The sequence below is a fragment of the Arachis ipaensis genome, chromosome B7, assembly GCF_059453495.1.
Source record: "Arachis ipaensis isolate K30076 ecotype BB chromosome B7, ASM5945349v1, whole genome shotgun sequence".
Classification (NCBI taxonomy): domain Eukaryota; kingdom Viridiplantae; phylum Streptophyta; class Magnoliopsida; order Fabales; family Fabaceae; genus Arachis; species Arachis ipaensis.
Window position 1 is genome coordinate 21,230,396 of NC_142442.1, and position 50,719 is coordinate 21,281,114.

At 34.7% G+C, this 50,719-nt stretch overlaps 2 protein-coding genes across 2 annotated transcripts; both read left to right on the plus strand.

The window, feature by feature from the left end:
- Nucleotides 1-19,427: 19,427 nt before the first annotated feature.
- On the plus strand, nt 19,428-23,013 carry LOC110262435 (uncharacterized). The gene is made up of 6 exons (XM_088494530.1): nt 19,428-19,561; nt 19,883-19,943; nt 21,523-21,676; nt 21,736-21,826; nt 22,003-22,212; nt 22,812-23,013. The coding sequence occupies exons 1-6, from the start codon at nt 19,428-19,430 to the stop codon at nt 23,011-23,013; spliced, it is 852 nt and encodes a 283-aa protein (XP_088350656.1).
- A 149-nt stretch (nt 23,014-23,162) lies between these two features.
- On the plus strand, nt 23,163-23,713 carry LOC148550544 (uncharacterized). Its single transcript, XM_088492836.1, has 3 exons — nt 23,163-23,204; nt 23,305-23,385; nt 23,501-23,713. The coding sequence occupies exons 1-3, from the start codon at nt 23,163-23,165 to the stop codon at nt 23,711-23,713; spliced, it is 336 nt and encodes a 111-aa protein (XP_088348962.1).
- The last annotated feature ends 27,006 nt before the right edge of the window (nt 23,714-50,719 follow it).

Genomic DNA, 50,719 nt, shown 5'->3' on the forward strand with positions numbered 1-50,719 from the left:
TAAACTTAGCAATTCAAATGCAAATTCACTAGGAAAAGATAGAAAAGATGCTCACGCATCAACTGGAGCAATGGGGGGTGATACATGCAAAGACACTCCGATGCCCAATTCAGAATGGATCTAAGAGGTATAAGGTGTGAGGAATGAGTTGCATACCTGAGGGAGTCTGAGGCTCCCTTTATATAGGTGGAGGTAGCTTATCTTATCTTATATTGTTTGAGTAAAATTAGGGAGGTATTTGAATTTGAATGTTGGTTAGGAGATCCAACAGGCCGGTTTTTTGAGCTTCTAGAAGAGGAAAATGGTCCGACCCAGGAGTCTGGCCTCAGAGCCATTTCGGGTTTGGGGGATCCGAGGATAGGATCCGTAACAGTTGCCCCCGCAACGGGAGAGTGAGTGAGGTCGTTCTTCACCGCTGGAGGTTCTTCGCTTGCCGTGCGTGGCTTCGTCGGGTCTTTCAGGGATGACGGGAGTTAGTGATTTGTCAAAATACCCGGTTGGGCGACTTTAGTTGTCATGTCGTGGAGGCCGTTGTTTTGGGTTTGGTGCGGAATTTCTAACCACAAACTAACCGGCAAGTGCACCGGGTCGTACCAAGTAATACCTCAGGTGAGTGAGGGTCGATCCCACGAGGATTGAAGGACTAAGCAACAATGATTGATTGATTGGCTTAGTTAGACAAACAGAAAAGAGTGTTTGAATATTCAAAGAGCATTAAACAATCATACAGAAATTAAAATAGTAAAGTAAATGGATTGGGAGTAAAGTATCGAGAAGGCAGTTAAGGTTTCAGTGTTATCTATTTTTCCGGATTAACTTTTCTTACTAACTATTTTAATCATGTAGGATTTAATTCATGGCAAACTATGTGTGACTAGACCCTAATTCCTTAGACCTTTCTAGTCTCCCCTAAAATTTATCAACTGCCAATTCCTTGGTCAATTAATTCCAATTAGAGGGTGATGATCAAATTCCAGTTTATATGCCACAAAAATTCTAATTACCCAAAAAATAAAAGGATTATATGTCACGTATCTCGTTAAATCCAGATAATTAAAATTTAGGAGAATATGTTTTCAAGCTGTTGTTCAAGTAAAGAGCTTTTCCAAGTTATACAAGAACTCAATTAGAAAGAGGGTCATACTTCCGTTCCACCCAAATTCATAAGATAAAGAGCGAAAACAATTCTTAAATTATAAATCCATACTTGAATTAAAATAGAAAAAGCAATAAAATCAATTCATACAAATAGACAGAGCTCCTAACCTTAACAATGGAGGATTAGTTGCTCATGATTCAGAGTAGAAAACTAGGATTACAGAATGTAAATTGGTATAGAATAATGTTGTGTTGTGGTGGAATGAAAAGTTAACTAATTACAATCCCCTTTTATATCTAATCCTAATAAATTTAAAATCTATCTTCTAAAACAAAAATAATATCTTTTCCTATTTTTTAAAATAAAAATTAAAGTTTTAATCAGAATTAATTAAATAATCAAGTCTTCAATTGATGGATGGGGACCACTTGTTTCGTCCATTCTGTAGCTTCTAATATGTGTTTTCTGGGCTGAAAACTGGGTCAAATAGCAGTCGAAATCGCCCCCAACATTTTTCTGCGTTTTCTACACGTGGCGCATGTCACACGTACGGGTCAATCACGCGTACGCGTTGATGGTCTTCTTCGCGTGTCACGCGCACGCGTCAGTCACGCATACGCGTCGCTGAGCAAATCTTCAAATCACGCGTACGCGTCAGTCACGCGCACGCGTCGCCATAGAAAGCTCTAAATCACGCGTGCGCGTCAAGTACGCGCATGCATCGCTCCTCGCTGCCATCTTCCTTAATTCTTGTGCTACAGAAACTCCATCAAATCCAACCGAATGCTACTTAAAATAAACAAAATTGCAAAAAACTCAAAGTAGCATCCATATTGGCTAAAAGATAATTAATTCTTTATTAAACTCAAAAATTTAGATGCAAATTCACTAGGAAAAGATAGGAAAGATGCTCACGTATCACAACACCAAAATTGAATTGTTGCTTGTCCTCAAGCAACCAAACTAATATAGGCTTAGAATGTGAATTTGCATGAGAATGAGAGTTCGATTAAGCTCATGTCTCTTCTTATAGTGGGGTTTACAACTGCAATCCTGAATAGTTTTGGCATCTCACTTTCCTTTAAATCAGAAGGATGTCACTGTCATTCGGAATTAGAATCCGGATAATATTATGAATTCTCTGATCTTTTGTAACTCTAATTTAATCCTTGAACACAACAATTTCTTTTCTTTGGTACTTTGCACCTTGAGCCTAGCCGTGACTTTAAATATTTTGTCTCAAGTTTTACTCAACACAAAAACACCACAAGCACTTAACTGGGGAACTCTTTTGAAGTTCTGATTTTTCTTTCAATTACTCCCAGACAGTGGTGCTCAAAGCCTTTGGCATACTCTTTTAATTTCAATTGATCTCGACTCGAAATGTTTTGTCTCAAGGATTACTTGACACAAGAACACCACAAGCATATAACTAGGGAAACAACTCTTTGAGCTTTTAATCATGTCTGACCTCCCTAGTCATTGATGCTCAGAGCCTTGGACCTTGCTTATTATACTTTTTTTTTCTTTTTCTTCATGTTGTTTCTTTTGCTTCAAGGATTAAATTTTTGTTTATTTCATAAAAATCATAATACTTCTCTAAATCCCTATTCCTTGTACATTAACATTCTTTGATTCAAATTTAAATATGCACTTGTTCATGTCATGCATTCAGAATCACAAAAAGTACCACCACATCTAAGTAAATAAGACTATTTTTCAATATAAACTCACTTTCTCATGCAATACATCACTTCTATATTTTTTATTTGAATTCAAGCTCAGTGAGTAATACATGAGACATATTTTCAGAATTAAAACAATTAAGAGAAAACTAAACTAGACCTAGGATTCTAACTAATAAAGGATCATGCAACAAACAAAGCAAAATAGCAGAAAACTGAAACATAATATAATAAAAGAGGGAAGGAATATAGAATGAAAGGAACTCAACCACCTTAGTTATCCTAGCGGTCATTTTATTCTTCAGGTTATGCTCCTCCTGTGAAGATAATTCGCCTCCCTTTGGTGCCATAATAATAAACAGAAAACTTCTTGGTGAAGCGTCAACACCAAACTTAAAGGTTTGCTTATCCTCAAGTAAAGAAGAACTGAAAACAAAAACAAATAGTAAGATGAAAGAATAATAAAAGGATAAAAGAACAAGAGAGAATTAGGATTGGGAGAGAGAGAAAGAAAATTAAAACTGGGCGACGAGGATTAGTTGCTCATGGTTCAGAGTAGAAAACTAGGATTACGGAATGTAAATTGGTATAGAATAATGTTGTGTTGTGGTGGAATGAAAAGTTAACTAATTCCAATCCCCTTTTATATCTAATCCTAATAAATTTAAAATCTATCTTCTAAAACTAAAATAATATTTTTTCCTATTTTTTAAAATAAAAATTAAAGTTTTAATCAGAATTAATTAAATAATCAAGTCTTCAATTGATGGATGGGGACCACTTGTTTCGTCCATTCTGCAGCTTCTAATATGTGTTTTCTGGCCTGAAAACTGGGTCAAACAGCAGTCAAAATTGCCCCAGCATTTTTCTGCGTTTTCTGCATGTGGCGCATGTCACGCATACGCGTCGATGGTCTTCTTCGCGTGTCACGCGCACGCATCAGTCACGCATACGCGTCGCTGAGCAAATCTTCAAATCACCCGTACACATCAGTCACGCGCACGCGTTGCCATAGAAAGCTCTAAATCATGCGTGCGCGTCAAGTACGCGCACGCGTCGCTCCTCGCTGCCATCTTCCTTAATACTTGTGCTACAGAAACTCCATCAAATCCAGCCGAATGCTACCTAAAATAAACAAAATTGCAAAAGACTCAAAGTAGCATCCATATTGGCTAAAAGATAATTAATTCTTTATTAAACTCAATAATTTAGATGCAAATTCACTAGGAAAAGATAGGAAAGATGCTCACGCATCAAGGTTCGCATAAGTTCTTCGTTTTGGCCGGGTTTGCTGTCTGGGAGTCTTTTCGCATGCTTGTTGCTTTTCTCGAAGGGCAGTTTTCATTTCTCGATGCATTTAAGTGGCATTAAATGCAAGGGAGTCATTTCAGTCGTTCCATATTTGACCTTTGCTTTTCGAGAACGCTTCAGTAATCGTTCCATTTCTTTTTTATTTCCCTCCGTTCGCGTTTGTCTTCTTTTTGTCTTTCTTCTCATTTCTGAACGGAGGAAACTCTTCATATTCTGCTCTTTGGTGTTTTGTTTCCCTCTGTTGTTCGTGCGCTAGCTCTACATTCTTCTTTCGCTTTAACTGAATCAGGTTGGTACCCCTCTCCTTTGTTTTTATTTATTTTGCTCTGTAGTATTGGGTTTCGGATAGGGTAGTGGGTTTTGCCTTGGAGGGGATGAGCACCACTGTGTTAAGTGTAGTTTGTGGTAGGTAGTAGCATTGTTCCATTTTTTCCACCTTTTTTGCTGCGTTCTTGGGCTGATGGTGGTGCTCCCCTCTGTTTTAGGTATGTCTCGGCGGAGGACAGAGGGTGTGGGTGCTCCGGTGATTCCAGCCGGGGACGTTCCTTCCCTTTATTCCTGGGTAATGATAAATCCATATTTGATGATAAATTTTGGTTTGATTTGAGTTGATTTCATCACATAAACCCACATTTATTCATCTAAATAGCATACTTTTGTGTTCTCTCCCTAAATTGAACCTAATTGTGAAAACATGCTATTTTGTGCTTAATTTAATCACTTTTATCCCACTTTTATCCCATTCGATGCCTTGATGGTTTTGACAAGTGATTTCAGGTGTAATAGGTTGGAATGGCTTGATAAGAGTGGAAGAAAAGCATGGAATTGGGAGAAAACATGAAGAAATTAAAGGAGAAAAGCATTTCAGAGTGTGCCCACGCACACCATCTGTGCCTACGCACAAGGGTCAAAATCAGCACCTGTGTCCACGCACAGAATGGAAATCAGCATGTGTTCCCATGCACAGGTCTGTGACCACACACAGGAGGAAAATCAGCATGTGTGCATACACACACACACACCTGTGCGTACGCACAAGTCCCAGCACGTGACCTCATTAATGCAAATCACTGGGGGCGATTTCTGGGCCTCCAGAGCCCGGTTTTGGGACTTTTTGAAGCTGATTCTTGCTATATCAAGGGAGCTATCATTCCGTGTAAAAGGGGGGGGGGAATTAGGGTTTTTTTTAGCATCATGTAGATGTAGGTCATTTTCTAGAGAGAGAAGCTCCCCCTTCTCTCTAGAAATTAGGGTTTATAGTTTAATTTCTTTGTAATTTCTCTTTTTAATTCTTGTTTTCATCTAGTTTTTTCTACCTTTCTTTGTTCTATTGTCTAAATTTTCTTAGTTTACCTTGTTAATTTCTCATTTTGCTTACTTTTTATGTTTATGAGCACTCTTGTTATTTTGATTCCCATTTAATGCAATTTATGTTTTATGTTCCTTTATTGCTTAATTATGTTGTTATTCTCACTTTCCTTGCTTGGTAGTTGTAACATTTATTATTCCTTGTTATTTTACCATGCTTTCCTTTTATGCCTTTCAAGTATTTGATAAAATGCTTGGTTTGGAATTTTGCCTAGTTTTTCACACTCTTGGTTGGGAAATTAGGTAATTGGGTGAACTAGAGTGGTGGATGTCCATTCCACATTGTGTGAGGATTGTTAGTTGGTTTGGTTTCTACTAACTCTAAGCTTCCCATTAATAGAGTTGGCTAGGACTTGTAGATTGAGATCACCTATACCCTTTTGACTAATCCTCGATGTTAGGATTGACTAATTGGGATTAATTCTACACAATTACCATGTTTGTGGTCCATAACTAGGATAGGAATCCTTAATTCCCCCAATTCTTGCCAAGAGTCCTTTTTGACACTTAATTTCCATTTTTGATTTAATTGCTTTCAGTTTTAATTTCCTTGCATGCTTATTTAATTTCTTGCCTCTTACATTTCTTACTTATTTCAACCAAAAACCCCAATTTTCTCGTAGCCAATAATATGACAATTAATTGCAATTCCTAGGGAGAACGACCCGGAATTTAAAACTTCCAATTTATATTTGTTTTGGATTGTGATAATATCTTTATTTCTAAACTTTGATGTTGGGATTTAATTGCCGGTTTAGACTATGCTATCAACGAAGTAATTCTTTTATTGAGAAATTCTAGACTGGCACAAATCTTAATTATCAAATACATATTCATCACATTCAGTCACAAATACAATTCAAATTTATCATTCAGTCATTCCAAACAATCATAAATTATTTGCAAATATCTACTAGACTTCCATGGCATTCATAAATTAAAACAGTTAATTTCAACATGAAATCTCCTACATTCGTACAAAATCAGAATCAACGAAAATTTAAGAGAAACTTTTTTACCGAACTACTGAAGAAGAAAACGTAAAAAATCGTCTGTGCCTCCTAGAACTCCAATTGGCTGAACTCAAGGGGAAGAGGAGCTATGTCACTGTCAACTTCTACTGGACAAAAGTAACACCAACATATAGAAGAGAAGGATACGAACACTTTTATCGGATTAAATTTTTAATTGGAGTCACGGATCACAAGAAACCAAAGCCGAAAGCTCAGGAGTTTTCACAGTTTCTCTCTTCTCTCTCGGTCATTCCTTTCAGTGGTTAAGGAAGAAATGAATGTAGTATAACTATTAATTAATGGAAGCAAGGAAACATGAGTCATTTGTGTTTTATATATATAAAGGCAACGTGGTTTGATTTTAAATCTATGTGTATACATGCATGTAAGTTCTATTTTCTTTTCTTTTGTTTCTTTAAATGTTTCGGCCATGGAGGAGGAGGAGGATGATGGTGATGGTGATGGTGATGGTGATGGTGATAAATTAATTTTTTGTCTTATCAAATTATTTTTTTTATAAATAATTTAAATTTAATAGAATGAGTAATAATTAAATTAAACTTCAATAATTATAAGATTTTATTTAATTATTTTGTTAAAAATAGTTTTCTTAAAAACTACATCTCAATATAATATTTTAGCTCATAAATAGCTAATTATTTAATTTTCAAAAACTTGGGGTATTATATTCTACCATCCTTACAAAAATTTTTGTCCTCGAAAATTGATATAGGATGAAAAAGATTCATATCAACTCCATTTTCAAAAACATCAAAGAAAAAGAATAGGAAGGTTTAGCACGTTCTGTTTTTCAAATGTGAAATAAATTATATCTTATGAGGATAACAGAAAAGGTGTAGTGTGCTGCGAAGATTTGGAAAGATACTTAAGATTAGGCTCTAACAAGGATATGCATGAATGGTAAGATATGGTTGGAATATAAATCAATCATTTCCCAAGAAAGAAATTCGAAACAAGGAATTCACTACGAGAAATCAAGGAAGAAATCCACATTAGCACGAATAAGGACTATGCTTTGAAACCAAGCTATCTTCGTAACCTCTAACATCCCCAGATCCCATAATTCGCATAATCTATTACGTCTATTTTATCTATGATAATCTATTAGTGTTCTCATATACCTAAATCATTAGTATTAAGTTGGCCATACCTAATACTATGAGGTATGCAATGGTAGACTAACAGCGTTATTCATCAAACAGTCATGCATGTGAAACTCAAACTCTTGTCATTAAGACAAGTCCTATTGCATGACAAACATTCAAAGTATGCATTGAAGTATGATCAGTTCATTCCCAAGGCTCTAACAGAAACGAACTGCTCTGATACCATAATGTAACACCCTAACTTTTAGCACGTTATTAACGTACCAAAAGTGAGACATTACTGACATGTTTTCCGTATTTACTATTTAATACTGAGCCTTTAGTTTGATTTCGCGTTTCAATTTTTAGGAAAAAGCCGAAAAGTTTTATTTCTATTAATTAAAATCGTATATCAAAGATCTCCAAGCAATACTAGCCACATAGTTATTAATAATAATAAATATCATACAAAAGAATTCAAATGAAACTCAGATACAACTCCTATCTCTCTGTATAAAATAAAATCTTAACTAACAAAGGCGAGGGAATTCTAGGAAAGTGACTCAACACATAAACTTAACTCAAATAAGACTAATAATCGCCTGCAACTTTAAACTGAGTCTTCGAACATGTGTCACTGAAAGGGTGAAACATTTTGGGGTGAGAACAAACCACGTGTTCTCAGTAGGGAATGAGAATACCGTAAGAGTAATGAAATAAAATGCAAATAATTAACTTTACTTAATAAAACTATATTTTTATCAAACCTTTTGAAAATACTTTTTACTATTACTTTATATAATTAATTAGCTTCTTTAAATTTTCCGAACTTAAGACAAATCTCAATCACAACCTCAATTCTCAGTTACCTCAATACACAAACTAATAGTACAGGAAACAAATCAACACACAAACGAATAGCAATAAGACAAACAGCACAATCACCGAGAGACAAGATAAGCAAACACAATCAAATGCAAATGTGCAAACAATGATGATGCATGTCTAGTCCTATCGCAGGTAATGAGCTCATTTGTCGGTTTCGACCCGCACCCGACGCAATCCGACTCGCAAGTCAGATAAGGCATTCCATCGGCATAACCTCTGCAAGTTTTTACTTCTTGCAGGCGCTGATTCTCCAGCTGAAGTATGCCGAACATGACCTCTCAAGTACTTGCAGGCACTGATTCTCCATTTGAAGCATGTGCCACTTTCTCTTGGAAGCCATTCCGTACACACAAGCATCCCCGCTCAATCATTCACACATAAAGCCCACGCCCTCCAGTGAGCGTTATGTATCGCCATTCTCACTCAGCCATCTCTATTGTGTCAAGTGAGCGTTACGTATCGCCGTCCTCACTAGACACTTGGCACTAAGGCCCAACAACACTCAATATCTTTTCAGTTACTGTTCTCTGCTCTTCTTTGGCAGAGGTCCCTTTACTTAATAAATCAAATTCAAGTCATTTTTATTTAAAAGCAACACCTCTCTTTATAACCTTTCCAAACCTCCGAAACTACTTTACTTACAACAAGTTCTTCTTTCATACAAGAACCAGTTCTTTCTTAACCATGATTTTCCCAACCCAACTTCAAAACTATTTCAGATTTAAACCTCTTTAAAAGAATCATTTATTAAGTAAATCTCATGGCAGGGTCTCGAGACTTTAGGGATGACGACAGTCAAACTCAAAACATAAAGTCTTTCTTAATAAATCAAACCCAAACGTAAATCTTTTCTTAATAAATCAAAAGCCAAATAATACAATTTTTCATGTCCAACCTTTTTCTAAATATTTCAAATAAAGTCTTAAGTTTCATAATAAAATTTTGACAGTATCTCCCCTAAAACTCGGACTTTGCCACCCTTTTCGGGTCCCAATCAAACCATTCTCAACCTCTTTTCAAACATTTCCAAAATTAGAAATCATTTTCAAATCCTAGTTCAATACCAAGAAATCAAACTGACTTTCCAACTCAACAATTAGAATTCTCATCATTCCTAAATAATCAAGAAATCAAATACATATTCATCACATTCAGTCATTCCAAACAATAATAAATTATTTGCAAATATCCACTAGACTTCCATGGCATTCATAAATTAAAATAGTTAATTTTAACATGAAATCCCTACCTTCGTACGAAATCAGAATCAACGAAAATTTTGGAGAAACTTTTTGACCGAGTTGCTGAAGAAGAAAACGTCAGAAATTGTCTGTGTCTCCTAGAACTCTGATTGGCGAACTCAAGGGGAAGAGGAGCTACGTCACCGTCAACTTTTACCGGACGGATACGAACACTTTCACCGGATTAGATTTTTAATTGAAGTTACGGATCACAAGAAATCGAAGCCAGAAACTCAGGAGTTTTCACGGTTTCTCTCTTCTCTCTCGGTCATTCCTTTCGGTGGTTAAGGAAGAAATGAATGAAGTATAACTATTGATTAATGGAAGCAAGGAAACATGAGTCATTTGTTATATATATATATATAAATGCAACGTGGCTTGATTTTAAATGTGTATACATGCATATAAGTTCTATTTTCTTTTCTTTTGTTTCTTTAAATGTTTCGGGCATGATGATGATGATGATGATGATGATGATGATGATGATGATGATGATGATGATGATGATGATGATGATGATGATGATGATGATGATGATGATGATGAATTTAATTTTTGTCTTATCAAATTATTTTTTTGATAAATAATTTAAAAATTTAATAGAATAAGTAATAATTAAATTAAACTTCAATAATCATAAGATTTTATTTAATTATTTTGTTAAAAATATTTTTTTTAAAAACTACATCTCAATATAATATTTTAGCTCATAAATAGCTAATTATTTAATTTTAAAAAACTCGGGGTGTTATATAATTTATGAAGATTACACATAAATTTTTTTTTCTTTCAAATGAATTTATTCTAATTATATTACAATTAGTTCATGAATAATGTATAATTATATTATTTTAATAAAATATCTTTATTATAATTATATCAAATCAATATTCAATGCATTATTAAACTAATTATCAATCATTAATATTTTTATTCATTCTAATTATATTAATTGATATAGTTCTAATTCTCATTCATGTACAATAATTTTATTAGTAGATAGTTGTATTCACAATAATTCATGCTATAATTTTCACCAATCCTAATAATGGTTCATTAATTATATGATTCTTTATCTTCTACTTTAATTAGTGGATAATAATAATTGTAGCACCCTACCACATTGAGCTTTACGCTTAAGCCGTAAAACAGAGGTGGTGTGGTATTACGACCTCTAAAATAAAATATGTACATATAATAGCAGAAAGATTATAGTATACTAGGAGCCTTGAAGAACAGATGAAATAAAAATCGCGAAATAAAAGCGCAATGCTCAAGAAACGAGTTATCTTGCATACTAAGAAAGCTGTGGTTGTTAAGTATAAGGTAACAAAAACAGGAACAGAAGGCCAAAGATACAAAGTCACAAGCTCTTGACTCAGTCCGCAAAGTCAACACTAGTCGGAGAATATATACACATGTATATACATATCCAAAACCCAAATTTACATAAACAAAATTCTGTGTCTCCATAAACCTCTAAGAGGATCAAAAGGAACAGGTTATGCGGAAAGAAAACTAAATACATATATATACATAACTATACAACAAAAGTAGTCCGACAACCACTTCGCTTCAAAAATCCAGACGCCTACATGAGGTGCTGATGAACGAATTTTTGACGGTTTAGAATTTCACAATAAATACTCGTTGCAAGTATAGTATCTAAACCAACAAAGAATCCTTTCATGCAAAAAATTGTTTGTCACAAGTAACAAACCCTAATAAAAATAATAACCGAAGTATTTAAACCTCAGGTCGTCTCTCAAGGAATTGCAGGAAATTGTACTTATAATTGGTTATGAGATTGTATCTTTTTGGGATTTTGAATAAGGAACAAGAAAAGTAAATTGCAAGAATTAAACTAATAGCTAATAAAGCTCTTGGCAAGGTATGAGAATTAGAAGTCCTATCCTAGCTATTCTTATCAATTGTGATGAGAATTGTCTATTGCTCCCACTTAGTCAACCTCTAACTATGAAGGAAAGTCAAGTGGATGAATCAATTTGATTCCTCAACTCCTAGTCAACTCCTAAGGAAAGACTAGCTTTAGAGGGATCCAAATCAACTAGCAACTTTCAATTATCAATCAACAAGGGAGTTTGATAACTCAAGAGTCTCCAATTACTCAACCAAAGCCAAGAGGAGAAAAATCTACTCTAAAATCCAACCAAGCATTTTATCAAACACTTGGAAGACATAACATAAAAATATAAAAATTAACAAGAGATAATAAAACCTAAGCAACCAATTGCAAGGAATTAATGACAACAAATGAGAAAATAAGTAATAAATATGAAATACCTCAAATTGCATTAAATAGGAAATTGAATCTAACATGAAGGGTTCATAAATTAAATTAGGAAAATAAATAAACCAACAAGAGAAATAGATAAACTAAAGTTCTAGAACTAATAGGAGTAGAAGAAAACTAAATTAAAGTAAAATAGAAATATGAATTTGAGAAGAATTAAAGCTAAGATCCCTAAAACCTAGAGAGAGGAGAGAGCCTCTCTCTAGAAAACTACATCTAAAACCTAAAATTATGTGAATGAAAGTTGTATGAATGAATGAATGTGATTTTCCAACTCTGCAGCCTCTAATCTGTATTTTTCGGGCTTAAAACTGGGCCAAAAACAGCCCAGAAATTGCCCCCAGTGATTTCTGATACGTACAGCACATGGTTCGGTCACGCGTACGCATCGCTTGTCTGCCGCACTATCTACGTGTACGCGTCATCCACGCGTACGCGTTGCCTACCAGTAAGGAAACTATGGCAAATTTTATATCATTTTGAAGCTCTGGATGTTATCTTTCCAACGCAACTAGAACCGCCTCATTTGGACCTCCGTAGCTAAAGTTATGGTCAATTAAGTACGAAGAGGTCAGGCTTGACAGCTTAACAATTCCTTCAATTTCTTGTATTCCTTCCACTTTTGCATGCTTCCTTTCCATCCTTTAATCCATTCCTGTCCTATAAACCTTGAAAACACTAAACACACATATCAAGGCATCGAATGGTAATAAGAGAGGATTAAAATTAGCAAATTTAAGGCCAAAGAAGCATGTTTTTGATCATAGCACAAAATTAGGAAGGAAAATGTAAAACATACGAATTATATGAATAAGTGTGAGTTTAGTGGATAAAATCCACTCAATTAAGTACAAAATGTACCACGAAATAGTGGTGCATCAAATCTCCCCACACTTAAACATTAGCATGTCCTCATTGCAAGTATAGTATCTAAACCAACAAAGAATCCTTTCATGCAAAAAATTGTTTGTCACAAGTAACAAACCCCAATAAAAATATTAACCGAAGTATTTAAACCTTGGGTCGTCTCTCAAGGAATTGCAGGAAAGTGTACTTATAATTGGTTATGAGATTGTATCTTTTTGGGGTACAAGAAAAGTAAATTTCAAGAATTAAACTAATAGCTAATAAAGCTCATGGCAAGGTATGAGAATTAGAAGTCCTATCCTAGTTATCCTTATCAATTGTGATGAGAATTGTCTATTGCTCCCACTTAGTCAACCTCTAACTATGAAGGAAAGTCAAGTGGATGAATCAATTTGATTCCTTAAGTCCTAGTCAACTCCTAAGGAAATACTAGCTTTAGAGGGATCCAAATCAACTAGCAACTTTCAATTATCAATCAACAAGGGAGTTTGATAACTCAAGAGTCTCCAATTACTCAACCAAAGCCAAGAGGAGAAAAATCTACCCTAAAATCTAACCAATCGTTTTATCAAACACTTGGAAGACAAAACATAAAAACATAGAAATTAACGAGATAATAAAACCTAAGCAACCAATTGCAAGGAATCAATGACAACAAATGGGAGAAGAAGTAATAAACATGAAATACCTCAAATTACATTAAATAGAAAATTGAATCTAACATAAAGGGTTCATAAATTAAATTGGAAAAATAAATAAACCAACAAAAGAAATAGATAAAATAAAGTTCTAGAACTAATAAGAGTATAAGAAAACTAAATTAAAGTAAAATAGAAATCTAAATTTGAGAAGAATTAAAGCTAAGAACCCTAAAACCTAGAGAGAGGAGAGAGCCTCTCTCTCTAGAAAACTACATCTAAAACCTAAAATTATGTGAATGAATGAATGTGATTTTCCCACTCTGCAGCCTCTAATATGTGTTTTTCGAGCTTGAAACTGGGCCAAAAACAGCCTAGAAATCGCCCGCAGCGATTTCTGATACCTACAGCACGTGGTTCGGTTACGTGTACGCGTCGCTTGTCTGCCGCACTATCCATGCGTACGCGTCATCCACGCATACGTGTCGCCTAACAGCAAGGTAACTATGACAAATTTTATATCATTTTGATGTCCCGGATGTTAGCTTTCCAACACAACTGGAACCGCCTCATTTGGACCTCCGTAGCTCAAGTTATGATCAATTAAGTACGAAGAGGTCAGGCTTGACAGCTTAACAATTCCTTCAATTTCTTGTATTCCTTCCACTTTTGCATGCTTCCTTTCCATTCTCTAAGCCATTCCTGTCCTATAAACCTTGAAAACACTAAACACACATATCAAGGCATCGAATGGTAATAAGAGAGGATTAAAATTAGCAAATTTAAGGCCAATGAAGCATGTTTTCAATCATAGCACAAAATTAGGAAGGAAAATGTAAAACATACGAATTATATGAATAAGTATGAGTTTAGTGGATAAAATCCACTCAATTAAGTACAAAATGTACCACGAAATAGTGGTGCATCAGGTGCCCCTCGACTTGCATCTGAAAAACAAAAACATAGTATGGGGTGAGAACTAGAGGTCCTCAGCATGGTAAAGGTGCCACACATATAAGATATAAGGTCTTGGAAATGCCAGAGGCAATCATAGAATGCCTACACTCAGATTATAACGCTTAAGGTATTAAACAGAGACCATAAAAGGTGGTTTTCTAAGAGTATCTGAGCCTAACTTAACTTAATATTAAATCTAAGTCCCATACTACCATTCCTCCATACCTCCATCTCCGTCAACATTTCACAGACAAATAAACAGATAAAGGCAAGCACAAGAAGGTTACAAATACTGTAGGTAACAAATGTACATTTAACATGGCAAGTACACTTAGGCACACCCAGTTAACGCACAAACAAGTAATTCAAGTAATATGCACTTGATGCATGCCTTTCCTAGGCTGATGAGTCTCATCTGTCGGTTATCAAGCTAACCCGACAAGTCCGATTTGCTAAACCTTTGGACTGTCCCCCGACGCGCATCCCCGTGAGTCTATGCATAGCTTTTTCTCATATATATCAAATCGCTCAATGGGGGTACCATTCTCGAAAATTTATAAGTGCTCGGTCACCCTTACGTTGTAGGGTCAATAGAGTATCGAGTTTTTGACCTGGTACACGTGGTGGCAAGCCACAGTACTTTACCCAAGGAATCTCATATCTCAGATCATTTGATTATTCAAGCCAAGTATCATACATGATCATTCATTTGATTATCAAGCCAAGTATCATACATGATCATCTATACCATTTCATAATCAATTTATCACTTTTCATCTTTACTTCACCTTTAAGTTATCACCATTTCCTAACTTCATCTGATTATTAGGTTTAAATCTATTATTTATGACTAAAGAAATGAAAATAGAGGTTTAGAAGTTTGAAATAGAGTTTAAAACTCAAAAAAATCATGTTTGTTGAAAGAGGGGCCACGCGTACGAATGAAAATAGAGGTTTAGAAGTTTGAAATAGAGTTTAAAACTCAGAAAAATCATGTTTGTTGAAAGAGGGGCCACGCGTACGCGTGGGAGCGTAAAAAGGCAGCTCGTGCGCGCATCCCTTTATCATGCGTACGCGTGAACATGCATGCTAGTCCATTACGCGTGCGCATAAGGCTACTCACGTTCGCACAGTTAAAAATTTCATGCCATGCGTATGCGTGGGTCACGCATACGCGTGGGCGTACGTTTTCCAAAAAAACCTGATTCAGTTGAAAACTACAGAATTGCCTGTTTCCAAACCAAAATTTCTGTTGAGCATAATTTAATCATTTTAAATCGTTTTTCATCCATTATTCGAACGGCATAAACATCATGAACCCAATTTTCATTTAAAACAAGTTAAAAATAAATTGAGGGTCCGGAAGCCAAGTTATAACTCACTGAAGTTTGACCCAAAACCAAGTTTTGCAAAACTCCCCAAACCTCATTTTCATTTCAAAAGCTCCATTCTATTCACTACCAAACCTGCCAATTCAACACAACATACCCTTCCTCATCAACAAATTCATCAAATCACCACTAACCATCAAGCATCATCAACCATAAATTTACATCCTCAAATCTTTAATCAACAAACTTATCAATTCACCAATTAGTTAATAAACACCAAACCAAAACCAACTAGTTAACAAGATACTAAGCAATAATTATATACACATCTAGCCTAAATTTTCACATAACATTATATATTAAATGCAAGAAACATAAACCATACCTTGGCCGGTTTTCTCGTAGTGATTAAGGCAACTCACTAAACAAACACAGCCCCCCAAAAGTTCAATAAACACTAGGCTCAGCTTCCTCCAAGTTCCAATATCCACAATTTCAAGATCCAATTATTTATTCACAACCTAATACACATTCAGAACACATATATACCCAATTTAATATCCAAAGCTCAAATTCAGTAAAATTAAAATGGAATTATGGTATTCTCACCTTATCCAAGCTTCACATAAGCAAGAGTGAACATTTTCCTCAAGCTAATTGGATCCTAAATCATCATAGAGCAAATAAATTTAATACCTCCACTTAATTTAATGAAAATTGGAGAAGAAGAGGCTGAGAGTGAATAAGCAGGTTACCTATAAAATTGTTCTGATAGAAACGTAGAGTTCGACACGGTGGTCGCGTGAATGCAAACGGTGCGGCGATCGGAGCTCGGACGGAGGAGATACGTGGGTTTGAGTTTACCGTAAAGGTTATGGAAAGCTTCTCTTCTCCTTTCCCCTACCCTGTTTTAGCGTTGTTTTCTGCTGAATTTGGGAAAATGAGAAGCTTGGGTTCACTTAAGTGCTAGGCCAGTGGGGCCCACAGACCCGATTTGGGCCCGGTTCAACCGGTCTGCTGATCCGTTCAATTCAATCTTAGGTCGAATTTCTTGAAATTAGTGTCGAAATTCTCGTTTTGATGAGCTCTATCCTAATTTAATATAATATTTATATTTCTAATTTTTTTATTAAAGATTAATTTATTGGCTAATTATTTACTAATTTAACGGGGTTTACAATAATAATAATAATAATAATAATAATAATAATAATAATAATAATAATAATAATATTATTATTATTATTATTATTATTATTATTATTATATGGACACAAGATTAATTAGTTAAAAATTAAATTTTAATTATTATATTTTAGTTTTTACTCATATTTTTATTCATTAGTTATTTATTTTTTATATTTATAGTAAATATTGAATATAAAAAAGAAAAAAATAATATTGATTGTTATCTATTTTATTTATTTAGAGTCATAATTAAATTTGATGTAATTGTAGCAAGTATCTATAATTAATAATAATATGATACTATAACTTTAAGTTGTATAATAATAAAAAAGAACGTAGTAATTTATATCTGCTTCCTATAGAGCAACAATTTTGTATATATTTATATATCTCTTCTTTTAGTTCTTTCCTAAAAATATTGGCACATAATTAATGTAGATAACATATATATTGAGCAAGTATCTCCATTGAATTAATCATAAAGGTTAATAAAAGATAATGGCATAATTTTTACCTAATTATAACAAGTATCTCCATTAAAAATATTTGCTAATTATTACCGTGTACAATGAGTGTGTGTGTGTGTGTGTGTATATATAAGGAGTAATAGTGAGTGTAACAATTATTTATCGTCTAGAAAATTCGTACCTGAGACATAGTTCTTTTTCTGTTTATTATTTTGCATACCTAATAGCCTACGATTCTATCAACAGTATTATCTATGGTAGATTATGTAATGAAAAAGTTTGGAAAATAAAGGCAAGAGTAACGAATAAAGATGGTCTGCGAATGCTGTTGCAAGATCACGGACAATTGGAAGATAATTGCACGATGAATGTGGTATATAGAGAAGTTTTTGAGAACTTATAATGAAAAGGTAATAACGAAATCTCTTAATTAATTTTATTAATTTATTAAAATTTTTACTATCAATTTAAAAAATTGACAAATTCTAGGTGCTAATGGGTAATGCATTCTTACTATACATTTATAGCTTGAGAATATTAGAATTATCATAAAAATCCGTATTATTGTATTCTCTTGATAAACAATTTTATAATTACTTTAATCATATAATTTTGTATACTAACATTGATATAGTATTGTTTCAGGTATATATTTTGCAGGCATCAAAGGATAGTGTTGAGTTGTTATTTAGTGGGTTTAAATTATTTATTGTTTATTGGAGAACTTTCTGCATTAGAATTCTCTAATAATTTGTTGTTCATTTTCAGCTGATTTTGATATGTTCTTACACATATAACAATTTGTTGGTGGATTTAGGTATTACTAGATTATTTATGGTTACATTTAGTATATATGTCTGATTTATTGAAAAAAATAGATTACTAAAATCGGTTAATAACTATTTTAGAGTTAATACAATTAACACTAAATTAAGAAAAAATAAATAATGCATAACTCATTACTTTTTATTAGTCAAATTAATTTTAACAAAATAACTTAAAATTATAATTTTAATTTTGTCACGTGCATGGCACGGGTAATATTCTTTATTTGGATATGAGAGTCATTTGGTGTCCAATTTATTTTTCTAAAATATTCTTTATTTTGTAATTTATAAAATAAAATATTTTGTCACTTACTATCTTAGATAATTTCAATTTTAGTATTATATTTTATAAATTATTGAATTAATAGATATGTCAATGCTTATTAATACACTAGTTGAAGAAAATTAAAGGTAAACAAATTTTAGTTGAAGAAAATTTTAGTCAAAAAATATAATTTTTTAATTATTTTATATAATTTAATGAATAAGTATATTTATTATTTAAATACGATGTTATGTTAATAAAAAATAAAATTATCCACTATAAAATTTAAATTCATTTGATAAATATTTCAAACAATAAAATTTTATTTTGTAATTTTATTAATTTATTTCAAATACTGAAACTTAATTTTAATTGAAATTTATTTCTAATGAAATTCAATTCAATTCCATAAAAGTAAAAGTTTTCAATCAGGCTGTTAGAATTAGCAATTGACTTGAACATAATGTATCAAAATAGAACCTTAAACATGGTTTGCATATAACAATGTTTTTTTTTCACATTGTTCTGTTTCAGATATATTTAAGATATTTTACTCATTCAACACTCATTCAATAGCATGTTCAATTAAAAAATACTTTATACTTTATTTATGTAATTATGTATAGGATTTCCATGTCTTATAAAAAATTGTAATTAGTGTATATGCATATCTCATATTATGCTGCTTTAGTATCTCTTGGTTCACCACTCACCACGGGCCTTCAGTCTCTTTCTCGTCACTCTTTCACTTAAGTTTAAGCTCTCTCACCTTTTTCACGGATGGTGTTGTCGCACTCAAACTCTCTCGTCTTCGGTTTCGCTCACTCACTCACTGTCTCGCACTCAAGTTCGTCATTGGGCTATGTATTATCAGTCCTTGGCAACAGAAGCAGATAGAACTAATATCTGGTCCCTTATTGGTTGGTGGTTGTTGTCGGCTTCTTGCTTCGACCATCAGTTGGTTAGCTTCCTTCACCGTCGGTTGGTCTTGAACAGGTGAGTTCCAACAAATTATCATGTTCTTTCTTTTTTATTTTTGTTACTGTAAATCATCACTACATCTTGAATTTGTTGTTAAAAATATCACTGAGCTAATTTTTTTCTCTTTGCTAAAAATCATCACTTCTTGTTGATTATCATTACTGGTGGTTATTTTTGAAATAATGACTTAGCTAAATATTTTGTTGTTGTAAATCATATTTAGAATTAAAGTTTTTGTTGCTAAAAATTATCATAAATAAATTTGTTGTTGAAAATTATCAATAAGCTGAATTTGTTGCCGTAATAATTCTTAGTATTGATTGATTTAATTCTTAGTAATGATGAATCGAGTAACAATGCTATGGAAAATATAGATGCAAATCAAAATGAGAAAAATGTTAGTCAAGGTTTAAATTTGTCTTATGAAGATATAGATAACGACTTTGAAATCACTCCTTAAATTTAATTTATTGATTGTGTTATCTTGTGCTCTCTCATATTCATTTAAATTAAAAAAATATTTTGTATTATCTCTTTTTGTATCATTAATTATGTCTAAAAATTAATACGTAATTATTATTAATATATTTGTGAAGATATATATTTTATTTTATTTTATAATTTTATATTTTTATTTAATTACAACTAAGTCAATCAGATAAACTAATAATCCATCAATTAAATTAGTAATCTATTGATCCAATTGTATGACCAAATCAATATGAGTCAACCAGAACAAAATTTGATCAAATACAAAGATAAGACTTGAACAAATGCAAAACTCATGACCAACTCTATGATTTGCTCTATATATTTGTCACCACTCCTATCCTTTGTCACACACTTCTAATAGCGAATTGTAGCTACTTCAAGCTATAACTGATCTCTGATTTCCAATCATGCCTATCGTGAAGCAAATTCTTAACTAAACAACTTAGCAAAGCATGCATTCTCATAGCCTTACATGCCTTTCTATTTACTCCCTTTATGTTTTTCAACTTAATATTTAAACCATATACATAACACTCTAGTATAATAGTTAAGCAGTGCAGTACCCAAAGCTTACACAGTGTTCCCACCAAAAACACCCAATTCTAAAGTTTCGGAGGTAACTCCACAATGAATAGTGTTCTCTTTATTAGGATGAAAATGCAATCCCTAAATCCTACGCGTTGACTTATGCATAAAGATCCTCCAAAAAATTGTCCACCACCAGAGTTATCAACCCAAAAAAACAATTGCCGTCTTTTTCTCAGGGCTGGTCGTGAAGGTAACGTCCCAGTGGACGAGGTAGCTACAATGTTCCCTCTAAAAGAAGTGCAGAGATGACGGCTTCATTGGTCTAAGGTCTTGGCAAAACTGAATTCCAGATACAAGTAGCATATCTTCCCGTCCATGTGAAAGGATATGCGGTTACTAAAGGAATGGATTTGGGACATTCCACTTTGGCGCTCACCGGAACTCTTTAAATATCCCAGGTTTTCCCGCTCATTCCATTCATTGATCGGGAAACAACTCTATATAAATATTAGAATGGTACAGGTTACATGAGAAATATAAATCTATTGTTAATTATACTGGTAGAACTTTTGGTTGAAGCAGATTTAGGGTGCAAAGAATGGCTGCAAAAATAGACTTGATCAGAAGCATCAATCCAACCAAGCTGGCTTGGTCGTTGGTCATGGGGTTGCCCGATTGTATGAGTTTCCCAGCCAGTGGAACCAGAATGAAGTGTTTAGCTTGGAGATGGTTTTGCAAGATGAGTAGGTATTGGGTGGGAGTTTGTTATCTGTTGCATCCTCTTCTTTAATGCCTTTCTAACAAGTTTTATTTTCTTGGGTTTCAAAATGTTTTGTAGGGTGATAGAATTCATGCAACGATATATAAGCCTGACTTGGATTTATTCAAGGAGAGGATAAAAAAGCATGCCATGTATAGTATGCTGGAATTTTATTGTGAAAATTAACAATGGGAAGGTAAGGACAACTGCTCATAAGTACAAGCTTAGCTTCTATACAAAGACAGAGGTGGAAGTCCTTCCAATCGAGACTTTCGCTTTTAACCCATTCAAATTTCGCCCCTTTGCTGAGCTTGAGGCAAATGCTCTAATGGATGGGAATTTGTTGTTTGGTACGTTACATCAGCATACTTCTTATTTTATTGAGATATGATCATGGATTTTATTACAGGTTTAGATTTAAATGGCATTACTGTGACATGCAGATTACATAGGAGAGGTTGTTGGAAAGGAAGAGGCTATGGGGATGATTACATGCACGGGTAAAGAAAGCAAGTGTATTGCACTAGAGTTGGAAGACCTAAAATAATATTTACTTTTTTCTCTCTCCTTTCAGTTGTACATTTTGTTTGTGTTTTGCAGTCATTTAATTCAAGCATATGCTGGATATTAAGTGTCGAAAAATATTGTTAGAGTTGTATTATGCCTTTTGTTCCAGGAAGCACAAGATTAAATGTACATTGTTTGGAGAATTGGTGGACCAAGTGCTTCCACACCTCGAGCGAGATGATGGGGAGCCTTTCATAATGGTTGTTCAGCTCTTTAAGTCAAATGTATACTTAAGTTCTGTGAATGTTCAAAGCACTTACTATGTCTCCAAATGTTACTTCAATCCAAACCTTCCCAAAGTTATTGACTTCAAAAAAAGGTGTGTCTCTGGAGTGCCCAAATTACTGCTCTGTTATGAGTACATAAAATATAACTTAAAAACCATATTAACTTTTATGAGTCTTTTTGGACTTTCTACAAATTGGCAGAGGAGGTTGTGCCCTGTTCGCAACGGATAACTCCTATTCAATCGCAGCCTCAATACTCTGTGGCAGATGAAATCAATGCAAGCATTGTCCCAATACGCACCATAGAGGGGGTTCTTAATATGACACAGGTGAGATTTGTAATTGATCACTTAAGCCGATAAAGTTTTGTTACTGATTTCGAAATATTTTTTTAGGAAACCTCTTGCTGGATTGTGGGAAACATTGTGTCTTTAGAGGTCGGTAAAGATGACTGGTCCTATACGTCGTGTAAGACATGTCCAAAGAAAGTTCTAGAGAGCAAAGATAGATACTGATTTGATCATTGTAGGCGTGTAGGCTTCAAGGCTATGCTAAGGTTAGTTGTTTTGTGTCCAGTATTTGTTTGCTTTTTTTAGGTTCAGCTTGATATCTGAATTATGAAATTCAGTGTAGTTGCATATGGCCATGTTTTTATTGTTATCAGTCATGTGCTACTGATATGTTATTCCAGGTATAGGCTGCAAGTAATCGTGACTGATGGAAGTGGTTGTATGAAGCTCCTTCTATGGAACAAAGAAGCAGAGCAAATGGTGCAAAAGGTTGCGGAGAAAATTAAGGAGTTATCTATAAGTCTAATTGATGGGAGTTTAAAATACTTTGCTTCTGTATTGTATGTTTTCTGGAATGATAACAAAATTATTATGTGCATGTAAAGAAGTGGGAAAAAGGAGAGTCGTATCCTAAGTCCTTGGATACTATTGTTGACAAAAGGTTCTTATTCAAACTCAATATCACCTATAAGAATATCAATGCTGTTGAAGTGGTATACAGCGTTTTAAATATTTCAGATGATGAGTATCTCATGTCCATTTTTGGTTTTGCCAATTCTTCTTTCAATGCTTCTGTAAGTATAGCATGTTGCGATTGGAACTAGAACTGAGTTGTGTTGAACAATTTATTGTTCAAACTAACATCTAGCCTTCAAATGATCTTGGTTCCTGCAGTGCTCTCAACATGTACCTAATACCTCTACAACTGAAACAGGTGATAATAGCAATGGACATGAGGCAATTTCTCTGTCCAACGTAAGAAGTTATTGTATTTTTTTTATTGTTATCCACCTTATATAGAGATGATTGGGCCTGATCAAGAGGTCACTCATGTTTTACTTGCTAATTCTCGAGTTTTCGTGAACAATAGGATTCAGCAGTTGAGAGCAACTGTGATAGCTCCTATGAGACTACAGCCAAGAGGTCCTCTCCTGATATAGGTGATGGCTCAACAGCAGAAGCAGTTGTGTCTGTAGATGTGCAAGCATCAACTAACAAGACTTTTAAGAGGAATTGTGGAAAAAAGGTTGGATTGAAAACTTTTGATGTTAGTTATAGTGTTGGTGTGTTTAAAAAGCTGTGATAAGACAAATATTTTCTTAGCATTCTAGCTTAGTATATGTAGTAACTGTAATTTGGTAGTGATTTATGTATTTATCATGGTTAATTAGTTTGCTTTTTTAACTGGCAGATACTATAGTTGTCAAAGCCTTTAAACCTTACAAGTAAAATTTTCTATTTTACTATGTGCCAGAAAATTCCTTGCACTTATTGCTCATTAACATGAATGCAATATTACTTGATTCAAAGGATGCCTAACTCATCCATCATAACTAAACCAGTTCTTGCAGAAACTTTTTGCCATACAGTAAAGTTTTTTATCTTTTGAAACTAAATTAAAATAATTATTTGATGTTATCTTAAAATTTAATTTTAGATATTTAATTAATTTTTTATATTCTTTTTTTTAGTACTCTCAGTACTCTTTAGTACTTTAATAGAAAACACCAAAAAAATATATTCTATATAAAAAAGAAATAAAAATAACAGTAATAAGTGTCTTATAAACAAAAAAAATTGAAGTTTTAAAAAAATTAATAATATGCATAAGAGAGTATTGAAGAAAAAATGTAAAAAAAAAAAAAACAACAAATACATGAATAATGAATGAAACAATTATTACGTAGCACATTATACTCTCATCATGCATATTATATAATAATCTCCTTCGGACAATACATATAAGTAATGCTATATGAATTTCCATTTAGTGTATTATTGTTATATACATTAAACGATATATACTATGTTGCTATTTATAGTACCTCAACTAAGTCAATTAGACCACTCTTCTACATAACCAACAGCTTTATACATTCCTTCAATTTATTAGGTGGCTCAATTTCATATGATAAAAAACTCTTTAAACAAATGCCCTGGACATAATAATACAGAGTTAATTAAATATACTTCAAATTAAGATTTAGAGTTTTCATTGTGGTTTTGTTGTTTAATTTAAACTCAAACCTTTCACAATTAGTCTAGCTGAATTGAGCAGCACGGTGCTTCAATCAATTACTGATGCAACATCAGTTAAATATATTGGAATGAAATGAAGAACTCAAACCTCTACCAAATTGTATCCTATTTCGGTTGCTTCATTTATGGCATTCTAATTACACAGATAATTATCTATATATCTTATACTTAGATTTTTAAAATTTTACCTCATAATGTGTTGTCATATCTAAGAAGTCCTTTCACCTATTTATTATAGAAATCTGACGTTGTTAAAGTAATGGACGGTTTACCTGTTTATGTTAGAGGAACCAGATGGCAAGGAAAATTCTAAATGAAAAACACACTTCCCTCTTTGTAAAGTAGAACTCATTAGAAAGTAAATAAACCAAGCGAGGATAGAATAGAGAATACACACACCTAAGCCTGATTTTTTAGTCATGTCACCGTTAATGGTGAATCTTCACCAAGATTATCATTGATTATATTTGTAGCTAGAATTAAACCTTCTCTTTATTGTCTCAAGATATGCCTTGGAAATGTTGAGATTTCTTTTGCAGATAATAAAACTCTACTTTCTCTCTATGCGTTTTGCCATCATGACTTCGAGATCAGTGTGACCATAACATGCAAGATGTCAAAAGTATATGAAAAGTGCATTGATTGTTAAAAATGGAACATGCCAAAATACTATTTACTGAATAAGCATTAGAAGATGTTCAACGGGTTTCCTTGCCTCACTCAAATTGGCTTCACAAACTCTCACTCCGCTGACAGTAGTAGAGATGAAAGTTGTTCTCACTATTTGTTGTGAGTTATAGTTTATTTTCCAACTTCCAATAGTACCTAAAAAGGACTCATCAATATATGTATACTTTAATTTAAATGAAATTGAATTCGGTAAATACATCTAAAAAATCCAATCATGTCATTAAAGCTAAACTCCTCTATACTCCTCTATAAATAAAAACCAGTCCTCACAGCAGAGGAACTCATCTCATATTCACCTAAAACTTCTATCCCAAACTATCATATCTCTCCACTCCCGCAAATCTAATTTGTACAATCCTATTTTTCAAAGAGGATGAGTGACATTCCTCTAGTTTCTCTTCCTCTGCCAGAACTTCCTGACGAGATTCTCTTAGACATATTCTACCTTGCTGATGCTTCAACCATCTTAAATGCCCGCTGCACATCTCGCTAATGAAGATTGAAGCTTAGTAGATATGAATTCATGTCAATCATTGCTGAAAGGTGGAAACATCATCGATGCTCACTGATGTTGCATTTTTGCTATCCATCCTCTCTCCTGAAGTCACTTGATTGGGTCATGAGGATGGATTCTTCAAGTGGTTACACTATTGCATTTCACTTTCCTTTTTTACTGACATATGAAGGTTGGTTCCAAATTATTTGCGTTCAAAATGGCATCTTTTGCATAAGATACTCCTCTATGGGAAGGAAGTCTTACCTGCTAGCTTAGAACCCTGTTACTAGAAGGTCCAAAATCATTCAAGATCCTGTTATGTTTACAAACCTGACATGGTATATCTATATGCATTTCTGTACTATCCGTACACTCTTCATTATGCCATTGTGCATGTCTTCAAGCACAATTCGAAAAGTACTGCATGCATATTAGCCATCTATACAAGCTTTACAAGAGACTGGTGTGTGGTAATGACATGTCCACCATATGTGCAAACTATAGATACAACTTATGTTACACTTGATGGATGTATTTATTGGGTAACATACTCGGATGAGGATGTTGAAAGAACAAACCCTTATATTGTATGCTTCTCAATATTATCTAACACTTTTCAATAGATTTTTGTTCTTGACAAGCTCTGGCTCATTGCTACATGCTCATGATTCTCAACCAAAAGCTTTGCCTTGCTGCATCTTATCATGATGAGGAAGTGTTCCACACTTCTATTTGGCATGTTCATGTTACTGAGGAAGACCCAACATGGACTAGGTTGTTCATGTATAATGGCATTGGTTCTCTCTTTACTCCTACTACGTTTGTTGATGAAGATATAATAAAAATCAAGGAAAGACATTTTGAAACCGAAGGTGCAGATGAATCACACTTTTCACACTTTTGTATCTGCCAATATACTCCAATGAACGACACAAGGAGAACTCTTCATTGGGTAGAATATGAAGATCAAGTAAGACTTAGGTCTCTGCATGTGTACTATGAGACAATATACCCAGTGTGAAGCCGATCTCATAGATTGCATTTAGTTTTAGCAAGGTTATAAGAAGCCAGATGTTAGAATACCTCTAAGTTACTTCTATTATTTGTAATGATCTTAGTTTTAGACCTAAGTATGGTGCATGTCTCATATTAGTCTTTAGTTTATGTCGTTAGTGATTAATCACATGGTCTAAGCGTCCTTATTAGTAGTACAAGGTATATATTAAATCTAATTATGCAATGGCATGTGAATGCATCTTTTGTATGGCACATCTACTACAATGCCTTGTAATTCAATGGTTTGGTTGCTATGAACTGATATAGATTAATGTTGTTACAATCGCCTTAAATGCATTATTCAGCATTGTCACTTAAAGTCACTCACTTTATGCTTGAATCATAACATGAAGATGGGTTAAAAAAATGGATGCTTTAGCCAATGTCATATATTGTTTGTTGAAGTCAATTTGAGGCAAAATACAACATAGTAAAGGGAGCTTCATGTCATAGAATCTGCCATTTTTGGGAAAAACTCATGGAAACTGGATTTCTCCTTATATGCCACTCACCATAAATTCTAATACAGAATTAATTTAATGGGAGCTTTATTCAGAACATGGCTCTGTAATGAGTGGCAAAAATAGAATGAAAGGACACACTAAAGCTATTAAACAAGACATGTCTATAAAAAAACTGTTAAATTAGTTTCAGATTTTGTGGTTGTTATAGTTTACTAGCAAACAATATATTATTTGTATACGAGTCCATGAATGGCTACTTTTCCATCACATACATTAATGAGGTTTACATCTTGGTTGGACTAATGTTTCTCTAATTTTGCTAACATGCTTCCATTAGTTTATTATTTATCCAGCTCTCTTTGTAGGAGAATAAAGTTAACAATATACATGAATTGGTTTAAACTAAGAAAGGACTTAGTATTTATTCAAAAAATACTGTCAATTTCTTTTGTTATACTAATTGGCTTAGGCATCAATGTGACAAAAGAGTGAAATAACCATGCCTTTTGAAGTAGCTTGCATGCATTTAGTATTAATTTACTTTGTTGCAATTACATTTTTTGCTTTAACTAATGTGAGCAATTCTTGGTTTGATTAATATCAGGTTGCAGAATAGTTTAAAAAAGAATTTGGTCTTAGTATATTGACCATGTTATTTTTTTCTTTTGAATATAGTTTCTCCCATCTATCTACGTAAATGGATAAGTAATAGTTGTTGAAATTCATATATATCGACATATTTGTACAAATAAAAATGTAAGCAATAGATTTTTCACAAATCAGAACTAACTTAAAATAAAAATGCTCAAAAATAAAGTAAATTAAGAAATGTGAATTTCTTTATTGTAAAATAAGACTAGGTCTTGACTACCATTGTTTGGGATTATATTTAAGTCATTATTTTTGTCTATATTATCAACAAGATTATGAATTTTGTGAGACAATTTACTTATTGCTACGGGAGTGTCATATTATGACAATTCATATGTTACAATTTTTTAAGAATAAAAAATATTAATGTCATCTCTTATGATTGATATGCAACTCCTTTAATAAAAAGATTTATTTTTTAATGTTGTTTTTAACTTGTTGATAGTTGAATATAAGTGTATTATCATCAAATTTATAATTTAAAAAATCACCTAAATATATAAATTTAATTGAATAAATATGTAAATTTTTTTATACTATTAATACCTGAAAATTGAATTTTATTTTTTTTCTTCTATTGATTCAAAAAGTAAATTATTCAATTACATATTTTGGTTAATTTATACTATAAATCTCTCTAATTAGTTGGTATGATAAACTAGATTACATGCATTTAGTTTTCATGCTACTAAAACTTTGTTGCATCCTCAATTGATTTACAAAAAGTCCCAAATATATCTACACAAGAAGGAAAACATAAGCCATTCCAAACCAAGGTTACACTGAACTTTAAACCATATGTACTTCTTGAAAGAAAATTCCTCTGTCGCATGACTTAAGCTTAATATAGAGGATAAGATTCAATTGCAAGCATAGTTAATTTCTAAGGTCTGTACAGGGATACTCTAATTAAACATACAAAATATTTCACTCCATCTTGGACCTTACGTTTTCTACAGTGCAAAGTCATGTCATTTCAACTTTCAAACTCAGTATATATTAAATTATACATGCCAAGAGCTGCACCAAAAGAATTGACTGTGTTCAGTCTCAACATTGTACTCAAAGACATATGCCACTACTTTTCTATAGCAGTGAAAAATACGACTTCGTGCCAATTAAGTATAGCTAACGTCATAAACTATTCATTTCCTATATTTCTCCCTAAGAAGCTACGGATGTGGCCTCCTCATCGAAGCAACCAAACCATAGGGTCACGCCTGAACTTCATCTGAACCGCAACATGAAGAATCCAATTGCATTTCCATTCTTAAATGTAAAATAGCATAAATATCACTAATTCTCATAAACACCATACAATTATCTTCAACTTCTTTTGAACCATTTTTTCCTGAGCATTCAGATCTCCAGCATTGAAACACTAACATGAGAGAGATAGAGCAAAATCTTCCCAATGCCAAAGAAGCTAGGTGGAACATATTTGAAAAGCTAATCGGAAAAAAAATAAAGCTAATGGATTCCCGCCACAAAGGTGCTTCTGAAGTATATGTTTAGATTGGATGAAACAATTTCACTGTTGCCTATATGCTCTGTTTATACATTACCAAGCTTTATCTCATATGTGCTAACACGTTGCAGAAAATAATGAAGTAGCACAGGACCTTCTGCAGAAGCAACATCTATCCACAATGCATCAATCTTCTGAGTATGTGGCTCAACAATGGCAACATAGAACCCCCTTCAAGTAGCTACTGTTACCTTTGCTACAAGGTATGTCATGTTCGTGGTTTATACATGCAGGAAAATAATTAACGCAAAGCAATAACTAATGTTGTCTTCAACTATACCATACATATATTTCCATTGCTTATTATTTTTTCAGATAAATCTTCTAATTATGTTGTAAAGTAAACTTTCTTGCTTTAACAATTGGGTACCCCAACTAATTAGAGAAGCCTATCATGTTGAATTGTCACAAAATGGCATCTTCGAGTTACGACCACTCCATCATGTTATTCTTAATTGTTTTTGTTAGCTAATGAAGGTTACCCAACACATGCATGTTTCAGACTCCAACTATAACTCAATCGATCCAATTTCTCTAAACCCGTCAACCAGTGCCACCTTCAAAAATAAGTTGACATCATAGTTGGCCACTTCAAGAATTTTGGACACCACTAACCAACCACTGAGTACAGAGTTTTTAAACATCCCTCACAACTTCTCGGGTTCAGATTCCTCCATCACAAGGAGAACACCTCAAGGTTTGGAGACTTACAAATTTTATGCACGTTGTTAATGTTTAACAAAGAATCCAATTATAACCAAAATATATACACTATTTGTTTATAGGTGCAGAAAACACAATGCAACTAACTTTGTATCCAAGTCATCCATGCTGCTATGCTCAAAAGCCTTCAAGAAGTGTGGGCGCAGGCCGGCACATTCTGATTCCATCTTCACATAACCTCACCAATGCAAAATCATCCTTTCTACTAACAAATTCTCATCTGCTTGCAACCGATGGTACAAATCTCTTTCCATTCTTTTTCACAATTCTTCAACATAGATTATCCCTGGCGACGAAAATGTATTTGTTGAATGGTATCAAAGAACAAAATGATGAAACCACAATATTCTCTTTTCAGATCCAACAACGTCCCAAAAGATTTCTTCAAATGAAAGTAAAAGTGGTGTCATTTTTGCCAGGTCTTGCAGAGGTCTAGCATTGACATGCGAGGTGCTCAATGCCTCATTAGATGGTAGAGCCAACTTAGAATCAACCACCTTGCATACCTCCATCTCATTTCAACCCAGCGAAGGTTACATTTATTTTTTTTAAATAGGCTACTTATTCATGTACACAAATATATAAAAGTTTCACTCAGCAAAGTATTTCAAAGAATGCTTAACAGCAAATCAAAAGCCTGTACAACTTTTCCTCATGAAGAACATAATTGTTTCTGTAGTACATTTTCCCAATCCAAATGAAGCCATTGGAGACGATGCACATGAATTTCAAACTAGCACAATTACCAGTTCCCGTTTAGGTAACCAACAATATCCTGGAGAATCTCTTCCCGGTAACAAACTTAGAGCATCTATTCCGAATATTGAGAAGTGAGCTAGCAAAATATTCATTCATTATAACATAATTGATTGAATCTTTTGAATTTAGCAGACTTGGAATGCACAACTAGCCACATACAGTCAAACCTAACACCGAATGAAACATTGCGCACAAGTATAACTGACGTCTTCAATAGATGTTTGTGCTTTTTGAGTAAATTTTTGCCACACCCAACCTTTCGATGATGGACCTGTCTACCGTAAAAGATTTGAGAATCTAACTTTCAAGCTTTAACGTGATAAAATGTCTCAATATAACCATTAAACTTATGAAATTATCAGCTTCATTCATTGAGATATAAGATTAAAATAGGTAAATCTTGCTATTGAGTTCATTTACATAGTTCAATTCGCAGATTCACCACGAAAGTTATATTATCGTTATTTTACATTCCATTTATTTAACAAACACCCATCATTTATGTAACACCCTACCACACAAAGCTTTACACCTAGGATGTAAAACAGAGGTGGCGAGGCGCTACAACCTCTAAAATAAAATATATATAGTATAAGAATTGAAAGGATTTAATATACGAGGAACCTTGATGAAAATGTAAAGCAAATATCGCAAAATATAAAAGCGCAATGTGCAAAAAATGTGGTTACTTGCGTACGAAGAAATCTAAAGTCCACTAACATAATTATACAAAAGATAAGAGTAGAAGATCATGGGTACAAGATAACAAGCTCCTAACTCAGCTTGCGAAGCTAAGGCTGGCCGGAGAATAATTACGTATATATATACATAGCCCCAAGTCCCAAAATGCACATACATAAACCCTTGTTCTTCATAAAACCTCTAAGAGGTACATAAACAAGGCATTCTTATACACAAGGGGAGAAACTATAAATTTATACATAATAATATCAAAATAACAAAAGGATACCCCAAAACAAACCACTTCACCGTAGAAACTCCAGACGCCTACCGAGGTACCTCTCGACCTACATCTGAAAAATGACAACACAGTATGGAATGAGAACCGGAGGTTCTCAGCATGGTAAAGGTGCCACACACATAAGATATAAGGTCCCAGGAATGCCAGAGGCAATCCTAGAACACCGACATTCAGATTATCAAACTTAAGAATTAAAACTGAAACCATAAATAAGGGTGGTTTTCTAAGGATTCCTAGACTTAACCAAATACTTTAACCTAACCTTCCATCACCCTCTTTCCTACAAAACTTCTATCACCAGTACAATCACACAGACAAGCAAGCAAACAATAACAAAAATAATTAGGATACAAGTAATGCAAGTAGCACGTATACAAGTAAGCATATGAAAGTCACAGAGGCATTCCCAAATAGAGCATGACGATCGAATTTCCTGTCGGTAAAGAAATTTATAGAATTAATCATATTGTAAGTATAGTTTCTAAACCAACAGAGAATCCTTTCGTACAAAAGTTTTGTTTGTCACTTAAGCAAACCCAATAAAATTGATAACCGAGTATTTAAACCTCGGGTCGTCTTCTCAAGGAATTGCAGGGAAGTATGATTTATTATTGGTTATGCAAGGGTATATTTTGGGGTTTTGAAAATGTTTGAACAAGTAAATTAATTGATAAGAAAAACAAATTAATAATTAATAAAACTCTTAGCAAAGTGTGAGAACTGGAATTCCTATCCTAGTTATCCTTATCAATGGTGATGATAATTGGGTTCTAATCCCACTTAGTTAACCTTTACGAAACAAAGGAAGGTCAAGTGGACTAATTAGTTTGATCCTCAGGTCCCAATCAACTCCTAAGGAAAGACTAGAGTTATTGGAATTCAATTCAATTAGCAAAAATAACAATTATCAATCACGATGAGTTTGATAACTCAAGAGTCTCCAATTAATCAGTTTAAGCCAAGAATATAAAAAGCTAAATAAGAATCATAAATCTGAAATACCTCAATTTATATTAAATAAAGAAAATCCTAACATGAATGGTTCATAAGCCAACTTGGCAACATAAGTAATTAACAAATAAAAGCATTAAAGTATCTGAAAGTAGAAGAGAAATATAAAGTAAAAGGAATATTGAACCTGAGAGAAAGTTGAAATCCTAAATCCTTTAAGAGGAATCCTAATCCTAAAACCTAAGAGAGGAGAGAACCTCTCTCTCTCTCTCTAAAAACTACATCTAAATTATGAAAAGTGAATAATAGAAGACATTGTTAATGAATGGATGCATTCTCCCACTTTATAGCCTCTAATCTGTGTTTTCTAGGCCGAAAACTGGGTTAAAAATAGGCTAGAAATCGCCCCCAGCGATTTCTGGTACATACAGGTCGTGGAAAAGTGACACGGAGGCGTCGTCCACGCGTTTGCGTGGATTGCGTTTCTGCCAGGTCACGTGTCCGCGTGATCCACGTGTTCGCGTCACCTAGATTCAAGGCAGCTATGGCAAATTATATATCGTTGTGAAGCCCCGGAGGTTAGCTTTCCAACGCAACTGAAACCGCGTCATTTGGACCTCTGTAGCTCAAGTTATGGTCGATTTAGTACCAGAAGGTCAGGCTAGACAACTTAGCAATTTCTTCAACTTCTTGTATTCCTTCCACTTTTACATGCTTCCTTTCCATCCTCTGAGTCATTCCTGCTGTGTAATCTTTGAAAACACTTAACACACATATTAAGGTATTGAATGGTAATAAGAGAAGATTAAACATATCAAAATTAAGACCAAAGAAGCATGTTTTCAATCATAGCACAAAATCAAGAAGGAAAACGTAAACTCATGCAAATCATATGAATAAGTGTATGAAAGATTGATAAAATCCACTCAATTGAGCACAAGATAAACCATAAAATAGTGGTTTATTAACCTTCCCACACTTAAACATTAGCATGTCCTCATGCTAAGCTCAAGAGAAGCTATAAAGGAGTGAAGAGGGATGGTAAAATGTATGAAATGCAATCCTATCTATATGAATGCAACTAAATGTGAAATGCTTCTACCTACTTAGTTAAAAATAAATAAGTTCTCCAAGACAAACATAAATCAAAGTCCACTAATTTAAACCATACAGTAAAAACAAGTAAACTTGTAAGAAGATAGCTCATGAAAGCAGGGAATATAGAATTAAGCATTGAACCCTCACTGGTAGTATATATCACTCTAACTCTCAAGTGTCTAGGGTCAATCACTCTACTCTTTCCTAGCCATGCTTTCTCAACCTTGTTCTTCATCTAACCAATCAACAAATATTTAGTATACCAATGCAAACATCATGAGGTCTTTTTAGGGTTGTAATGGGACTAAGGTAAAGGTAAGGATATATATATATATATATATATATATATATATATATATATATATATAAAGCTAATTAAGTGAGCTAACAAAGTGAATCCTTGATTAGTCTAAGATCTCACCTAACATATACATACTTTATATAATTTAAAATGCTTTACCTAGCTACCCAAATTTTTCCCACTTTTGTATTACATGCTCATGTATCAAACTTATTTTTGAATTTTGTCCCATGTGCATTGATTCTTTTTATTTTGCATTTGGGGTAATATTATTTTTCTTTCTTTTCTTTCTTTTTTTTTGTATCCCCTTATTTAATTACTTAATATTTTTTTTTCAATGCACATATTATTTTGATTTCACATGAGCATGCTTTCCAAATTAAATAACTTATTCAATTTAATCCCTTTTTTTTTATCATCCCATGTTCCCATAAAATTCTCCATACTTAAATTATACACAATATCTATCTTAAGCTAACCAAGGTTTCAACTTGGGATTTTCATTTTGTTTTTCTGCTTAAGGCTAGTAATGTGGTTATGGAATAGAGGGGGTTAAAAAGCTCAAAGTGGCTAACAAGGGTGACATAAAAGGGTAGGCTTATTTGGGATAAGTGAGTGAAAACAAGTAATGGTCTCAATCATATGCAAGCATGTAAATACACTAAATAATTGACATATAGAGTGGAACAAAGTAAAGATTGCAATTATAGGGAAGAAAACACACAAGAATAAAATATTTATGGTTAAATAGTGTAACCATGTAATTAATCTCAAAATCTCACAAGTTGTGTGTTCTTTGGCTCAAAAACCATGTTCCAAATACAACTTCAAACAAATTTAACACAAAAAAAAATTTTTTTCAATTTAAATTAGTAAAATACTATAAAAATTTCTTGAAGAAGAAAATATTACTTCAACCAAGTAGTGACTAAATGCATAAAATTAAACAAATATGCAAATGCAACAATGAACAAACAAAGAAAATAGAGTATTGGTGTTGAAAAGAAGGTAACTAACCCCTAGAAGTCGGTATCGACCTCCCCACACTTAAAGATTGCACCGTCCTCGGTGCATACTAAGATGTGCAAGTGGATGGGGGTTGTGGTTCCTTAGCTGGTGCTCTTTTTGTTGCTTTCCTTGCCGGTGGTTTGGGAGTAGCTTTCTCTTTACCCTTCTTGGTGGCCATCCTAAAAAGGGAAAAAGAAAGTAACTTTTAAAGCTAAGGGTTAGAGCAAGGAAGAGAGCAGGAAAAGTGGTAATCAATGCACAATAAAGAAAAATGACGTTAACACATGGTCATGACTACATGTGTAAAGTTCATCAATGGAAATATAGCAAGTGCATGTAATGACAATTAAATGCAAGATATTTATTGACATGCTGGCAAAGGCATGAGTAGCATAGATCAAGCATTCCATGTCCAAGTTAGATTACCAAGTCTTTCAAACTAACAACATATTTGTAATAGCAATTATATTTAATTAATAAAATATAAAAAGGGTTTTGTGAAAAGCAAGCATTTAGAGTAGCAGAATAAAAGATATCGAAAAACAGTGCACAATGCCATACGGGTGTTTTCACAAACACATAGCATGCATGGTGAATAAGCTATTGAAAGTATTAAATTGAACATGCAAGCAACCCTTTAAAAAGTAATATATAATTGTCAAACAATTCCTTTAATAATCCACAAGCAAAATATAGAAAATAATGACCCAAATAAATTTCTAACACCAATAAAAATAATGCAATGAATGAAAGTATGCAAAGAAATTAAATGAAATAGAATGGAAGTAAAGAGGGATGAGAAGTTAAAGAGATGAAAAGAAGAAAGTAAGAATAGGAAGAAGAAAGAAGAAAAGATAGAAGAAATTAGGATTAGAAAAGAAAAGATAAGATAATTTGCACTGAAGTAAGAAAAGGAAGAAGAAAGAAGAAAAGATAGAAGAAATTAGGATTAGAAAAGAAAAGATAAGATAATTGGCGCTGATCTGGATAAGTTGTGCGGCGCAGGCGATGCGAGCGCGTGGGTTACGCGTTTGCGCGGATAGCGCTTCTATGAAGTGACGTGGACGCATGGGTCACGCGTTTGCGTGGAGTGATTTGTGCCATTAACGCGAGGGCAGCCTCGCGGTCGCGCAACTCTCTGTTTTAAATGCATTTTGCCAAAAATCTGGGTGACGCGGTAGCGTGGTTGACGCGATCGTGTGAGTGGCCATACTTTGAAAAACGACACGGACGCGTGGGGCACGCGTTTGCGTGGTGGGGCTTGTGCTTCTAGCGCAGTTCCAGCCCCACTCCATCATAACTTGCTGCCATACACCCTTTTTAAGTCGATTTTTAGGGCACGCGTTCGCGTGGGTGACGCGGACGCGTGGGAGGCATTTTTCCCACATGACGCGGACGCGGTCGCGTGGATCAATTTGTGCTAAAGGCACGCCTCCAACCATGCTCTCATGTGACTCTCTGTTCACTTTTCTTTTCTTCCTAATGCACTTGTGATGCGGACGCGTCAGCGATGCTTACGAGTCGCGTGCATTTTTTTTTTATATGCAAAATGCAGAATGCAGTATGCAGATGTTATGAATAATTTCAGGTTCAATGAAATAAAATAAAATTCAAAAACAAATAAAACTAAATAAAATTATAATTGAAACAGGAACGATTATACCATGGTGGGTTGTCTCCCACCTATCACTTTTAGTTAAAGTCCTTAAGTTAGACATTTGGTGAGTCCTTTGTTAGGGTGACTTGTGCTTGAACTCATCCAGGAATCTCCACCAATTTTTGCAAATCTAATATCCTCTGGGATCCCAAACTAGGCACATAAAGCCTTCAAGTAAGTTAAAGCAGATGACTAGGCCCGAGAGTGTTGATTGCCAGAATGAATTCCGGGGTCCCAAACCTTGCTTTTGCACCCGTCTTCTTGTTGATCATCATGATTCCATCTGGGTAGCAAGCAATCTGAATTCTCACTAAAGCGGCCAACCAACTTCCTAGACCCATTCGGTTGAGCTTTACACCAACCTTTGCATTTAAACTTTGAGTATGCAACCATATTGAACCTTGCTTGACAACTTTAACCACTAACCATCTTCCTCTTACTCTTAATGCCACAAAGAGCTCTAAGTTGACCATCCGTCTCCAGTAGCCCATATTCAAGTGGAATTAGAAAGCTAAGGGATATGAATTTTACCCACTTGAATGTTGTGAAGGATGATGGCAACTTAGGTGGAGAGGTCTCCAGCAGCTTTGGCAAAGTGATATCAAGCTCCTCTCCCTTATGTTCTTTCTTGACAACTTCCACCTCCTTGTAAGCTTCTTCAATTTCAACCTCTTCCTCTTGGTAGCTTTCTTCCAATTCAATCTCCTCTTCACTGCTTTCCAAGGGCATGGGAGGTTGTGCTTCTTCTTCTTGAATCTCCATCTCTTGATCGATCTCTTCCAATTCCTTAACCATGACATGCCTTGGAGGTTGTACACCCTCCTCAACATTAAATGCAACCGTCTTGGAAGGAGGCTCTATGTCTTGACTTTCCCATGGAGGTTCAGCATCTCCCAAGTCTTCAACCATTTCTTCCTCTGCAACTATTATGGCTTCCTCCACTTGTTCCAATACAAAGCCATGTTCTTCATTGTCCACCGAAGTTTCTAGTGTCTCCTTCATGATACGCTCTTCTTTTGATTCTCCACATGCAACTATGGGAGTACCTTGAGTGCTCAGATGTTGAGAAGCTAATTTATTTACTACCTCGGTTAAGGCAGTCGTGAGTTCCAGTACATCCTTTTGCATCTTCGCTTGCCCTTGAAGAATACCACAAAGGAAGTCATCCATTGGAGATTGGGGTGGATATGAGGGTTCATTATTTTGGAGAAAGGGTTCATAATAGGAAGGTGGTTCTTCTTGATAAGGATATGGAGATGGTGAATATTGAGGTGGTGGTTCTGGGTGTGGTTCATATGGTGGTTGGTGTGGTGGATATAGGTTAGGGTCATCTGGAGGTGTTTGGTTGTAAGGGGCTTGTGAGGATAGTGGTTCAAAGCTATGTTGAGAAGGTGGGTCATAGGTATATGATGGGGTCCACCATATCTATCGTCTTGGTATGCACCTCGGAATGGCTCTTGACTATAACAGTTAGATGGGTGTTGGTTGTTGCGAAAGGGTCCACCATAACAATTGTTTTGGTTTGCATTGTAGGATGGTCTTTGTCTGTGGTATTGTGGAAGGTGTTGCTGCCGGAAGGGTTGATCAGATCCTCGTGGCTCCTTCCATCTCTGATTGTTTTGACCTTGATGCATGTTCCTGTTATAATTTCCATTCCTTGCAACAACATTGGAACCAAACTCAAAGCGACGGGGGTGAGAACTCATAGTAACTAATAAAAATTAAAAATAAAAACAAATAAACAAGCAAAGGAAAATAAAATAAAATAAAATAAAATAAAATAAGAGAAAAGGTTTGAAAAAGATTTAAATTTTGAAAAGGTTTAATTTTTTAAAATTTTAAATTTAAAATTTGAAATTTGAATTTTGAATTTTGGAATTTAAATATTGAAATTTGAAATTTGATTTTGAAATGAGATAAGATAAGATTTTGAAAAAAGATATGATTTTTGAAAAAGATTTGAATTTTGAAATTTAAAACTAAGATAAGATAAGATAAAAAAAATTAAAATAAAAATCTAAATTTTTTTCTTTTTTTTTTTAATAAAAACAAATAAACAAGCAAAAAGCAAATATTTACAATAACCAATAATAAGGCACACATTTGCAATTCCCCGGCAACGGCGCTATTTTGACGATCGGATTTCCTGTCGGTAAAGAAATTTATAGAATTAATCGTGTTGTAAGTATAGTTTCTAAACCAACAGAGAATCCTTTCGAACAAAAGTTTTGTTTGTCACTTAAGCAAACCCAATAAAATTGATAACTGAGTATTTAAACCTCGGGTCGTCTTCTCAAGGAATTGCAGGGAAGTATGATTTATTATTGATTATGCAAGGGTATATTTTGGGTTTTTGAAAAGGTTTGAACAAGTAAATTAATTGATAAGAAAAACAAATTAAAAATTAATAAAACTCTTGGCAAGGTGTGAGAACTAAAATTCCTATCCTAGTTATCCTTATCAATGGTGATGATAATTGGGTTCTAATCCCACTTAGTTAACCTTTACTAAACAAAGGAAGGTCAAGTGGACTAATTAGTTTGATCCTCAGGTCCCAGTCAACTCCTAAGGAAAGACTAGAGTTATTGGAATTCAATTCAATTAGCAAAAATAACAATTATCAATCACGATGAGTTTGATAACTCAAGAGTCTCCAATTAATCAATTTAAGCCAAGAATATAAAAAGCTAAATAAGAATCATAAATCTGAAATACCTCAATTTATATTAAATAAAGAAAATCCTAGCATGAATGGTTCATAAGCTAACTTGGCAACATAAGTAATTAACAAATAAAAGCATTAAAGTATCTGAAAGTAGAAGAAAAATATAAAGTAAAAGGAATATTGAACCTGAGAGGAAGTTGAAATCCTAAATCCTTTAGAAGGAATCCTAATCCTAAAACCTAAGAGAGGAGAGAACCTCTCTCTCTAAAAACTACATCTAAATTATGAAAAGTGAATAATAGAAGATATTGTTAATGAATGGATGCATTCCCCCACTTTATAGCCTCTAATCTGTGTTTTCTGGGCCGAAAATTGGGTCAAAAATAGGCTAGAAATCGCCTCCAGCAATTTCTAGTACGTACAGGTCACGGGAAAGTGACGCGGAGGCGTCGTCCACGCGTTTGCGTGGATTGCGTTTCTGTCAGGTCACGCGTCCGCGTGATCCACGCGTTCACATCACCTGGCTTCGGAGAAGTTATGGCAAATTATATATCGTTACGAAGCCCCAGATGTTAGCTTTCCAACGCAACTGAAACCGCGTCATTTGGATATCTGTAGCTCAAGTTATGGTCGATTTAGTACTAGAAGGTCAGGCTAGACAGTTTAGCAATTTCTTCAACTTCTTATATTCCTTCCACTTTTGCATGCTTCCTTTCCATCCTCTGAGTCATTCCTGCCCTGTAATCTCTGAAAACACTTAACACACATATCAAGGCATCGAATGGTAATAAGAGAAGATTAAACATATCAAAATTAAGACCAAAGAAGCATGTTTTCAATCATAGCACAAAATCAAGAAGGAAAACGTAAACTCATGCAAATCATATGAATAAGTGTATGAAAGATTGATAAAATCCACTCAATTGAGCACAAGATAAACCATAAAATAGTGGTTTATCAGAGCATGAACAGGAAATTCAAGCAATATGCTTATGATGCATGCCTGTCCTATGGCTGTTGATATCAACTGTCGGTTACTTAGCCAACCCGACATGTCCTGGTAGCTAACCGTGGACAGAACACCAAACACGAAGCAAGTAGGACAACGCCTCAACCCTTGCGTCTTACCCGCGTACCCGGAGCAGGGGACAACTTCACCCTATCTCTAACCTAGGCAGTGTTACATTCTCGGCCCGGAGCAACGGGAAACAGAACATGATGATTTGGGATTCTTGTGTGGTCTAGAATTCACAATAAATTCTCGTTGCAAGTATAGTTTCTAAACCAACAATAATCCTTTCATACAAAAATTTGTTTGTCGCAAAAATAAACCCCTAAAATCTATAAATTGAAGTATTTAAACCTCGGGTCGTTCTCCCTAGGAATTGTAATACAGTTTCTTGTTATTGGTTATGAGTTATGTTTGGGGTTTTTGATAAGAGGCATGAAATGTAAATGGCAATGAATTAAACTAATAGCTAAAAAGGTCTTGGCAAATATTGGTGGTCAAGGATCTCTATCCCTATCACTAACCACAACATGAGAATTGGTAAGGATCAATCCCATTAAGTCATCCTCTAACTAGTAGTAAAGGAAAGTCAAATGAGCTATATCAATCCAAATCCATTAGTCCTAGTTCTCCACCAATTCAATTAGTGAGATCTAGCGTTAATGGCTTCCAATCATCAATTACTTGGACATTAGTAACTCAAGAGTTCCTAAGTTACCTTCCCAAGCCAAGAGCACTAAAATCTACTCTAACATCCTTCCAAGCATTTTATCAAACACTTGGAAGGCATAAAAGGAAAGCATAGTAAAATTTCAAGGAAAGTAAATCTACACTACTCAATTTCAAGGAATTAAACAACAACAAATCAAATGAACAATAAAGGAACATGAATCATAAATTGCATTAAAGGAAAATGGAAGAACAAAAGTGCATCAACATAAAAGTAGAGAATTACAAGAATTAAATGCTAAACTAGAGAGAGGAGATGCAGAAAAAGAATAATTACAAAAGGAAAAGTAAATCAAAGCATAAAATTAACCTAGATCTAAGAATTCCTAATCTAGATCTAACCTACTCTTAACTCTAGAGAGAAGTGAGAGCTTCGCTCTCTAAAACTAACTAAAGCATGATAAAACTAAAATAAAACTCCCTAACTAACTAGATGTCTCATCCATCTTCAATCCTTGGGTTAAATAGCATTATAAATGAGTTGGATTGGGCCCAAAATGCACCAGAAATCGCTGGCCACGAGTTGCACTTAGGTGAGTCACGTGCAACATCGGTGCGTATGCGTACTGTGCGCGTGCGCGCCCCTAAACGTGATGCAACTATGGCAAATTTTATATCATTTTGAAGCCCCGGATGTTAGCTTTCCAACGCAATAGAAAATGCATCATTTGGACCTCTGTAGCTCAAATTATGATCAATTAAGTGTGAAGAGGTCATGCTTGACAACTTTGCGATTCTTTCATTTCTTCATGAGTTCTCCATTTCTACATGCTTTTCCTTCACTCCCTTGATCCAATCTTTGCCTCCTAAACCTGAAATCACTTAACAAATATATCAAGGCATCTAATGGAATCAAAAGTAAATCAAGATTAAACAATTAAGGGCCGAAAAAGCATGTTTTCACTCTTAAGCACAATTAAAGGAGAATTTACAAAACCATGTTATTTCATTGAATAAATGTGGGTAAAGATGATAAAATCCTCTAAATTCAACACAAGATAAACCCTCCAAATGGGGTTTATCAACCTCCCCACACTTAAACCAAGCATGTTCTCATGCTTAAACCATGAAGGATAAGAGAAGGGGTATGGACATTTATTCAATGTAAATAACCTAAATGCATCTATCTATATGAATGCAACTAAATGCAAAATGATTCTAACTACTTGGTTAAAAGTAAATCACTCTCCAAGACATACATGCACAAGTAGGGCCAAGATCATATAACGATTCATGAATCCTACCAATTCATGTATAAAAATGGAGTTCAAGTAGACTTGCAAGAAGAAAGCTCATGAAAGCCGGGAACAAGGAATTGAGCATCGAACCCTCACCGGAAGTGTTTGCACTTTATTTGCTCAAGTGTTTAGGGTCGATTCTCTCAATTCTTCTCTAATCATGCTTTCCAAGATTTGTTTTTATCTAACAATCAACATTTATTTCATGCATGCATGCAACTATCATGAGGACTTTTTATAGGTTGTAATGGGGCTAGGGTCAAGGTAAGGATGCATATTTAGTCAAGTGGACTTGAAATTTGAATCTTTGATTACCTTAAACTTCCCACCTAACCTATATAGCAAGCTACACAATATTAAACAAACCTAACTACCCATTCTCCACTTTTTCACATACTCATGCATTTTTTTCCTTGATCACAACACATATGCATTGATTATTATTGAGCTTCACTTGGGGCATTTTGTCCCCTTTTTATTACTTTTCTTTTCTTTTACTTTTCTTTCTATTTTTTTTCTTTTTCTTTTTCTTTTGTTTTTCTCATTTTTATTTTTAATTTTTAATTTTTTTTCTTTTTGCAATAAAGTATGTACAAAAGTGTTAATGCATATGGTTTTACATTTAATTAACACATGAGCATGTACCCCAATTCCCTAAATATAGAAATACAAAACAAAAATACCCTTTTATCCCAACCAATGTCCCAAGTTTTCCCACACTTGAATGATACTCACACTCACTAGCCTAAACTAATCAAAGATCCAAATTGAGGACATTTATTATTTTTCCCTTTAAGGCTTGTAATGTGCTAAATTAAAGAACAAAGTGGGTTAATTGTAGGCTCAAAATTGGCTAACAATGGAAGATAAAAGGTAAGGCTATTTGGGTAAGTGAGCTAAATGAAATAACAGCCTCAATAATATAAATGCATGAATACACAAAATAATGGACATAAAGAATCAAACAAATCAAAGATTACAATCATAGAAAGAGAGCAATGCACACAAGAAGGGAAAATAAGTGGTTATAATATGTAACCACATCAATTAGGCTCAAATCTCACAAGCTTGTGTTTTTAGCTCAAAAACCATGTTCCAAAATAAATTCTTTCAAGCAAGTTTAACAAAAATTGTTTTCAAATTGGTTGGTTGCCCTAAAAATAATTTCTTGGAAAAGAAATCATCACTCTAACCAAGTAGTCCTAATAGGAAAGAAGTGGTAAAAATATGTACAAATTCTAACTAACATGCAACCTATCATGCGATGCAATAACTAACTAACATTGGTGTTGAAAAAAGAATTGTTACCCATGGAGATCGGTCGGACGACCTCCCCACACTTGAAGTTTGCACCGTCCTCGGTGCATGCAAAGAAGAGCAAGGTGGACGGGTTGAAACAATTGATGAGCTCTTCAAAAAGCTGTGCGGATGACTTGTTTGTTGCCCCATTTAAAAGCTTTTCCTTTTTCTCCTTTCTTGGTGGCCAGCCTAGAAGGAAAGAAAAAGAAACAAAATTAAGCCTATAACAAAGATATCAAAGCAAATAGAACATAGGCGGGGGCTAATGCCAAATAAAAGTAGGGTTCTCACTACATGGTAGCTACAACATGTAAGTGAGAAAACAATGTAAGCTAATGGCATATCAACTAATACTTGATGTAAGAGTAAAGTCGAAGCATGAAGAGCATATTGAGCATCAAGACTAAACAAGAATTGACACAAACAAGGTTAGTGATAAGCATGAGAGCAATTGGTCCCAGCCTAACTAAATGATAATGAGGCACAAGAACAAAGAATAATGAGTTAGGACGGACTAAGGCACTAATCTTGTGTGTGGAACAAATATTACAATTAATGCAACAAGTCATGAAGCACCAAAATAATATAAGAGTGTCTCAACAATTGAGTAGGAAAGTTCAACACCATTATTAAAATGAGAAACTTAGAAAAAAAAATGAAAACAGGCTATAAAAACAAAATTGAAATGTAAAGAATAGAAGTATACAAATGCGATAAACAAAAGAAAATGGAAGAGGAGGAAAAAACTCTTTTTTTTTACCGGCGCGGATGCGTCATGCACGCGTGCGCGCCGATGCGCAGTTTGGCAGAAGGGCGCGTACGCGCCAGGTGCGCACACGCGTGCTTGAGGTTGGACGCAGGGCACAGTGTCAGCTCAAGGTTGGCCCAACTCTCTGGAAAATGTACTAGGAGGGCAAGTGGCGCAATCGACGCGCGCGCACACAGCGTGCGTCCGCATGCATTGCGCAATTAGCATGATGGACGCGTACGCGCCAGGTGCGCGTACGCTCGGGTTGGTTTGTGCCTTATGCCCAACGTTCGCACAGTGCAGGTCTAACTCTCGGGTTTTTGGCTGGGAGTGGAATTTTTGCATCCACGCGTACGCACCATGTACGCGTGCGCGTAGATGGTCGAAAATGCTTGAGGCGCGCGTATGCGCACAGTACGCGTACGCGTGGGTTGGTGCCCTGTTTTTCAAAATTTTTCAAGTTCTTGCACCAAACCAAGCCTTCCAAACCTCCGAACAGCTACCAAAACACCCTAAAACCTTATTTAACATATTATACTACCAAATATACTCAACTAACTAAACAAAACATGAAATAAAACCTATTCTACCAATATTTACAAAAGAGAAGATGAAAAGAGTTTACCATGGTGGGGTGTCTCCCACCTAGCACTTTCATTTATTGTCCTTAAGTTGGACTTATTGGGAGCTCCTCTCAAGGTGGCTTGTGCTTGAAGCTATCTTTGAACATCCACCAATGCTTGAGTCTCCAATAAGCTCCATTCTTCAAATTTAATATCTTCAAGCCTTGATGGAGTTCCTCACAAGCTATGAGCTCCCAAAGGTGATTCTCATGTATTCCCGAATCCCATATCTTGTTTCCACACCCATCCTTGAATTGATCATCATTAATCCATCCGGGTGGCAAGTAAGGTGAATTCTCAATAAAGTAGCCAACAATCCTCCTAGACCCATCTAATTGAGCACTACTCCAACATTTATATTTCATGTTTGATGTGTCAACCATAATGAGCCTTGATTTGCAATGCCAACCACAAAACCTTTTTCGCTTACGCTTCATCCCACAAAGTTCTCTAAGTTGGTCATTTGTTTCAAGCAAACCATATTCAAGTGGGATAATAAAGCTAATAGAAATGAATTTCACCCACTCAAATGAAGGAGTAGATGGCAACCTAGGTAAAGAAGCGTCCAAGGATCTTGACAAAGCGTATTCAATTCTCATCCTTCTTTTTCTAAGGACTTCCACCTCTTCACAAGATCTCTTAATTTCAATCCTTTGTTCACCAATTCTATCTAAGCCTTTTCCCTTATTCAAATCTTAAATGGGAGGGTGAGAGAAATTTACCTCCACATTGCCTTCAAATTCACCGGGAGAAGGTTCTTCATGCTCAAAGGATTCTTTACCACTAGGGCTTGATGCTTGATCTTCATCACCAAGGGAACTCAATTCTTGCTCTATCCCATCCAAATCTTCATATGGAATATGCCTTGGAGGTTGTGCACATTCCTCCTCAACATCAACTTCAATCTTGTTGGAGGGGTTTTCATCAACTCTATGTTCTCATGGAGGCTCCGCATCTCCTAAGTCTTCAACCACTTCTTCCTTTTCTTCAACAATTTTGGCTTCCTCCAATTGTTCCAATATAAAGCAACTTCCCTCATTATCCACCAATCTCTCCTTCATGTTATGCTCTTCATTTGTTTCTCCACATGTAGCCATGGGAGTTCCTTGAGTGTTCAAGCATTGGGATGCTAACCAGTTTACCACCTCGTCTAAGGCGGCCGTGAATTGTTGCACATCCCTTTTCATCTCCTCTTGGCCTTGAACAAGAAAATCAAGGATGTCATCCATTAGAGGTTGGGGTGGATGGAAGGGTTCATGATCTTGGGGGAAGGGGTCATAGTAGGAAGGTGGTTCTTCTTGGTAGAGTTGTGGTGGTTCAATAATTTCCACTCTTTCCACTTGTTGCACAACACGCTCCATGGTTGCTTGAAGTTGATCCAATGTTTCCTTGAGACAATCCCTTGACTCTTGTTCCTCTTGGATAATATGATTAGGATCATATGGCTCTTGGATCGATGGACATGAATATTCTTCCATGGGAGGTTGTGGTGGGAAGTAGAGTTCATCTTGTGGTTGAAAATTTTCATACATTGGAGGTGGTTCATCTTGGTAATAATATGGAGGAGGTAGCTCTTGAAAATGTTGATGTTGGAATGGTGGTGGCTCTATATGTGGTTCATATGGCTCATATGGTTGTTGGAATGGTGGATATGGATTAGGGTCATATGAATGTGGTTGTTGAAAAGGGGCTTGTGAGTATGGTTGAGGGTTATGTTGAGGATATGGCTCATAGGTATATGGTGGTAGTTCTTGAAAATCACAAGGAGATTCACCATAGCCATTGGATTGGTATGCATCATAGAATGGCTCTTGTTCATAGTGCATTGGTGGAGGTTGTTGCCAAGAGGATTGATCATATGCATATGGCTCCTCCCACCTTTGATTGTCCCATCCTTGATACACATCCTCATTGTAGCTCCCATTACCTACAACATAGTTAGAACCAAACTCATAGCCAAAGTGAGAATTCATAATGGAAAGAGAAAATAGAAACAAAAGCTAATAAGAAATAATAAAACAAAGTCCTAAAACTAGCAAAAGCTTAACAAGCAGTCCAAAAATCAAGCTATTTACAATATTCACATATATACAATAACCAATAACACAACACCATTGCAAATCCCCGACAACGGCGCCATTTTGATGATTTGGGATTTTTGACGGTTTAGAATTTCTCTAATGAAATCTCGTTGTAAAGTATAGTTTCTAAATCAACAATAATCCTTTCATACAAACATTTGTTTGTCACAAAAACAAACCCCTAAAATCTATAAACCGAAGTATTTAAACATCGGGTCGTTCTCCCTAGGAATTGCAATAAAGTGTCTTGTTATTGGTTATGAGTTATGTTTGGGGTTTTTTATAAGAGACATGAAATGTAAATGGCAATGAATTAAACTAATAGCTAAAAAGGTCTTGGCAAAGGTTGGTGGTCAAGGATCTATATCCCTATCACTAACCACAACATGAGAATTGGCAAGGATCAATCCCATTAAGTGATCCTCTAACTAGTAGTAAAGAAAAGTCAAATGAGCTATATCAATCCAAGTCCATAAGTCCTAGTTCTCCACCAATTCAATTAGTGAGATCTAGCGTTAATGGCTCCCAATCATCAATTACTTGGACATTAGTAACTCAAGAGTTCCTAAGTTACCTTCCCAAGCCAAGAGCACTAAAATCTACTCTAACATCGTTCCAAGTATTTTATCAAACACTTGGAAGGCATAAAAGGAAAGCATAGTAAAATTACAAGAAAAGTAAATCTACACTACTCAATTTCAAGGAATTAAATAACAACAAATCAAATGAACAATAAAAGAACATGAATCATAAATTGCATTAAAGGAAAATGGAAGAACAAAAGTGCATCAACATAAAAATAGAGAATTACAAGAATTAAATGCTAAATTAGAGAGAAGAGATGTAGAAGAAGAAGAATTACAAAAGAAAAAGTAAATCAAAGCATGAAATTAACCTAGATCTAAGAATTCCTAATCTAGATCTAACCTACTCCTAATTCTAGAGAGAAGTGAGAGCTTCTCTCTCTAAAACTAACTAAAGCATGATAAAACTAAAATAAAACTCCCTAACTAACTAGATGTCTCATCCATCTTCAATCCTTGGGTTAAATAGCATCAGAATTGAGTTGATTGGGCCCAAAATGCACCAGAAATCGCTGGCCACAAGTTGCACTTGAGTGAGTCACGTGCAACATCGGCACGTACGCATACTGTGTACGTGCGCACCCCTAAACGCGATGCAACTATGGCAATTTTATATCATTTTGAAGCCCTGGATGTTAGCTTTCCAATGCAACTGAAACCGCATCATTTGGACCTCTGTAGCTCAAGTTATGATCGATTAAGTGCAAAGAGGTCAGGCTTGACAGCTTTGCGATTCCTTCATTTCTTCATGAGTTCTCTATTTCTACATGCTTTTTCCTTCACTCCCTTGATTCAATCTTTGCCTCCTAAACCTAAAATCACTTAACAAACATATCAAGGCATCTAATGTAATCAAAGGTAAATCAAGATTAAACAATTAAGGGCCTAAAAAGCATGTTTTCACTCTTAAGCACAATTAAAGGAGAATTTACAAAACCATGCTATTTCATTGAATAAATGTGGGAAAATATGATAAAATCCTATAAATTCAATACAAGATAAACCCTCCAAATGGGGTTTATCAGAACACAGCCCTTGCATCTTACCCGAAGCCTTGAATTTTTCGGCAGCAAGTGGATAACACTACTGCGTATTGACTCTTACCCGGAGTAAGTGGATAACACTACTGCATCTTACCCGGAGTCACATACAGATACACACTTTCATTATCATTACCATTCATTCATTTATCCATTCATTCTCAATTCATACCCGGAGCAAGTGGATAACACCACTGTATCTTACCCGGCTTTCTCGCCTCTTATCTGGAGCAAGTGGTTAACACCACTGCATCTTACCCGGAGGGACATCACAATCAATTTCAATTTTATTATCATTATAATTCATTCATAATCATCTATAACCAATGTATAATCATCCTTTACAACCATGGCATCACATATACTTCAGTTTTTTGTATTTTCATACATAATTCATCATTTTTCAACCTTGCTTCACCCTCAAGTTACCACTCAATCCTAGTTCCATCTCATCACCAGGCTTACTAACAAAATCTAGGACCAAAGGAATGAAAATAGAGGTTTAGAAGTTTAAAATTAGGTTTAAAATTCAAAAACCAGATTTACTAAAACAGGGGCCACACGTACGCGTGGGTCATGCGTACGCGTGGAAGTGCACTACTGAAATGTCACACGTACGCATGGGCCATGCGTACATGTGGGAGTGCATTTGGCCCATTTCACGTATGCATCCTTCTTTACGCGTACGCATGCAAACCAGGCAGTAGCATTTGTCAGCGAAGGGGGTATATGCGTACGCAAAAAATCCATGTCACACGTACGCGTGGACATGCGTTTTCCCAAAAATTTCACTAAGTTTCAAAAGCTGTAGAATTCTAGTTTTTAATCTCAAACTTCCGACGTACATAACTTTTTTATTTTAAATCATTTTTCCTTCTTTCTTCGAACGACATATACATCTCAGACCCAATGTTATTTCGAAATAAATTTGACATAAATCGGGGGTCCGGAGATCAAGCTATGCTTCGCCAAAGTTGGCCAAAAATTACAATTTTCACAAAAACCAATAAACCTCAGTTTTCAAAACAAACTCTTCTCAAACCTCTTTTTATTCAACCAAAACTTTACCAATTCAGCCTCAACCCCATTCTAACTTCCTTATTCATTCTACAACACATCAATTCTCTATTTCATCAATTTTAACTCAATAATCCAAGTTCATAATTCACAATATACATTATCAATTTTAAATCTTTCATTTTCATCAAACCTCAAAACCAAGACTCCCAATTCTACATTGTTCAATATACAAACCAATTAACCAAATTAAGTATAATTCTCAACTTCAAATCAATCTTCATGCATACCAAGTATCATCATACACAATTCACATACATCATCAACAAAAACACCAACTCCACCTTCAAAAATCAATAATCACATAATCCATGTAATCTGTTCTAACCAATCAACAACATCTCAAATTCAATGCCTATTCTAGGGTCTCTAGCCTAAGTTTTCATAGAACATTATATATTAAATACGTGAAACTTAAACCATACCTTGGCCAATTTCCACATATTTTCCAAGGCAACCCACTAGGCAATATTGCAAGCCTCAACACCAAAAATTCAGCATCTAGTTTCCAACTCCAAGCTTCCAATTAAGCTTCCAATTAAGCTTCTAGTGTTCCCAATTTGCTTCATATCACATATATACACCTCACCTAT

What these genes read in the sequence shown, in the direction of transcription:
- LOC110262435 (XM_088494530.1), top strand. Translation starts at nt 19,428, where the DNA reads ATGTATTATCAGTCCTTGGCAACAGAAGCAGATAGAACTAATATCTGG. An exon ending in CGTCGGTTGGTCTTGAACAG is followed by an intron (nt 19,562 to 19,882) that starts GTGAGTTCCAAC and finishes TTTAATTCTTAG; the next exon opens with TAATGATGAATCGAGTAACA. An exon ending in GGGGATGATTACATGCACGG is followed by an intron (nt 21,827 to 22,002) that starts GTAAAGAAAGCA and finishes CTTTTGTTCCAG; the next exon opens with GAAGCACAAGATTAAATGTA.
- LOC148550544 (XM_088492836.1), top strand. Translation starts at nt 23,163, where the DNA reads ATGTCCATTTTTGGTTTTGCCAATTCTTCTTTCAATGCTTCT. An exon ending in ATTCTTCTTTCAATGCTTCT is followed by an intron (nt 23,205 to 23,304) that starts GTAAGTATAGCA and finishes TGGTTCCTGCAG; the next exon opens with TGCTCTCAACATGTACCTAA. An exon ending in AGGCAATTTCTCTGTCCAAC is followed by an intron (nt 23,386 to 23,500) that starts GTAAGAAGTTAT and finishes CGTGAACAATAG; the next exon opens with GATTCAGCAGTTGAGAGCAA.